At 38.2% G+C, this 72,089-nt stretch overlaps 4 protein-coding genes across 6 annotated transcripts; 2 read left to right on the top strand and 2 right to left on the bottom strand.

The window, feature by feature from the left end:
• Positions 1 to 4,455: 4,455 nt before the first annotated feature.
• Positions 4,456 to 7,207, top strand: LOC115665003 (uncharacterized). 3 transcript variants are annotated; one of them, XM_056310531.1, is made up of 4 exons: positions 4,456 to 4,582; positions 5,124 to 5,617; positions 5,752 to 5,878; positions 6,674 to 7,207. In XM_056310531.1, exons 2-4 carry the CDS (start codon positions 5,262 to 5,264, stop codon positions 6,713 to 6,715), a joined length of 525 nt encoding a protein of 174 aa, XP_056166506.1. In that variant the 5' UTR covers positions 4,456 to 4,582; positions 5,124 to 5,261; the 3' UTR covers positions 6,716 to 7,207. The 3 variants fall into 3 exon arrangements, with proteins under 3 accessions (XP_056166506.1, XP_056166504.1, XP_056166505.1); XM_056310529.1 differs by having other exon boundaries at positions 4,457 to 4,582; positions 6,373 to 7,207; XM_056310530.1 differs by having other exon boundaries at positions 4,460 to 4,568; positions 6,373 to 7,207.
• A 7,796-nt stretch (positions 7,208 to 15,003) lies between these two features.
• Positions 15,004 to 15,318, top strand: LOC115688203 (germin-like protein subfamily 3 member 3). Its single transcript, XM_056310731.1, has one exon. The coding sequence runs from the start codon at positions 15,004 to 15,006 to the stop codon at positions 15,316 to 15,318; it is 315 nt and encodes a 104-aa protein (XP_056166706.1).
• A 2,838-nt stretch (positions 15,319 to 18,156) lies between these two features.
• On the bottom strand, positions 18,157 to 20,229 carry LOC115688204 (uncharacterized). The gene is made up of 2 exons (XM_030613973.1): positions 20,173 to 20,229; positions 18,157 to 18,951 (listed from the first exon to the last, which is right to left on the bottom strand). The coding sequence occupies exons 1-2, from the start codon at positions 20,227 to 20,229 to the stop codon at positions 18,328 to 18,330; spliced, it is 681 nt and encodes a 226-aa protein (XP_030469833.1). The 3' UTR covers positions 18,157 to 18,327.
• Positions 20,230 to 27,888: 7,659 nt separating this feature from the next.
• LOC115688200 (ankyrin repeat-containing protein ITN1-like) lies at positions 27,889 to 34,610 on the bottom strand. The gene is made up of 5 exons (XM_056310460.1): positions 33,923 to 34,610; positions 33,369 to 33,524; positions 33,215 to 33,265; positions 30,945 to 31,390; positions 27,889 to 28,601 (listed from the first exon to the last, which is right to left on the bottom strand). The coding sequence occupies exons 1-5, from the start codon at positions 34,515 to 34,517 to the stop codon at positions 27,993 to 27,995; spliced, it is 1,857 nt and encodes a 618-aa protein (XP_056166435.1). The 5' UTR covers positions 34,518 to 34,610; the 3' UTR covers positions 27,889 to 27,992.
• Positions 34,611 to 72,089: the final 37,479 nt, after the last annotated feature.

The raw sequence follows: 72,089 nt of genomic DNA on the forward strand, positions 1-72,089 counted from the left end.
AGTTATCTTAACTCCGTACAATCTTCCACCTAGTATGTGCATGAAGACACCTTATATGTTTTTGACATTGATCATGACTGGCCCACAAAATCCAAAAAAGTTGATAGATATTTATATGCAACCATTGATTGAAGAGTTACAACGGCTATGGGATGAAGGTGTCCTTACATATGATATTTCTGTTGATCAAACATTTGTAATGAAGGCTGCTCTTCTTTGGACGATAAATGACTTTTCAGCTTATGGAATGTTATATGGATGGAGTATAGCTGGGATCTTAGGATGTCCGATATATTTGGAGAGATCAAAGTCATTTAGATTAAGACATGGTAAGAAGCCCAGCTATTTTGACTGTCACAGACAATTTTTGTCGATAAATCATACATTCAGAAGGAATAAAAAAGAGTTCATCAAGAATAGGATTGAAAGAACACCTCCACCATTGAGGTTGACCGGTGATCAAATTTGGGAGCGAGTGTAGGACTTTCCAACTGTTGTTGAAAACCCTCATGGCATAACTATTGCTTACGGAAGTACACATAAGTAGACTAAATGCGGTATATTTTGGGATCTACCATATTGGAAAGCCCATCTTATTCATCATAATCTTGACGTCATGCACATAGAAAAGAATATTTTCGACAATGTCATAAATACTGTGATGGATGTCACTGGAAAAACAAAAGACAACTTGAATGCAAGAAAAGATATGAGAGATATTTGTGATCAGCCAACACTAGATGTGGATGCAAGCAGCAAGGGACCAAAACCAAAAGCAGTTTATACATTGGACAAGGAGCAAAGACAGGTTATCTATCAATGGTTGAAATATGTGCGGTTTCCTAATGGATATGCTTCGAACCTCGGGAGATGTGTTGATTTGAATGAATGCAAGTTGACAGGTTTGAAGAGTCATGATTGTCATATATTTATGGAAATACTAATTTCAATAGCTTTCAAGGAACTTCTACCAAACTTTGTATGGTGCACCATTACAAAGTTAAGTAATTTCCTTCATGATATTTGCTCAACAGTATTAAAAGCATCACACATGGAAAAACTAGAGAGAGATATTCCAATTATTCTTTGCAACTTAGAAATGATATTTCTTCCATCGTTTTTTAATTCAATGGAACATCTCTTAGTTCACTTGCCTTATGAGGCCAAAGTTGCAGGTCTCGTCCAATTTCAATGGATGTATCCATTTGAGAGGTAAATTTTTTTTTAATAAATTCCAAATTACTTTATTGTATATTATGTTCCGATAAACTTCTTTCTATTGCAACTAGGTTCTTATATCATTTGAAGAAAAAAGTGAAGAATAAGGCATGTGTTGAAGCTTCAATTTGTAATGCATATATTGTGGAAGAAGTGACAACATTTATATCATATTATTTTGAGCCGCACGTGCAGTGCAAGAGGCGAAGAGCAGGAAGAAATGATGAGGACCCCATTGATCCCAATTGCAAATCATTATCTATTTTCAATTATCTTGATCGACCAAGCGGTGCATGTACGTTGCATTACTTAACAGGCGAAGAATTGCAAGCAGCCCATACATATATTTTATTAAACTGTCCAGAAGTGGAGCCATACTTCGAGTAAGTATACATTTGCAAATATATGTATTGTGTGTCAAACATTTGCTAATATATAAATGGTATTTGTTAATAGGATTTTTCAAACCTCAATGTATGAACTACCACCAAATGAGTTTGACTGTATGTACGATAAAGAATTTGCAGCATTATTCAAAACATATGTAAGTTGCCTATGGACCAAAACCAAGTTATTAATATTTTATACATAATTTTTTAAAATATATATTATTGACTTTGCGACTGTGACCTTAGGTTCACAGTAATCATGATCAAGTTGAAGAGCAAGGATTGCTATATCATCTGTCATGGGATCCAAAGTCAAGAGTACAAAGCTGGCCAGCATATTTCATAAACGGGTATAGTTTTCACATTCAAGAATATGGAATAGGAAAAGCCACAATGAATAGTGGTGTGTGTGTTCGGTCATCCAATGGTGGCAGTTCAAAAGATGATTTTTATGGCTTGTTGGATGAAATCATAGAGATAGAGTACCATGGACCATTAATGCGGATTGTGTTATTTAAGTGCATGTGGTTCGACCCCGTGAAAGGAATGAAGGTGCATACGAAGTTTAATTTGGTTGAAATAAATCACAAGAAAAGATATATGAAATATGAACCATTTGTCTTGGCACAATAAGCAATTCAAGTATATTATGCATTATATCTTAGTTTGAAATGTGACAAAGCTGATTGGTGGGCTGTATGTAAAATCAAAGCACGAAGAAAAATCGAGGAACACTGGAAGAATACAGCATATCAACAAGAGGAAGTCTGTAATGCGATTGAAACTGAGGAATATAACATTCCAACTTTATGAGATCCATGTGGAGCAATGGTAGATGTGGATGCAACTGAAATTCGCAAATCAAATCTAGAAGGTGTTGCAGAATCTGATTTTGAAACAGAGGATGAATATGAAGATCAAGACGAAAACGAAGCTGAAGATGAAGATGAAGATGAAGACGAAGATGAAGACGAAGACGAAGACGAAGACGAAGACGAAGATGAAAACGAAGGTGAATATTAAGATTATGATTTTTGAGACTTTATTAATTATGTGTAATTATTATTATTATTGTGACATGTGAGTTATTGTTGTTGTCATAACTATTGTTGTTGTTATTATTATTATTATCATTATTATTGTTATTATTATTATTTATTTGATGAATTGCTAATATGAAAGGCCGTCCCTAATTTCGTTGCTAATTGGCGACAAACATAATTTCGTCGCAAAATTAGCGATGACATTGGCGACAATTTTTATTTGCTTAATTTTTAATATAATAGGTCGTCTCTAATTTCGTCGCTGATTTGCGTCGTCGCTAATTTCGTTGCAAAATTACACTACAAAAAACCAAGGATTTAGCCGTGGAAATAGCGAAGAATGCCAATTCGTCGCTAATATGCGACGGAAATAGCAACGAACGCGACTATTTTTATAGTTCGTTGCTGATTTCGTCGCTAATTTGCTACGGAAATAGCGACGAAAGTAACTTTCGCGGGACGTTTTCGACTATTTTATTTTCGTCGCTAATTCCGTCGATAATTAGCGATGGATTTAGCGACGAAATTAACTTTCGCTACCGTTTTTAAAATCCGTCCCTAAATCCATCTGTAATTAGCGACGAATTTTAATCCGTCCCTAATATGCGACGGATTGAACTTAAAAATACTATTTGTGAAATCCGTCACTAAATCCGTCGCTAATTAGCGACAGATTGAACTTAAAAATAGTGTTAAATATGTCTTGAATTTTATGTACTCGGTCCGGTTCATCACCCAACCTGACATATTTTTTGTGCGACCCAAAAGTGGAGAAAAAAATTGAGATTTAGTTCGTGATGCGGAGGGTTTGGGGAGTCCTATTTATACTGCGGCTAGATTTTTTTTTCATTGATTAAGAGAGATTTTCGCGTTTTTTATCCAACAAATAGTATTTGTAAAATCGGTCCCTAAATCAATTGCTAATTAGCGACGAATTTTAATCCGTCGCTAATTAGCAACGGATTTAGCGATGGATTGAACTTTAAAACAGTATTTGTGAAATCCGTCGCCAAATCCATCGCTAATTAGCGACGGATTGAACTTAAAAATACTATTTGTGAAATTTGTCCCTAAATCAATCGCTAATTAGCGACGAATTTTAATCCATCGCTAATTAGCGATGGATTGAACTTTAAATAGTATTTGTGAAATCCGTCGCTAATTAGCGACGAATTTTATTCCATCGCTAATTAGCGACGGATTTCACTTTCGCGGCAGACGGGTTACTTTTTACAAATCCGTTGCGAAATCCATCGCTAATTAGCGACGGATTTAGCAACGGATTGAACTTAAAATAGTATTTGTGAATTCCATCCCTAAATCCATCGCTAATTAGCGATGACTTTTAATTCGTCACTAATTAGTGACGGATTTAGCGACGGATTTAACTTTCGCAACAGACGAGTTACCTTTTAAAAATCCGTCGCTAAATCCATCGCTAATTAGCGACGAAATTATTACAATCCGTTGCTAATTTTAGCGACGGATTTAGCAACGGAATTAAACTTTTGCGAAAATCCGTCGCTCATTGCCGAAACGGCATCGTCTTGATTTGAGGTACAATTAGGGCTTTCTCTCGCCATTCTCTCTCTGTCGATCAATTCTTGTTCTCTCTCTCTCTTGACGGTTCCTCCGACGATTTGGCGTTCTCTTTCTTCAGATTTGGCGTTCTTCACATTGAATTCTAAGGAGGAGTAAGTTCCTGCTCTTTACCCTTGTTCTTCAAAGTATTTGTTTCTGTTGATATGGGTGGCATCCTCCTACGTGAACTGGTCGATCTTTTGTCATTTCTCAGTTTTTTCCATTTTTTCATGCAGCTAGGTAGATGAAGTCATTCCTGATGCTCCATGGGTGATCACACCAAAGTTCCTGGACAAGCACCAAATCAACTATATTGCACACGACTCTCTTCCATAAGGTTAATCAGCCCGAGTAAATGTTGTTGATTGCTTGAAACTTGTCTAGACAAATCTCGCATCCGTGAAGTGTTCAATCCTTGTTTTTCTTTAGTCGTTCACGTCTTTCCCCATCTAATGGGACTCGCCCATCAATGTAGATGCATGATATCCTTTATTAGTAATGGCTGTGCAGTTCCTTCTAAGATTTTCTGTGCTAAGTTTTCTGTCAAATAATCGAATATGCCATGAACCTAGTTTTCACAGAATTTTTGTACATCCAGTTCTTCTAATGATTAACTTCTAATTCCTTGAAAGCCTGATTATCTTAAACGGTTAGGAATATCAATTGTAACTTCCCTAACAACTATTTGTTTTTTTTCCAAGATGAATAGGCTTTTTCCTACCTTGAATCGGTCAAATGTGATTTCTGAGTTTTGCCATGTGAAGTCATGTACTACTTAATGGATGCCTCAATCTCAGAATCATGCTATAGGATTAGAGGGGTGAAGCAGACAATATGTTCTTTTCACATCCTATAATTTCAAGAATGTGAGATTGTCTTGAAACTTTCGTAGGTTGCATCTGATATCAATCCATGAGACCATAAGAACTCCGCCCGTGAGTTGAAATCAGTGTTGAACTCAAGAAGCGGATTTCCTATCTACAAAGTTTGTTTCGTTTTCTCAAATTTATCTCTTGCTCTCTGAAACAAAATGGTAAGCTTCATGATGTATGTCATTATGTGTTCATGTTTTTTAAGATATTTGTCTAACCTTTCTACTTGTCAGTATAAATGTGGACATCACATGCATGGTTCAGTTTCACAAAGAAGAGCAGTGCCTTCCCCTTCCTCGTCCTCATCCCCGTCCTTTTCCTCTTCCCCTGCCATTTCATGTTTCCCTCAACCACTACATGCTGATGGACAACATGGACACATTGGCCCTTCTTCCGACCCTCAAGAACATATTGGTCCTTCAGTTCCACCTTCTTCTTCAGTGCAACACTCGAATGATGAGGGAAACACAAGTGAAGAAGATAGCCGACTCATGATATGCCCATATGGAGATTCGTAAGTACTTCATTTTTTTTAATTATGTGTTATTTAGAGTTTTAGATTTCAGTCAACTGAATTGTCCATATTGCAAATTATCCGTATGCTTCATTGTTCAATTGTCCATATCGTTCTTTCTAACATGTTTGCAGATTCACGGATGCTACGTATGTTGTGAGGCAACTTAAAAAAATAGTCAATAACTCTTGGAGGGGGCAGTATATTAGTTATAACAGCGCTCCAAAAGAAGTAAAGGGTTTGTGGTGGAATGAGTTCAAGGTAAGTTTTGTTCTTGTAGGTGTTTCTAGTGGCCGTGTTAGGGAAGTCCCACATTAAGTAGTAATGGATATGAACTTCAGAAAATCCATTGCCGAATTGTCTGGTGCATGGTAATAACTTTCAGTTGTTTTTCTATTAATGCAACGGAAGTTCAGGTTGGATGAAATGGAAGAAGATGAAGTTAAAAGAATTTTTAAGAAAAAAGTCGGTGATCACATACGAAATATGATGAACAAAGCAAAGATAAGTCAAGTAAAGCCTGATTTTATTACGGTGACAATTGGACCGAAATTAAGAGAAATTGGGAAACTGAAAAGAATAAGCAAATGAGTGAACAGAATAAGAAGAATCGAGCTTCTAGTTCTAGTGAAGGGTCTGTTACATATGCTGGGGGCTCTATCAACATCGGGGAGCATAAAAAAAGAATGGTAAGTTTGTTGAATATGTTGTAAGTTAATTTAATTCAATTACTCATTTATGTTTATATTTTGTAGGCAAATGAATTGGGGATGGAACCGACATATACAGCTACATTTGAACGCATATTTCAAAAAAAAGATAAGACATGAACTGGCGATCGAGCAAAAGCTAATAAGGTACGTAAGTTTATGGAAACTAGAATGAAAATCATGAATGCTTTTAATATTTATTGTAGTTATATATATGAAGTTGTTTTATTTTTATATATATTGTTAATGCAGGAAAAATATGATGAACTTTTAATGAGTAGTGGTAGTGGTAGTGGTAGTGGTAGTGGTAGTGGTGGTGATGGTGTTGCTGCGTCTGAGCCATCAGTTGACAGTATGGCATTATGGGTGGAGGCATCGGGTGGGATGAAATAAGGAAAAATATTTGGGATGGGATCCTTGTCAAGGGTATACACAACGCAAGCTGCTACAACTTCATCCTCCAATGCGGCTGTTTCGAGGAGGACACGACTTGAGGAGCAAATAACCCAAAAATTGAGCCAACTGAAACATTTACTTGTAGAGAAGGTCGAAGAAATAAGAGTGGTCAAACAACAAATGCAATTGATCTTGCGACACCTCAACCTCGATCACGATGAGGTTCCTCCTGTACCTCCGACTAATCCAATAGGTGATGGGCACAATGATGAGCGATATGATGATGATGACATTGCTGATGGTGATGATGATTTTCTCGGTCCTTAGTCCTTGCTAGTTAAAATTTCCATTTTTAAGCACTAAATTTTGAGCATTGTGTATTTCATCATCATATCATTATGTATTTAAGCACTAAATTTTGATGTTATTAAGTGCTTCATCATTGTCAAATATAAATTCTAGAAATTAATTTTGCTATTAATTATATTTAAATTCTAAATCGTCCCTAAACAACATTCGTCGTTAACTTTTCGCTAAAAGAATTAATAAAAATTCGTCGCTAAATTCGTTCCGGAACGATGTTCGTGGCAAAAGTAAAAAAATTTCGTGGCAAATTAGTGACGAATTTTGCGACGAAAAATTAGCGACAAATTTTGCGACGAATTTCGTGACGGAAAATTAACGACGAATTTTGCGACAAAAAATTAGCGACGAATTTTGTCACGAATAAATTTCGTGGCTAATTAGCAACGAATTTTGTGACGAATAATTAGCGATGAATTTTGCGATGAATATTTTTCGTCGCAATTTAGCGACGGAAATTGAAAAAATTTGTCGCTAAATTTTGCAACGCCGAATTGGCGACGAAATTTTTTTTGTCGCAAATTCGTTTAGCGATGAATTTTTCCATTTTTTTCGTGGCAAAATTTGTCGCTAAAAACTACTTTTTTTGTAGTGTACTTTCTCTTTTCGAATCGTTCACATTTCACGCAAGGAACCAACACTCGTACCATTCTCTTTTCCTGAACGGCAATTTCATTTTATAATTCTATGACATCGACAAATTAATGCAACTTCCTTTTCTTTACAGAACTGCAAATTTGGAAATCTTACGAAAAGAAGATACAAGTGTCGCATAATTAGTTTTTCCTTTTCTTCCACCATCCGCTGCTTTGCAAATAACACAATTCAATGGATCTTTATTCAATGCACTAGTGATGCAGAAATTTCTTTACATGAGCAGGTTATACACCTTTTATTTTTAACATGTAGATATACTCCATAAGTAGATTTTTCTTTCCATTCTAAGACCGCTTGAGTAAAAAGGTATTGTACACTTATAGTGTCCATAATATAAATCCTGTTTCGATGGCCTTTTATTTTGTACAATCACGGTGTAAAGTTTTCTTCAGACATATAGGTTTTGGATAAGAGACAAGACATCGGCACGAAAGAGATAAGAGATAAGAGAGAGAGGGCGGTTCATATTTGAGCTTTTCTGCATGGACTGATAATAGAGTAAAACATCTCGACTCGGTCGTAATGACACCCTGGTAAAATTATGAAAGGGTGGTTTTTTTTTGGTGAAAAAGAGTCGTATTATTTTGTCCACCGAATTCGGACCAGGTTAGTCCTTTTTCTTTTGTGTCTAGTGGGGCTCAGTAGTTGCCTACGGATATGCGGCTCTGCGGGCAAGGTGCGAACTGGCAAACCCCGGCCAGAAAAAAAAAAAAAAAAGGTGTTCTATGGTTAATAGTAACAAGGAAAGGGCGCAAAAGTAGGAAAAATGAATAAATTAACGAAGAAAGAAGAAGACTGATGGAGCTTAGTATAGAACGTAATTTAAATTATCATAGGATGAAAAAGCTTCAATTCGAATTTATAATCAATGGTTGAGATTTTTGTAAAAACATACTTTTGTGGATCTTTGTAAATTGCCATTTTAACCACTGTTTAAAATACATGGTTATCGTTACCTAATTTTCAATTATGGATATTTTTGAAATTTCGGGTCGCAGCCAAGAATGGTATTAGATTTACTTTTATAATGTAGAGATGGTGCACTGTCAAAACAGTGAGGTGTTGATGGTTTCGAACAAAGGGAAAATTTCATTGGACAAGTGAAAGAAGGCCTTGCCCATCTTTGGTAATTATGGTTGAATATCTAAAAAAACAACTTAGATCAACCTGTGCAACCTAAAAATCTAACTTGAATAGTTTTCGTTCCTACATTTGGCAATTTAATTTTTACTGGGAACATGTTTTCCTCCATTGTTGGTCAGAAAAAATTACCTCCAATCAGTTCATGTGGGTTACACTCTTGAATGTTACCAATACATAACCCTAAAATATAACAAAAAAACAAATAAAAGAAACAGAGAAAACCAAAATCAGCCCACCCCCTCTCTTTCTTCCTTTCTTTCTACTTGTTCAACCAGGCTGCTGCACTATCACCACACTCCACCTCGCCGTCTCCGGCGATCTACCTCGCTGCATCCACTAGCATCTCTACTGTGGTCCCGTTCACCATGAGCGAACCGTTGCTGACCGAGCACTGGTGGAAACAGAGGTGGTAGAGAAAGGCGGGCTCGGAAGAACAACTTTAATGAACTGAGGCAATTTCTCTATTTTCAAAAAAAGGAACTATCAATTAACTCATATATATATATATATATATATATCATCATCATCATCATCATCATCATCATTATTTAAATGGAGATATAAGATATTGTAATCGGGTTAATGTGTAAGGACCTCGGCCCCACCACGCTTCCACACTAAGTCCTCACGGCTTTAAAACGCGTTACACAAAGGTTAGGGGCCAAGCCTTATAAGCAATCCCAGGACTCCCCCCCTAAGCGATGTGAGACAGAGACATGCCCCCCTTGCCATCCTAGAAGCACCATTTGTAAGGACCCGGGGTCTACACTGTGTAATATTGTCCGCTTTGGGCCCACTGACCCTCACGGCTTTAAAACGCGTTATACAGGATAGGCCACCCAGGCCTTATAAGCAACCCCAGGACTCCCTCCCTAAGCGATGTGGGACAGAGAGATGCCCCTCCCTTGCCATCCTAGAAGCCTGCCAGGAGCCGCTCCTTGTCCAGGCCCTCTGGCCCCGGCGACCACTCCCCGCCCTCGTCGGACCGGGTTGTTACTTGAAGGAGGGGAGAATGTAACGACCCGGTCCGACGAGGGCGGGGAGTGGTCGCCGGGGCCAGAGGGCCTGGACAAGGAGCGGCTCCTGGCAGGCTTCTAGGATGGCAAGGGGGGCATGTCTCTGTCCCACATCGCTTAGGGGGGAGTCCTGGGATTGCTTATAAGGCTTGGCCCCTAACCTTTGTGTAATGCGTTTTAAAGCCGTGAGGACTTAGTGTCCAAAGCGGACAATATTACACAAGGAGTGGCGCAGTGAAAGCGTGGTGGGGCCGAGGTCCTTACAAATGGTATCAGAGCCGACTCCCGACCGCGTGTGGGGCCACAGCGAGGACGCTGTGCTCGAAGGAGGGGAGAATGTAACGACCCGGTCCGACGAGGGCGGGGAGTGGTCGCCGGGGCCAGAGGGCCTGGATAAGGAGCGGCTCCTGGCAGGCTTCTAGGATGGCAAGGGGGGGCATCTCTCTGTCCCACATCGCTTAGGGGGGAGTCCTGGGGTTGCTTATAAGGCCTGGGTGGCCTATCCTGTGTAACGCGTTTTAAAGCCGTGAGGGTCAGTGGGCCCAAAGCGGACAATATTACACAGTGTAGACCCCGGGTCCTTACATAATGAAACCAAAGGTGCTGAATGTTTACCAATTATCCATCGTATGTAATCATTTTTTGAAACAATTGAGTTCCTATATTATGTACTTTTTTATCCATTAGCTAATGAAAATCAAAGGCTCTGAGTTTTTACCAATCATTTGATGTCGTTCTTAAACTCTTTTTATTGATTCGATTTCTGAATTATATGTTTTTCTTGTTCATGTTAGTCTTATATTAAAAAAATAAGTGAAAATGCCGAAGTGGTAATCGAGTTATTACTATATGTCAAGTTGACACCCTATGTGGCTACTAAAAAGGAAAAATTACCAAAAATATTTTAAACCTATTGCACTTGTACCGATTTTGTCATAAACCTTTTAACAATTTGCCAATATAGTCCATTTGGCCAATTTTGACCGAAAATTGATGATGTGAATGCCGGCTATTTTAAGTGGCACTGCCAATGCTAGTATGGAAATTTTCTTTTCTTTTCTTATTCTATTTGTTTCTTTATAAGTATTCTTGCCACCTCTTAGTCGTTTGATACAGAGACAGTTGTATGATTGTATCCTGCAATTCATGTGTGAGGCCCACCAACACGTGAGAAATGCTAAAAACATACTATAATATATATAGTTAAATTATGCACAAATGATTGTCTCGTATGGCAATCTTTTTCAAAGACGAAGTAGCTCATCTTAGCTAGTTAGGTTGCTCTTCAGCCGACGAAATTCTTTATTGATTGATTTCGTGGGTCTAATAGAATGTGAGTGAAAACCTGAGTGATTGATCCAAATATTAAATTATCTATACTTGCTACTTGCTAGCATGGAGATTCCAACATGCGCCAATCGCACATCATTCTCAACACATGAAAAAACTGATTCATTAGCACTAATTTCTCCATCCTACCCAAGAACCCTCCTACTCTTCATTGAACCCACCGAAGAAATTTCTTGAACATTGACAAGAATTTGCGGGTCAAAGTTCACAACGGTCCTCTACTCCCTATTGCTGACCCAGCCTCAGTGCACCTCCCCATCGCGCCCATCACCCATCTTCAATGCTTGGCTCCTACTGTCATATCTCTGTGTATGTATAACTGACTAAGCCCCCATGGATGAGAGAGAGATGTTGCTACCTTGCCTAAGGTGTTCTCAAGAGGAGCGGGACTAACGATTCTTCGCACGGGAACGGGGGTCCCTCTAATCGAGGTGCTCGCTCTCGTTCGGAGCGAGTTCTCCCAAACCATAACCGATCGCGACGTTTGAAGGATTCAATTGATTAATAATTTTTTTTATCTAATCGGAGTCGCTACTTATCTCTTTGGCACCGGTCAGGAGCCAAGTGAAGTGCGGGAGGACTCTTCACTTCCTACAAACTGAGATTCTAAGGTCGTAGACATGATTACACCAATTGTCTAATTAACACGCTTTCGGTACCGATTCTCGATCTTTCAAAGATGTAGTTCATGCAACCTTCGCTCATGTTATTATCCTACGCCACCAAATGATATCCATGCATAGGTGTGCAATCAATTAATTAAGCAATCACAATGAATGCGATAAAGACAAAGTGTGAAAAGATAAAACTAATACGATGTCAGGCAAAAGATATACATGGCCTCGTCCTGGGGCATAAACCCCAGTGAGCTAAATCCAAAATCTATTCTACGTCTATTTCTAAACTAAATGATTGCTATTATTCTTTTTAGAGAAGTAAGTAATATCCACTAAACACTAAGTGTAATAGAAAAGCATCGTAACATGAATCAGATCTAATCTCTAAAATGCAATTCATGGAAATCAACCGCTACTCAGCTATACAATCATTAACCAGGAAAACAACATGCACGCCCGAATTGACTAGTCAAAGCTCTCACGGGATACTACCTTTGATCACATACTGAACATATAGGACGTATGTGATGTAACTACATTTATCATGAGATGCAATCTATAATAAGACTACAACTGAACATGCTTATACTAATGCAAACAATTTCTATTCATGAAAAGATTATCGACACGCCCCAAATGGCTTAGATGTGTATGAAAACATTTATTCATGAAAATTCCACTCTTTTTTAGATGTAGCAATTATCTTGATGCATACAAAATCAACGGAAAAGTAACACAAGGGATAACTAAAAAGTGAATGAAATGGCCCATCTTGAAAGATGAGGTAGAGACGGAGCAAGTATTTACTTATTTCACAGATAGAACTTCTCTATCTTGTTTTATTTTATTATTTTGTATCCACCACACTCTTAATGTCCATACTAACACCTCAAGAACATAATCCAATCTCTGAACTTGTTTTGTATGATTCAAGGCATTTGTCCCGTGGAAGATGAATGATCTGGAAGTCATTTTCCTAAAAATGATCACTTGTATCGCTTACGAAAATGAATAAACGAAGAATATATTCATTGTCCACAAAAATATTTAGACATAAATTATTGTCGATATTGAAAATATCTTTCATTGACTAATTATTTCATGCAATACAAATTATCATTTTTAGAAAAATATTTTTCAAATCATTCATTTTTTAAAAAACAAATAGAGCCTAAAAGCATTTGAACAATGGTCTCCTCGTACCGAGTTGTTACACCTCTGAATTTTTCAGTCACGAGCATGACACTAAAGGCTCCAATAATGTAGTTAACTTTAGTAATGACAGAAACGCACTAAACTAGAACAGAACAAAATGAAAGAGGAAATCTGGACAGCAAGTACTTGGCATGCACGAACAACACATCAATGACGCAATTACGCAATTACACATACCAGGACATACGAAGAGCAAGCACGGACACAAAAGACATAATCCGTAGCTCAGACACATAGGTACGAATACAACACAGTGAGCACATCAGCAACTCAACGCATTCAATATGGACATACAACCGATGAGCCAACCAGTAACGCAGCGCGCTCAAAATGAATGCGCATATGATGACAAGAGCAGCAACTCAATGCCCATGCATCGTGCACTCGGTATTCAAGATAGCAGCATTCGCTCAATACACTTGCAATTTCAACAGAGAACTACCCAGCAGCATTCTCATAATAAGTTTGCAATTCGGCACGACAAACATAGATCGACATATAGAGAAGCACAAGAAGTAAGCGTGCATGGATCAAATCCATTCTCGTTCAAGAGGCCCTCAGTCAAGTTCCGGAATACTCAGTAAGATTCATCTCATGTACACACTGGATACGCATCCAATCCGAGAATGTCAACAACAAATCCTAAAATGAATAGCTACTAAATTCTGAAATGAAAGGAAACGAAACAAAAGTAAAGAATATGCGACGAAAAGAGTGAATCGATCAAGCAAAGGAAAGCTCTCGGTCAGAATCTGAATCGAGACGCACACTGATCTGGTTCGGGAATTTTATCAAACAGGTGGTCGATATTTCGGCCAAAGGATCTAGATGCTGAAATAAGAGACATGTCACTCTCTGGCTGACGGAATCGAGCACTCGGTCCCGACCTTCAGCAAAAGCAGGGCATGCTAATTTAGCTTGGCTAAGAGTAATAGCTAACCACGATTGGTGATCAAATCAGACGAGTAAAGCTTCAGGAGTTGTAGCACCAAAGACTGGAACCGGCTAACGGAGGGAGAAGGAGAATCCAGCACTTCGATGACATTAGCCAGAAAATAGGGGCAAACAGAGCACTTCTTCCTGTGGCTGCGAAGCTGGTGGTGTTGGGGAAGTGACCTGCGACTGCAATCAGTGACAGAGAGAGAGAGAGAGGGGTAAGGATTCATAGAGGAAATCGAGACAGAATCACAACTAAACGTGAGAATTCCTTCCCTATACTCTCTGCTCTGAGGTTCAAATGCGAAGAGTCTATGGTGGTCGGCGATCGGAGACGAGCGGCGGCTACCGATGGACTGGCGGTGGCCGACTATGAAGAGGGAATCGCGACGTAGAAGCTCCTGGAAATTGATAACACGAGAAAGAATTTGCTGAGCTCCGTGTATGTGTGTTCCCTCGGCTGTATTCTACGCCGCCGAATGCATATATCTTAGAAATACGTATATGCGGACTGTAGCGAGATGGGCCGAAATTTTATTTAATATTTTTTATTATTTTCATATATTTCTTATTTTTACAAAAAAGCATGGCCAATTTGCCGGCGAAAATTCAGGTGTATTAAACGGATGAGAAAGGCTGCTATATGTGTTTTTATCAAATGGATGAAAATTTGTGTAAAATTTATGAGAAAAGCCCACTATTTACATAAGGACAGGAGGAGAGATTCCTTCAATTAGAGCTAGAGATGGATCTAAGTGACAAGTAATGTATCCCATGTACTTATTGGTGATTTAGTAGTCAATTGTAGTTGAGTAAACTTCTAAAATATAACTTATATACATTCTAGTGTAGTTTGAACATTATTTGCCACTTTTAAGATAAGTTACAAATATGCTCGGCAGCTATATACTATATAGTCCCTATCGTATACAAATTGGTTGCTACCATTACTTTCGATATTGCCCCTGGCGAGGTCAATCCCGATGTACGTGCATCCGGGCACCTCGGAGGTCCTCATTGTCCTCCTAGGGTCAATCTGTGCCGGGTTCATCTCGTCGCCGGCGAACTCCGTCTACTTGAAGAACCTCAACAGAGGGGGCTATTGCACACCCAATTGGATGCTGGTAAAGGTCCAGCACTTCCCACAGTCAGCTTCAGCAGTCCGAGCCCTGGGCTTCAAATCTTTGGACTTTGCTCTCTTCGCTAATGATTTGCCCTCTGAGTTGGTGGAGGCCGCCACTTTCCTTGATGATGCTCAGGTTAAGAAGCTTAAGGGTGTTCTTGGTGGCACCGGCTAAGTGGCTTGATTTCATTTTAGTAGAGAACCCATCCATCAACAAACACCACCTTTCCAAGCCTCTTCAAAATGAAAAATGAAAAAAAAGGAAAATAATAGTTCGGATTATATGCTCGCCGCCATTAACGGCTTTCTCTGGATTTTTCATGTAAGGTTGTTTCGGGTTCGCGCGTGTTGAAGTAAGTAGTTCGAGTTCAGATTGATTATTAGTGCTTTCTAACTTGTTATCCTGTTTGGACTTTGGAGCAAATGCTTCCTCAATTTCTTGACAGCTAATGCTCATCCGCGCATTATAGATATGATTTCCAGTTGAACTGGGATCCTTTCTACTAAGGGATAAGCTAACATTCGTTGCTGCATCCATCTAAAGACGGCTTATGTCATGCCGTGTGTTTCCCCAACCAGTGAGCTGGCGAGATGGGCTTATCACATTGAACGGGTGCATCTAAGATTTTTTATTTATTTATTTTTTTTATACAATATTCGATTTGCATTAAGACTGTCGATTTGATTGGTTGTTTGACCAGAAATTCATAAATGTTTCGAATGCAAGTAACTCTTTAATCCATTTTTGGATTCTGGCAACCCTCATGCCATTGGAAAGCTCGACTTATAGTTGTTAGGTACAAGTTTTGTTCAGTTTAGATCATTTGGGTTTTGATTTCACCATGTGTTTTCCTCGAAAAGGTGGTTATGTTTCGTTCAAGACAAACAGGGGTATCGGGCGAACGATGTCTTAGGGCGCGCATGGAATCCATTCTGGAGCAGAAATTCTGCTCCAGAATGCATTCCGGTACAGAAATGCGTTTGTTAAAATAATTTTGGAATGCATTCTGGAGCAATTTTTGCATTCCGGAATAAAAACGCGTTTGGTAAAACTTCATTCTTTTTTTTGCTCTAGAATGAATTTTTGCTTCCAGAATGAGTTTCGGCCCAAAAAAGAGAAGCTACTTTTTGTAGCTTCTCTCTTCTAGAATGCATTCTAGCCCAAATTTCCTTTTTTACAAGAAATAAAAAATTTCAAAAAATGAAAAAATCAAAAATTTCAAAATTTCACAAAATGGCTTAGAATACCTGTGGCCATCCACTTTGAGTGAAATTTAAATTTTTTGAGGTGCCAAAAAAAATCAAAAAATCAAAAATTTCAAAATTTCACAGAATGGCTTAGAATACCTGTGGTCACCCACTTTCAGTGAAATTTAAATTTTTTTAGGTGCCCAAAAAAATAAAAAAAATCAAAAACTTCAAAATTTTACAAAATGGCTTTAAATACCTGTGGCCACTCACTTTGAGTAAAATTTAAATTTTTTGAGGTGCCAAAAAAAATCAAAAAATATAAAATAAAAAATTTTACAGAATGGTTTAGAATACCTGTGGCCACCCACTTTGAGTAAATTTAAATTTTTTTAGGTGCAAAAAAAAATCAAAAAATCAAAAATTTCAAAACTTCACAGAATGGCTTAGAATACTTATGGCCACCCACTTTGAGTGAAATTTAAATTTTTTGAGATGCCCAAAAAAATAAAAAAATTTCGAAACTTCATAGAATGGCTTAGAATACCCGTGGCCACCCACTTTGAGTGAAATTTAAATTTTTTGAGTTGCCCAAAAAAATAAAAAAATAAAAAACTTCAAAACTTCACATAATAGCTTAGAATACCTGTGGCCATCCACTTTGAGTGAAATTTAAATTTTTTGAGGTGCCCAAAAAAAATCAAAAATTTCAAAACTTTACAAAATGACTTAAAATACCTGTGCCCACCTACTTTGAGTGAAATTTAAATTTTTTGAGGTGCCCAAAAAAAATAAAAATAATAAAATAATAAAAATTTTCAAAACTTCACAAAATGGCTTAAAATACCTGTAGCCACCCACTTTGAGTGAAATTTAAATTTTTTGATGTGCCCAAAAAAATAAAAAAATAAAAAACTTCAAAACTTCACAGAATGGCTTAGAATATCTATAGCCACCCACTTTGAGTAAAATTTAAATTTTTTGAGGTGCCCAAAAAAATAAAAAAAATAAAAAAATTCAAAACTTCACAAAATGGCTTAGAATACCTGTGGCCACCCACTTTGAGTGAAATTTAAAATTTTTTAGGTGCCAAAAAAAAATTTAAAAAAATCAAAAATTTCAAAACTTTACAGAATGGCTTATAATACATGTGGCCACCCACTTTGAGTAAAATTTAAATTTTTTTAGGTGCAAAAAAAATCAACAAATCAAAATAGATTTCTGTTCCAGAAATCAATTTCTGGAACAGAATTAGTCATGTTTTACCAAACAGATTTCTCCTCCAGAAATCAATTTCTGGCAAGAATTCCAGAAATCAATTTCTGGCAAGAATTTGATTTCTGGAGCAGAATGGTTACCATTCGCACCCTTATTGGAAAGCTTACAATAAACCTAGGTGCTCACAAAGTTTCATGAAATTGTACTGGCATAGAACTTTCAACATGAAATCACTATATATATATAGAGTGGTTAGAACTCATGCAAGATTGTTGACTCACATGGCGTGCTCATGTGCAAGTTTTATTGAGGGATTTGCTTTTGATAGTTAGTTTAGCAAACCTCTAATGCTAACAGATATCTAATCTTAGCAAATATCTAATTTTGCATCTCTAATTCTTGTGCATATTTTGAAATACCTGGAGGCTAAATATTTAAGTTGATGGAAAAAAATTTCTTGCATCTAAATTGTATAAAAAATTAATAATAATAATTTTAAAAAAAATTATATTCCAATATTAAGCACATTTTGGTACTAAATGTTTAACAATAAGGATTTATGCATATGTACGTTCTATTTTGAAATATCTATAGGCTGAACTTTAAATTGATCAAGTCATTATATAAATAGATCTTTCCGAACGAGGTAAGAAAACATAAGTTTGCCTAGTAACTGTTCATGTACTTCGAGGAAATACATTAAATAACACATTGGCCCAGCTACAACCAACTATAACAAAGACCTATACCTTCAAAGCAAATGCATCAATCACTGATCTTATTCAGTATATATGACTCCATCCCAAATGCCCTCGGGATGAAAGATGCTTGGTCCATAAGTGGATTTAACCATTCGGAATAGCAGGGGAAGCTGTAGTACTACGAATAATGCCACGGGGAGAGAGGCCAGCAAAGTAATGGGAATGAGAAGTGACTCCAATCTCTTATCTAGCACAATTGTGAGAGTCGCAGCAAAAGCCACCAGCATGAAAGCCAAGGAAAGGAAGAGAAAACAAAGGTCCATTATGATCTTCTTAGGCAACAATTCAAGAAAATCTTGCAGCTCGTACCGCGATGTTAAGATGGCTAGGAATAGCAACATGGCCATCACAGAAGAAAACAAACCTAATGCATCCGAAATTGAAAAAACCCGGAAAGAGCCCTCTCTTAACAACAATGGGACTCTAGTAATGCCGCTCATGCCTCTACGCACATTGTATAGAGCGGCAAATAATACTATGGCGATTAGAGTTGAGGCGAGCATACATTTATCTGTTGTGTCCTTCACCCACTTTTGTTCATCCGCAAGCAACGCTTTGTGCTGCTCTACGAATTTATCCCAATTTGTTTTCCCATTATCTTTGGTGATTCTTGTTGGAGGAATAGTCAACTTTTCCACAACCTATGCATAAGAGTTACAATAAGTGGATTAATTATTTAAAAATTTTCAGAAAAAACTTACAAAGGAACATCTCAAGGAAATTAAGACTTATTCAACACTTATCCGAGGGTCACCTTCTTCTAAGCTTCTATGATGATTTCGTGCTTCAATATAGTCAAATAATATACGTATAGAAAACACTATATGTTTCTACTTTCAAAGGAACCAAGTTTCATTCAATTTAGAGTCTTCTAGAGGAATTGATTGAGAAAATATATATTAAGAGCTAGTCAAGAAATCCAAGAATGAGTCTTTTAGTACTTCTATGTGCTTTGTTGAGTCCCATGCATTGTATTTTGTTTCTAGAGTCATTTGAACGAGGGTGGCCAACCATCGTCGGCAATTTTGCGAGGAGTGTTGAATTTGAAGCTACTGCACTTACTCTTGCACACTTGACATTTGACACGATTATGATACGGCAAGATCATCACAGTGAAGACCTTTCGAGAGAATAGAACAATATCAACTAGGAAAGCAGCTCATAGCAAATATTCAGATTCTACATTGTGCTCTCTAATATTTTGGCCTAGAAAGTCTTCTCTTAAATAGGCATCGTCAATCTTCCCGTTGGAGATGTCTTGAAAGATCAACTAGCCGTTACAAATCCGTTGGTGCTGCTGTCCAAAGATAGAGCTGCCCATATAGCCCTTTATCCTAAACATTTGCAAGCTACCCAGAAATATGTCTCGCAGCTACTGTTCTGACGCTGACTACTCTGATATTTCTAACAGACGCCTACTCTTGTTCCCCAATAGACTTCCTCATCTTCCCATTGCACATATCCACCCTTCAACGGCTATAATCCCGAATATCTTCACATGTTTGTTATTCAAACATCACCAATGTCATGATGTCTCAGCATTGATACAAACATCATCAATCAGCTGATCTTTAGGTTCATTGGTGATGTTTATAGAAAAACGTACCAGGACATCTTGTGATCTTCTCCCAATGAATTACACCATGGATATCACGTAATCCTTAAATATTATCATAGTCTTCCACCTTATTTGTATAAGGCAGCTGCTCTCACCCGATATTGATGCTGATCTTTCTGGACCTTCCAAGCATATTGACAATTTTGACTCTACCAAGTTGTTTATCTTCATGGTCCTTCCAAGCTTTACCAAACATTCTCGTTCTAGACTTGTTCACAATCATCAGGTCCATCCAATTGTTCACCCGATCTTTGTACCTCCAAGCCATCACGAACATCTCCATTCTTCTCGGCTTATTCATCCTCGATCAAGGTCCTTCCAAATGTTCACCATATCTGAAGATCCTTCCAGATTATAGATATCTTCAATTACTCAATATCTTGTTCACCTTAAATATCAGCAGAGCATCTTGACACTAGCAGTGCATTCGTCATATCAACATGTTTTAGTGCTGTTTATGGAAGATATCTGCATCTCGGCTTGTGCATAAATCACCTGGTACTGCTCAACCAATACACACATTAGTAGCCTTTGATTGTCTTTGTCATCTTCAAAACAACATAGGGGATTTTCCTAACAATCACCACATTGGTGATTTTCCCAACACATTAAACTCAATTGTGAGGACTGATAATTTTCTCTGATTACTTAGCTGCAAATTTCTGTAAATTCAATTTGTAGCTGAGTGTTCTTCAAAGCAATTTTCTTGTGTCATTGCACCATAAAATAAAAAATAAAGCCAAAAAGTGCAATTTGAAGTTTCTCTCGTGTAATCACGATTCACCAAGCATGCTTGAAGAAACCAATGAAGAAGAGGAGGTAATTTTGCCCATGAAGAGATTGGTCATCAGGTTAGTTAATAACCATAAAGACAATAACATCACAACTTGACGGGGAAATCATCTTTTTTCGCCTTGTTATCTTACACAGTTCGTCCAATTTTCCTTTTTATATCTTGCAAGTTTCATCTAAATGCAGGAAGAGAGAATAATTTCATTCTCTGGGACTTGACGTTTTCCATAAGGATCCTGTTAACAAGTGTCTCCGAAGCACTTGTTAAATATGATATAAGAGTGATAACCAACTTTTCAAATCAATAACTACACATAACACGACGCGGTAAGTACATTGAAAAATCGGAAAGTTTGCTTAATTGGTAGCTTAACGGGTATTCTAGGAATCCTCTCCAACAAAATCCATTCATGGGATTCTTCATGCCTAATTTGCTTTGGACTCCTGATTCCTGCCATGGTGGCTCAAGGGACGTGGACAAGTCTGCAATTCTTGTAGGTGGATGGGCCAGGAAAATGGCCGCTTTTCAGTTGGGTTAGGATCTAGCTCGGGGGTCCGTCTATGTTTCACGGGCCATGTTCTAGCCCATTCAAAGCCCCCTATTTGATCATTTGCTTTTGAACAGGACATTGGGAAACGCAAATGGCACAGCAGATATTAGAGTTGCTCGACTCTTCTTACTCCGGAGAATGCCATTGTAATTACTGAAAAGAAATGGATTTTGTTAAATAAAATCAGGAAACTTATTAAGTAATCGATTGAGAATAGGTTCACCGCATCAGTTTTCTCGGTGTTAGACAAGAATTAGCTGCTGCTCATTGGGTGACGTCCGTGTATTGGTGATTCAATTATGTATTTATCAAGTACACTTCTCAAGTGAGCTAGCCCCACCATCATTTTTCTCTCTTCCTCTTCACATGAAGACCAAAAAGTCTCCCTCTATTTTGGTTTTTTTGGGTCGGGAAAGACTCTCTCTCCCTGTCCCTCTTTCCTTATTGCTTCATCTTCAAATTTTCTTCTTCTTGTTTTGGCTTCTTCTTCTCAAAAGCGGCCATGGCCGAGCTTTGCAGCAGAGCTCGTGTGGATTTGGCCGAGCTCTGCTGCGGAGCTCGCAAGGCCTACCGTGGCCCTTGTGAGCACGAGGCCAATCTTGCACAGCTTGCGGCGGCCTCGAGCTCACATGCCCATGCCACTACAAATGAGCTTGCCACAAATAGGGACAATGACGGCCAGCGACAGCATCAATTAGAAGTGAGCAACAACTAATTTTAGTCCTTCATGAATTCACTAGATTTCGGATCCAAAGTGCAAGTTTGCATGGGGAATGAAACATTTAGATAAAAATAAATGCTTTAAGTAGGAAATGGCAATATCTAAATTCAGCTTAAAGTGTAATAGCTGGCAACATTGGACCTTCGATGAAAGTTATTTTACTTCCTCTTAATTTACTTTTATCTAGAGGAAAATATGTATATGCGTTTCATCTTTGTAAAAAAATCACACGACATCATGTGTGTTTCGTATGCAACTCCTCCAGTCCAGAGAATTTCGCGACGCAAAGCTGAGAGACGAGGTGGCTATTGAGTTGACAAAACTAGTTTGCATAGAAATTTCTTCTGTGATAACAATTGACACCCTCAAATTTTTCGAAGACAACGACATCCTCAAATATGTAAATATACATATCCTTAAATTATTCACAAAAGATTGACTTCGATGATTAAGTAAATAGAAGCAATAATCTTTTTTAATGAAGAAGAAGCTCATTTAACTCGTTAGGTTACTCTTCAACCGATGAAATTCTTATCGATTGATTTCATGGATCGAATAAAATGTGAGTGAAAACCTAAGTGAGTGATCCAAATATTAAATTAACAATACTTGCTAGCATAGAGATTCCAACATGCGCCGATCACACATCATTCTCAACACATAGAAAACTGGTTCATTCGCACCAGTTTATCCCACGCAAGAACCTTCCTCCTCTTTTCATTGAAACAACCGAAGGAGTATTTTGAACATTGAAAAGAATTTACGGGTCAAATTTCACAACGGTCCTCTACTCCTTACTGCTGACTCAATGGTCAAACTTCACCACGGTCCTTTACTCTCTCCCCCGTCCCCCAGGATGAGAGAGAGATGTTGCTACCCTGCATAAGGTGTTCTTGAGAGGAGCGGGACTAAGGATTTGTTGCACGGGAACAGAGGTCCCTCTAATCGAGGTGCTCGCTCTCGTTCAGAGCAGGTCCTCCCAAATCATAACTGATCATAAAGTTTGAGGGATCGAATTAATTTATAAAAAATGTCTATTTAATTAGAGTCGCCATTAACTTATTTGGGATCGGTTAGGAGTCAAGTGAAGTGCGGGAGGACGCTTCACTTCCTACGAATTGAGATTCTGAGATTGCGGACTTGGTTATGTTAACTGTCTAATTAATGTCCTTTCGGTACCAATTCTCAATATTTCAAATATGTTGTTCGTGCAATTTTCGCCCATTTATTATCCTATGCCACTAAACGATCACAATCAATGCGAGAAAAAGAAAGTACAAGAAAGTAAACTCAAAAATAATGAATAGCTACTAAATTCTGAAATGAAAGGAAACAAAAAACAGGTAAAGTCTGCACAACGAAAATAATAAAACGATATAGAAAAGGAAAGCTCTCAGTCAGAATCTGAATCGAAACACACACCGATCTAGTTCAGGAATCTTATCAAACAAGTGGTAGACATTTCGGCCAAAGGATCTAGATACAGAAATAAGAGAGGGGTCACATCCAGACTTATCACAAAAGCTCGTACGCGACCGGATTTCTTGCTGACGGAATCGAGTAGTCGGTCCCGACCTTCAGCAGAAACAGAGCATGCGAATTTACCTTGGCTAAGAGTAATAGCTAACCGCAATTGGTGATCAAATCAGGGGACTGAAGCTTCAGGAGTTGTAGCACCAAAGACTGGAACCGGCAAAAGGAGGGAGGAGGAGAATCCAGCACTTCGATGACGTTAGCAGGAAAATAGGGGCGAACAGAGCACTTCTTCCTGTGGCTGCGAAGCTGGTGGTGTTAGGGAAGTTACCTGCGACGACAATCGGTGACAGAGAGAGAGGTAAGGATTCATAGAGGAAATCGAGAGAGAATCACCACTAAACGCGAGAATTCCTTCCTTATACTCTCTGCTCTGTTCTCTGAGGTTCAAATGCGAAGAGCCTATGGTGGTCGGCGATCGGAGATTGATGATGAAGAGGGAAGCGTGACCCAGAAGCTCTTGGAAATTGATGACGCAAGAGAGAATCTCCTGAGCTCCGTGCACATGCGTTCTCTCTGCTCTATTCTACCCCGCCGAATGCGTATATGTTAAAAATACGTATATGTGGACGCGAGGCTGTAATGAGACGGGCCGAAATTTTATTTAGTCTTTTTTATTTGTTATTTATTTTTTATTGCTTTCTTATATTTTTTTATCTTTACTAGAATGCATATTCAATTTGCCGGCAAAAATTAGGGTGTCTTGCCTTTTTTTTTGTGTTTTTATCAAGTGGATGGAAATTTGGTGTAAAATTTATGAGAAAAACTTTCTATTCACATACTGAATGGAGGAAAGATTCCTTCAATTAGAGGTAGAGAAGCACGTAATCCAAGTTTTAATCGGGAGTGACGAGTAATGTAGCCGGTCTACTTATTGGTTTATTGGTGATGTAGCGCTCAATTGCAGTTAAGTAAACTTCCAAAATAAAACTTATGAACATTCTAGTGTAGATTGAACATTCTTTGCCACTTTTAAGATAAGTTGTGAATATGCCCAATAGTTATATTGTCCCCATTATGTACAGATTGGTTGCAACCATTAATTTCAATATGGCCGGCGGAGGGGTCATCCTGATGCACGCGCACCCACATGGCTCAGAGGTCCTCATCGTCCTCCGAGGGGGTCGATCTGTGCCGGGTTCATCCCCTCAACAGAGGGGATAGCATGATTTTCGCTCGGGGGCTATTGCACTTCCAATTGGATGCCGGTAAAAGTCCGAGCCCTGGGCTTCAAATCTTGTACTTTCCTCTGTTCGCTAATAATTTGCCTTCTGAGTTGATGGAGGCCACCACTTTCCTTGATGATGCTCAGGTTAAGAAGCTTAAGGGTGTTCTGTTCTTGGTGGCACCGGCGAAGTGGCTCAATTTCATTTTAGTAGAGAACCCATACATTAACCATCAACACCTCTTAAGGCCTCTTCAAAAAAATGAAAGGAAAATGTGAATTCGGCTTATATGCTCGTTGTCAATGGCTTTCCATGGATTTTTCTTGTAATGTAAGGTTGTATTTGATTTGCTTGTGTGTTGAAGTGCGTCGTTGGAGTGGAGATTGAATTTGTTAGCTATATTATATTAGAGATTCTTAAGCTTTTATATAGGATATTTTCCTATATTAGGGGCAATTATGATATTATTGTTGATCATATATATCTCTCAAGATTGCACGTATATAACTCTTAACTGTGCATATCTTGATTGATATATTTTGTCATAGATAGTAGTTTCATAAAATCAATAAATAGGCAAATATAATCTCTGTTATTATATATCGAAATACATTGAAAATTCTCCATTTTCTCTCTTGCGCACCGTTTCATTTAATTGGATTGTTAGTGCTTTCTAACTTGTTTTGTTTGGACTATGGAGCAAAAATCCCCCCTCTCTTCATCAAATTTTGACTAGATGAATAAAAGTATGCTGCTTCGTCAATTCCTTGAGAGCTATTCTTCATCTGGGAATAAGTAGAATTTGGATGTGATTACAGTAGAATTTGGATTACGGTAGAATTTGGATACTATCTACAGTGGGATAAACTAACATTCGATGTTACATCCATATAATGACGGCTCGTCTCGTGCCGTGTGTTTGATCTAGTCAAATCATTAACTAGTCGTGGCACATCATGTCAACACATTCAATATGTTCGTTTAGTATTGTATGAAGCCAAATGGATCAATTCATTGACATGAACTTATCTATGGATAACTTAATTAAGGAGGAGTGTGGTGTGAGCTACGCACAAATCCTAATTTAAAGCTTGGCTTTAAAGTAGTTCCTTCTTTTTTTTTTCTTTTTTCTTTTTTGAATATACTAGAATCTTCTCGGCAATCACATCTCCAATGAGCAAGTATTGGATGCACTTGGATGATGTGAATCTAGCTCACATCCACAATTAGATCAGGTGGGTCCCACATAGGGCCCACTTCATCCAACGGTACATGTGAATTGCGCTCACGTGAACCTGGTGCATCTAACTTTTTTTTTCCTTCTACGACTCTCGATTGCATTAAAAGTGTTGAGGTGTTGCTTTTGATTGGTTGTTTGACCAGAAAGTTCATAAAATTTCGAATTCAAGTACCTTTTAAATCCATTTTTGGATTCTTGTAACTGTCATGCGATCGGAAAGCTCCGGACTAATAGTTGTTAGGTGTAAGTATTGTTCAGATTAGATCCTTGGGTTTTTATTTTATCATGTGTTTTCCTTGAAAAAAATTTCGACACAAACACCGTATTAGACGAATGATGAATTATTAGAAAGCTTATTGTAAATCTAGGTGCTCACGAAGTTTCAAGGTGAGATGAACTAATTCAAAGAAATCATACTATCAAATACATGCCAAAATGGGTGAAACTGGCCTGATGTTGACTCACGCGTCACGATCTTGTGTAAACTTTTATGCTATGATTTGCTTTTGATGTCAATTTTAGCAAACCTTCAATGCTAGCTAGCAGATGTCTAATTTTAGCAAATATCTAATTCTGCTTATCAAATTCTTATGGATATCTTGATAATAAATTTCTATTAATTGACAAGAAATAAATGTTTAAAGAAATTATTTGTGTATGCATAAATTCTACTTAATTGTTTGTGTATGTGTGGACTCTATTTCGAATTATCTATATATTTAATTAGATGAATGAACAAAGATATGACAGGTATAATTCCATGTGCTTCACAATTTATGTGGACAAAATCCTATAGCTGATGTAATTCCAATTCTATAGTTCTTAAGAATAGAGTTATACAACTGGTATCGTGTCGATCATCGATATTCTTTACACATAGATTATTTGATTATCAAACCATTCATCTCAAGAGCACCTATAAAGAAAAATTAAATGTTTAAAAGGTTATATCCCATGATTGCCCATATTTTGGTAATAAATGTTTTAAATAATTGTGTATGTATACATGGAATCTATTTTGAGTTATCAATATTAAAATAAAGTTGTATCTTTAAGTTGGTGGAACAAATTCCTACATCTAGGTTATAAAAAGAAAAATTAAATGCGCATATTTCGGCAATATATGTTTAGAAGTTATTGTCATGTATATATAGATTCTTTTATGAAAGATCTATATAGAACTAATGATCAAAGATTCATAGTTGGTAGAATTCCATCTATTTCATAGTTAATGGGAACAAAGTCTTTTATATGGTATAATTCCAATTGCTTTATCGTTCATAAGAATAAAGGCCAACATTTGGTATAATTCTTATCAGTGGTATTCTTTGTATATAGATCACTTCGTATATCAAATTGTTCATCTCGAGAGCATCTATTGGAAAAATTAAATGTTTAAAAAATTATTGCACGAGCAAAGCTGTAATCCATGATTGCGCGCATTACAGTAATAAATTGTTCAAAATAATTGTTTATGTATATATAGGTTTGTGAAATATCTATAAAAGAATAAGGGTGATTTAAAAAAAAATTAAGGTTGAACTTTTAAGTTGATGGAACAAATTCATGCCTTTAAGGTATAAAAGGAAATATAAATGTTTGAAAAGTCATATTCCATGATTGTGCATATTTTGGTAATAAATGTTGAAAATGATTGCTTTTACACCATAGAGATTGTATTTTGAAATACCTCTAGGCTGAATATTTAAGTTGACGGAGAAAATTCCTGCATCTAAATTACAATAAGAAAAACTAAATTTTTTTTCAAAGTCATAACTATGATTAACCATCTTTTGGTAGTAAATGTTTAAGAAATAAATTTTCATGTACTTATAGATTTTACTTTGAAATATCTATAGGTTGACACTTTAAATTGATCAAATTATTCTATAAGTAGATCTCTGGTAACAAGGCAGGGAAACATAATTTTACATAGTAATTGTTCAAATGCTTTGAGCAAATACATTAAATCGGATTGGCCCCACTGCAACCAACTATAACGAAGACCTGTACCCTCGAATCAAATTCGTCAATCAAGTGATCTCATCCAATAGTTGTGCCTCACTCCCAAATCTCCTCGGCCCGAAAGATGCTCGGCCCATAAGTAGATCGAATCATTTGGTATAGCAGGGGAAGCTGTAGTACTAGGAATAAAACCACGGGGATACAGGTCAGCAAAGTAATGGGAATGCGAACCCACTCTAGTCTCTTATCCAGCACAATTGTGAGAGTTGCAGCAAAGGCCACCAGCATGAAAGCCAAGGAAAGAAAGAGAGAAGAAAGCCCCATTATGATCTTATTAGGCAACGAGAAGAGAAAATCTTTTGGCTCATACCGTGAAGTTAAGATGGCTAGGAATAGCAAGATGGCCGTCACGGATGAGAATAAACCTAACGTATCTGAAATTGCGAAAACCAGGAGAGAGTCCTGTCCTAACAACAAGGGGACTCCAGTTTTGTCGTCATTGCCTCCAGGCATAGTGAAAGCAGCAGCGAACAATACTGTGGCAATTAAAGTTGAGACAAGCATACATGAATTTGCTGTGTGCTTCACCCACTTCTCTCCCTCCTTAAGCAATTTGTTGTGATTCTCCACGAATTTATCCCAATATGTTGGGCCATTTCTAAATTGGTAGCTTCTTATAGAAGGGATAACCCACATTTCCACGGCCTATGCATAAGAGTCACAAACATAAGCTACTATAAGTGGACTAATTATTGAAAAATTTTAGAAAAAAACTTACAAAGGAACATCTCAAGAAAATCAAGACTTATTCAACACTTAAATGGGAAATTGCTTGCAGGTTAAGTCCATCTTTACTGGAAAAATTCCAAGGTGTCACCTTTTTCTAAGCTTCGATGATGATTTCATGCTTCAACAAAGTCATATAATATGTGTATGGAAAGCACTATGTTTCTACTTTCAAAGGAATCCAGTTTCATCCAATTTGGCGTCTTCTAGAGGAATTTATGGAAAAAATATTAAGAGCAAGTCAAGAAATCCGAGACTGAGTCTTTTAGTACTTCTATGTGTTTGTTGAGTCCTTTGTGTTGTATTTTGTTTCTAGAGTCATTTGAGCGATGGTAGCTGACCCTCGTTGGCGGCCAAGCAAGTGTCGTTGCACTCATAGTCTTCCCCGGATTCTTCTTATCACAAAGTTTTCCCCGAAAGAAACACACCATTTTATTTATAAATGGTCTCCTTCCACCTTTCGGTTTACATCTTTTAGTTTGACTTTTCTAACGTGGTATCAGAGTCAGGTTCCGTTCCATTTTATCCGTTAAGTTTTTTGGGTCGGACTTTCGAACACTCGTCTCTCTAATCACAGGGATTTAAGTATTTTTTTTTAAAAATTTTCCACCCGAATTTTCCTCATCTCCATTTTCTCCCGTTTCTCAAACATGGCATTGGGTTTTTTGATAGCTTGAGAGTTGACTTTAGCTTCTTGAGCGCTTAATCTAAGGCATTAGCAGTTGTAGGCTCAGTGCCGAATCGAGAGGGAGCGCGCGATCCGTGTGGCTCCGGGAGATTAGGAAGGAGGAGGAGGGCGGCTCGCTTCGCGGAGGGGAGGATTGCACCGGCTTCGAATCAACGGTATCGTCTCACGCACGCAGCGAAGATGGACGCAGGCAGCATCGTCGAAGAAGCTCTCAGAGGCTCGGATGAAGACGCAAACTCCCCTTCCCCTTCCCCTTCTTCTTCTTCTTCTTCTTCTTCTTCTTCTTCTTCTTCTTCTTCACCACTTTTACCAGAGAATCGAGAGAGATGGAAAAGGAAGAACAGATTTTCGATTCTTGTTCGCGTTTATTTGTGGGTAAGGACAAAGGGGGTGGCCTCTTCTTGTTCCTCTTCAACGATATTTTTCTTTCTATTCTTTGATCCTTTTTTTTTTAACTCATAGTCTTTTTATTTTTAGTTTTTGAGATTTGGCGCCTATTTTGCGCCATATCGGTGCCACTAGTGCAAAATTTAAAAGAAAATTAATAAAAAAATGCCACATAGATGTTCTGTCCATAAAAACTTGACGGAGCTAATGAAAGGACTAATGTGAAGGATAGTGTCAAGCTTTAGGACTTATTAAGCATGAATTCAAAGCTTTAGGACATTACGTAATTGTCCAAAGCTCTTTTTTTAATGACAAAGAGGAATAGAGAGTTAAAATGAAATATAGGTAAATATATAGTAAATGCTAATGATCTCATTTTTTTTTTGTAGACAATGGTTTGCATGAGTAAATTTTAGTTGATAGCTAAATTGAATAATGAGAAGTGCTTGAATTAATAGCTATTCAGAGGAAAATAGTGGTCATAAATGAACTTAGCTAACCTTTTAATTGAAAAAGAGTAGATTCAATTCATATTACTTTAATTAAATCATTATCCATCTACGTACATTTAATTATATCTGAACTACACTATAATTGGGTTATGCATGAAATGATTTGCATAATAATTTCCTAATTGCATGGTGGCAGACACCTATACAAATAGTCGGTCGAATTTAAGAAAGAGTCACTTGAATTAGATAAAGTGGTGGATGATAATTATATTAGTAAAATTTGAAATACAATTTAATTATAATTAGTCTCAATCAATTATCAATGCCCCAATTTCTCTAATTAGGCTCCCTTATTTTCCGTAAATTGTTTTAAGGATGCAGTGTTGTTTCTCAAGTTACCTGTGTGGAATTTAAAAGTTCTATGATGGCAAAAGAGTTTCTTCTGATCGTTGTGGTCATGGATTCAAGTCAAATCGGAAGCATTTCAGGAGTAAAGTCCTGAATACACTAAGCTGTTGTGTGGCAGTTCGCCCTTAAAATCACGCAAGAAGGTAGACCTCGTGGTGCGCAAAAGCTTGGCCAAACATCGCCCAACCGCTATAAAAAAATGTACTATTTATATTCTCAAGACTATCTAAATAAATTCTGTCCATCATATTTTAAGAAACTTGTCAAGAAGATGTAATATTTATCATTAAGCGTGGTCATTAAACATATGAAAAGAAAGATGCTTACCTTATACCATTGGAGTTCCCTTTGCATTTGAAAAGCTGCTCCGGAGACATTAGTTGCATCATGGAACTTAGGATTGTACTGTGCTACTTCGTCCATGATCCCCATCGATTCTCCCAGGGCAGGCGCTAAAATAAATGACGACTTATTGATTGAGCTTACCTTCAGAAAGAGTCTAAGAGTCCTTTCTTGGCGAAACTCCACCGCATGTGTCGTCAACCTCTTCTTTAAAGGCGAAATACGAATAAGCTCCGGGAAAAAGATAATACAGAGCTTCACGAGTTCACTGATTCCCTTGATTGTAGCTTGATACAGCGGCTCCCTCTTTTGGAAAAAATCAGTGATCTCGGTAGTGCTCATAGAAGAGACTGCACTGCAAACTTGTTTTGCCAACTCAATTGCCGCCATGTGTCTCAACTTCACCTCGTGAACTCTCTTGATTATAGGAACTACAAAATGTCAAAACAAAAAAATGAAATGAAAAACGAAGGGGCGGCAATTGGATTAAGAAAAAGATTCTCCAGATCTGGGTTCCATTATATTTTTTAGACACCAAATTGCATCTAACAACAGTTTGCTAATTGTCATAATTTCCCACATTTAGAGCTTAGGTTGGCGAGTGATTGGGAAAACGAACTCATTTTAATTTTTTTTTAATCTGTTAGGAAATATATTTTATTCTTTTTTCTCCTTTGGGATTCAGTCCTCAATTGCAAAGTGAGAGTTTTAGTAATTGCTGATACAAAGTATAAAAAAAGGTAGAAAATCATTTTTGTCATTTTCCAAGAAAAGGTTTATATCAAGTCTGAATGAAAAAAAATAATTGGATGTGAAGAAAGTAGAAGTGATTAGAGGGTAACTGAAGAAAGTGAGCGTCCTTGAAGTTCAAACGAGGCTTTATAATGTTAATCATAATTAAGAGAACATAATTATAAGATTTAACCTGATAGAACAGCTTTGATAATAACCACGCTAATGAAATCTGTCCAGCTAGAGTAAATCACAGTAGTTTTTTCATAGATAAGATTACTTTAGACAATATTATTCAAATATGCACAGCAGATAAACCCATGCCTTCATCTTTTGCAACCTTATTTCATAGTCAACGACGTGAAGGGTTTGCCACGGTCCCAGGCCCAATTCCTGCACCCTCTCGACGTATTTTTTCGTATTGTATTGAGATGAAATAGCAGTCAAAGAAAATAATACGTAATAGAGGAAACAAATACACATGGGTTTATTGTTCTTATTTTCCAGAAAGATTTACATGCTTTATAGAGATGATGAAGCGAACATAATTCTCACCAATCAAGATTGAATGAGAAGTCCTAGGTTTACGTAACTCTTATTCCATATTTTCTGCTTAGATCATTTAGCCACAAGCAAGAAATTACTAGGATAACATCAAATCTCCTCTCAATTTGCAGTTTCAAGTATTCATTTTTCTTACTTTTTCTTTACAATTACACGACTCTTGCGATTAGAATTTGGTGAATATCTAAAATCTTTCAAAATATAAAAATGCCAACCAAAAAAATAATATATAACTTTGTCGAGTTTGAATAATTTTTTGAAAGATTTTTATTAGGTCAATTGACGGTGTAAATAATAAGTTACATATTCATTCTTAGATGGTTGATACATGAAAAATTTTAATTACAAAACTAACTTCAAACACACATGTCACTCATCCAATAATATATGTGTAATTTTTTTTTCAAATAGGCAGTGGGCCTAACACAAATTCTTTTCCAAATTATGGCAAAGAATTAAGTAAGAGGTTTTTTCTACTTATAAAAGAAGTCAAAAACAAACAAGCCATAGACATTTAGTTGGAAAGGGAGGGACAGAGATAAAGACGGCGTCTTGATAAAATGGAAGCGTACCTACAATTTTGGCGGCATTCCAAAGTAACCTTGTAAGACATTGAAGCGTTACAATCAAGTTGCAAAGAAAACCCAGTCATTGGATATGAAATCATTGTAAGACCTCATAATTCGTTCGTTTCATTGTCCAATCAATCAAGTTATACGATAGTTATGCACTTGATTTCATATGTGGTTCTCAAGGGATAGCTAATCCATAAGATAGTTCGATTTCAGGCCATTATTCAATTAAAACTAGGTCAAGGAACCAGGATATATTCTACAATAGAAATGATCATTTCAGGTTTCTTTTGCTAGTACGGACGGAATCAATCTAAAAAGTTGACTTAAAGTTCAAAATCATGAAAGGTCCTAAGATAATGCCCAACAGCAAAAATGCATACCCACCCGGATTTGAATATTCATCTGTTGTTTTGAAGTTCAAGTCCTCCGGAATACCTTCAAATCAAGGAAAAAAAAAAAAAAGAGCTGGTGATGAGCCAGGTATGATCTTCTTGAAGGGAATCAGTAATGAAGGGATGCGAGTACAGAAACTACGGACATTTGTATATCCATTCTTCCAAAACATTGAGCCTGGTTCCGCTGCGAAAGTTAGACTGCATCCTCGCCAACACGTCCAATATAGATCGGTTGTCGTACTTTTTGCTTCTCTTGGTAAGTAAGTGAGGGTATTGCCGAACTAGATAAAGGGTGATATCTATCCGAATTCACCAGCAATGTTGATCAGGAAAATAAGCTAAGTCTAGAATGAAGGAAAAAATATATGGAATTGAGATTGAAAGATTTCGGTAAGATCACTGTTAACTGTTCTAAAAACTTAAACTGTTAGATGAAAGCGTGATTTATTATTTTAAATATTCCAACACTCCTCCTCATGCTTAGTCTAGTCTTTTTGCTAGTACTAAGTCTGGAAATATTTAATTGAAGAGGCAAATAAGGGCCTGAAAGATTCGAACTCAGGACTTCCTGTTCTGATACCATGAAAGATTTTGGTGAGACCACTATCAACTGTTCTAAAAGCATAAGCTGTTAGATGACAACGTGATTTATTATTTTAAATATTCCAACAGAGATAAGGAGTGATGGTGACCTTACCAAGATGACCAGCGTAAGTGAGATTCAAAATGAAATCAATCGCAGAGGGACTGCTGAAGGGATGACTTGGCCCATCGTCCGTTGTATTTTTCGCCAGGAACCAGGCAATCTCCTTATGCTTAGAAGATTCCAGAGCAGACATTGCCAAAGGAACACGCCCTTTATTATCTGCAAGCTGCGTCAACTTGGGATTACATCTGACTATTGCCTCGATCATCTTTATCCTTCCACAAAGGACAGCATTGTGGAGGGCCGTGCGGCCATCACAATCAACCATTTCAAGCACTTCCGAATGTGGAGGCAAGAGCTTAACCAGGTTCTTGACAAATTGGACTCGTGCACTCAAGGCGGCTATGTGAAGCGCTGTTTCTGATCTGCTTGTTATTTTGGCCGTCTTTAAAGCAGAATCTCGTTCGAAAAATGTTTTAGCAGATTCCCAATCACCCTTGAATGCAGCTCGCAACAATGGTCGGTAACACTGTCCATCCACTTCCTCTTTCGATATTTCTGCAATGCATGCGAACTTTTCAGGCCATTTTGTTAATACGTTTTTCTTGCAGACATTGAGAAGTGTCCCAGAAAAGAACGATTTCATGAAGATCCGCCCCAAATACTAATTTCTCGGGAAAAGTGTCAGAAAAGTCCTAAACCTTTTATATTAATGCCAATTTAGTCCTAAATATTTTGTCTTTGTATCAATTCAGTCCTTCCGGCTAATTTTAGCCGGATATTGTTGACATTGATGCCAGCCGACTGGCTGCCGACGTTGACGTGGACAACTTTTAATAATATTTTAATTTTTTTTGAATTTTCATTATTTTTCCTTTTTTTTCTTTCTTTTTCTTTTTTTTCCTCCCCTCCCTCCTTCCTTCAGCCGAACCGACGACCGGCCAGAGGCTGACGAGGTCATTGGCCTCTAGTGAGCCACACTGGCCACTGGCGAGGCTCGCCCTTGCCAAATGGCCGAGAGAGCAGCCTTGCTCATGGCCGGCGAGGCTCGACCTTGCCAGTGGCTGGTGTGGCTCACCGGAGGCAAGCAAGGTCGACCTTGTTGGCCTCTAGCCTCTAACCAATCGCCGGACTTGGAGGAAGGAGGGAGGAGAGGAAAAAAAATGAAAAAGAAAATAAAAAAAGATAAGATAAGTAAAAATTCAAAAAATATTAAAATATTATTAAAAATTATCCATATCAGCGCCGACCATGCCACATAGGTCATTTAACGTCCACGTCAGTAAAATCCGGTCAAAATTAGCCGGAAAGACTGAATTGGCACTATATCAAAAGGTTTAGAACTAAATTGACACCAAAAAAAGCTTAAAACTAAATTGGCACAAATATAAAATTTTTAGAATTTTTCTAACACTTTTCCCTAATTTCTCAATGAAAAAACTCTTTCGAGGGTTAACGCACCTGGAGCACCTCTGGATTGAGAAGGAGCTGATTCAAAGCTTACACAAACATCTTCAACATACGTAGGAGAAAGAGTTAGCACAAAATCCTTACCATTTTTTTTCTTCTCTTTTTCCTAGCCAAGGTCAGGGTTATGTTTGTTCGACGACAAAGCAAAGAAAAAGAACCGTGAGAATACAAGTTCCAACATATTTTAAGACCACATGGCTTCTAACATATCTTTTCTTGGTTGGAACTTGAACATGTACCTGCTGGAACTGCATGTTTCAAGATCCCATGTTCTTCGCTTGGTTGCGACGCCATTGGGTTGCGCTCCTGGTTATAGTCTTTCAACAACAAAGTAAACGGAGAGTGGAAAGGAGACTTTCAACTTTCCTAGAAAGTCAATGTCAATCGGCTTAAGTGTCAGGGCCTCTTATAAATAAGCTCCGGGGTTGACCATTTCCAGAATAATATCTTGAACCTTGGTTGTTTTTATATTGATTAATTTACTAATATAAAGAAATAATGTGGCATTCTGTTGTTGGTTCCTTCGTAAAGTCTTTTTCTCATGCCTCATGTCGTGTGATTAAATCATGATTTAATAAGGTCACATCATTGAGTGGCCTATTAGTATCGAAATATCCCAAAACTATGGAAATAACAGATATATTAATGCGAATATTAACGGATAAACAGTCTCGAGAGCCAATCTTAATATTCTAGTTACTTCATGGACGTACCCAAAAACATCTATAACTTTTATGAGATTATTTGTACAAAAAAAACTTTTATAATGAAGATGTATGAAATATACATATATATCCGTAATATTTTTATTCACTACCGTTAGATCCATACTTTCTTCGCAACATGGGAAAATCTTTCTCTTTACCGCTTTTTTCTTCACTTCTCATCACCAATTCAAAACATCTTCCTAACATAATTTGAAACGTGTCATTCTCGTAAAAAGGAAACATTGATATCTTTAACTTTACCTCATAAAATGAGGACATCATTGTATACATTTGGCTTAAAATGGGTATTCGAAAAAGTTTAATATCACAATTTTTTCTAAGAAAAAATAATTAACTGAATATGGAATTTATGTTATCTTTGAAAAAGTAAGGAAAATGGGGAGGATACAAATTTAGATGGAAAGTTAATTAATGAAATTAGCTCATATTAAAAAATAAATAAAGGTCTTTACCAAAATAAATAAATAAATAAATAAAGGTGGAACGTTTTTAACGTGAATCAAGGGACAGGGACATGTTTGAAAATGTGCAATTATGTATGAAATTATTGAGGACCTTTATCTCCTCTAATTGGACACGTGTCAAACAAGGGTTTTGTACATCTTTTTGGCTCAACATTGGGCGACTTAAAGATGTCATTGGATTCAAGGATGCTGCCAAAGTTCCTCACCTCAAAGATGTGACTTATGTGGCATTGGTATCATCTCAAGAAGATTTTTGGCTTATCAACTCAAGGATGTGACTTATGTGGCATTGGTATCATCTCAAGAAGATTTTTCGTTTTGTCAAGGGTGCTGTCAAAGTTCCTCACCCCAAGGATGTGACTTATGTGGCATTGGTATAATCTCAAGAAGATTTTTTGTTTTGTCAAATCTCAAACAGGATATGCATTGAAAATTTAATTTATACCTTAAATTAAGACAACCACACCCTTCAATGAAATAAGGTCCCAGCAGGTGTGTGGACCTCGTATTATGGCAGCATTCCGGAGTGTTATCTTGAACCACTGACATGCCGCAACCACGAAGGAGGAGAAAAGAATAATATCGATAGATTTGAAATATCAAACACGCATGATGAAACTCGATTTTGATGGTTAAAATTAGAGATAAGTGCACTAGAAGTCCTAAAACTTGCAAAAAGAGTAATGAAGTCCTAAAACTGATCAAATTAGTGCAATCGAATCCCTCCCCTAACTCCATCCAACTTAGGTAACGAAAAATGCTAACGTGGCTTTTTTTAATATTCTCTCTCCTACGTGGTGATGACATGGCTAAACATGTAATATAAGCCTAAAACGACGCCGTTTTGATTCAAATATGATTTTTAATACAAATTTTATTTAAATTAAATTTAAAAGAAGGGGGAAGGAGGGGTAAGGCCACCCTACCATAGCCCAGAAGGGCTGGTGAGGGTGGGGGATGGCTGGCAGGGGTCACCGGGCCCTAGCTAGTGATCGGTGACCCTCACCCAGATTAGGGCGAGGGCTTGTAGGCTGTTGCCTGCAGTCGTTGCTTACATCCTCTAGATGAAAGTTGTTGGGTCGAGTCCTGACATGGATTTTGACTGAATATGATTTCATCCAAAAAAAAAAAGGCAAGCCAGCTTTAACTTTTGATCGTAATGATGTGAAGGTAACAATTTAAAGAAGCCGATAAATTATTAAAATGATATATTTATTAGGGTTAATACCATAAAATATCTCAAACTGATACATCTAGGACAAATTTATCCTGAACTAATTTTTTGGCTATCAAAAACCCTAAACTGGTACACTTGTGACAAATTTACCCTTCGTTAAATTGAATTAATACCACGAAAAATCACAAATTGATAAATCTGTGACAAACGGAGGGGTAAAACCCCAAACTGGTACACCTGTCAATTGTCACGTGTCATCAAATTCAGTAATTTGATAATAAAATTTAACGGAAACTAACGGAAGGTAAATTTGTCACAAGTGTACCAATTTAGAATTTTCGGTGGTCAAAAAATTAGTTTGCGATAAACTTATCACAGATATACCAATTTGAAATTTTTCATAGTATTAACCCTATTTATTATAGTGATGGTAATTTTCTTATGATGGTTGTAATCTTTTAAAAAAGTTGATAATATACTGATTTATTTGGAAATTACTCCTGGCCAACAGGTGACTTCGACCATTTCAACGCCCATGTCAATGCCTTAACTAAGCGACGGGGAAGACAGCTACCAAAGTAGTTGGGATGTATTTCCATTTCTACCTTAGGACGATGAAGACTTTTGCTCAACAAATTAGTTGGGATGTAAATGTATTTGGGTTATATCATTGTCTTGTCCTTCTCTTCTTCTATTTTTTGAGTCCGACTTGTCCTTTTCATAGATAAATGCTATGTGACTTTTGCTTAGCTATTTGTTGCTTAATTTTCACTTCTCTTATCTCAATAATTTCTTCTTTTTTTCATTTTGAAAAAAGCCACAAAAAGTTTTAAACTACAACTACTATGATGTATTTATTCTAAATGTTTTTTTTTTGTATCACCAAAAATTCCGAACTTATTCTCGTGCGGCACATCTATCGTCCGTCATGATTCTGTCAGATACGGCCATTAAAAATCCTACAAGGCTACTTGATGGACAAGGGAAGGCAAACAAAGTTGACATTGCGTCCACATGGCTTAAGTGATAAAAGAAGACGTTGTTTGGATGGCTTATGTGGACCACAATGGTGCCAATTTGCACTGTCTCTCGGTTGCTGAACTACATTTTAAATAAAGTGCCTCACAAGAAGACAGGTAAAACTCCATATAAAATATGGAATGGAAGGTTGCCATCCTACAATTTTTTGAAAGTGTGGGGGTGCCTAGCCAAGGTGGCAATTCCTCCTCCTAAACAAACTCGGTTGGGACCTAAAACGGTGGATTGCATATTCATTGGTTATGTTCAAAATAGCAGTGCATACAGATTTTTGGTTCATAAATTTGAAAATGTGGAAATCCATGCCAATACTATCCTAGAATCAAGAGATGCTGAATTCTTTGAGGATATATATCCTGCAAAAAGAAATAAGGGTGAACCTTCTTGGAAGAGAATTAAAAATCCAGAATCTAATAATGAGAAAGTTGAGGCCGAAGAAGCCAAACTTCGAAGGAGTAAGAGGTCGTAGATTGAAAAAATTTTCGGACCTGATTTTCTAATATACATGTTAGAAGGTGAGCCTCAAACGTTTCAAGAGGCAATGTCAACTCTAGATGTGGAAAGAAGCTGTTGACTATGAAATTGATTCTATCATAAGTAATCACACTTGGGAATTGGTTGATCTTCTATCAAGAAATAAACCAATTTGATGTAAATGGATCTTCAAAAAGAAGCATCAAGCTGATGGTTCCATAGATAAGTATAAAGCAAGGCTTGTTGCCAAAGGGTTTAAACAAAGAGAGCGTCTAGACTACTTTGATACTTATTCACCTATAACGAGAATAATATCTATTAGGATGTTGATTGCTATAGCTTCGCTATACAATTTGCAGGTACATCAAATGGATGTCAAAACTTCATTCTTGAACGGTGATCTCAACGAAGAGATTTATATGGAACAACCCGAAGGATTCAAGGTCAAAGGACAAAAACACAAAGTGTGTAAACTTGTCAAATCATTGTATGGACTTAAATAAGCTCCTAAACAATGGCATGAGAAGTTTGACCATGTGATAATCCAAAATGGATATAGAATCAATGAGTGTGACAAATGTGTATACACTAAATCCACAATCGTTAGATGTGTACTTATTTGTCTATATGTCGATGAATTGTTGATTTTTGGAGATAACGCTAAGATTATTAAAATCACTAAGAATGTTCTGAAGAAGAACTTTGAGATGAAAGACTTAGGTGTTACGGATGTTATACTCAGCATCAAAATTCTAAGGAATTCTGATGGTCTAGGTTTAACATAATCTCATTACATTGAAAAGGTAATTGAGAGGATTAAAGGGTTCGGTATTAAAGATGCAAATAATCCTTTTCTTCCACACCTAACATTAAGAAAGAATACTGGAAATGGTATCAGGCAGCTGGAGTACTCTCAAGTGATCGGTAGTATCATGCACATCATGAACTGCATTAGATCGGATATTGCGCACTCAGTAGGAAAACTGAGCCGATATACAAGTAATCCTGGTCATGAGTATTGGAATGCTCTTTTGAGAGTGTTGGGTTACTTGCAAAGAACTAAAGACTATGTTATGAAATATTGCAAATATTCAGCTATTTTGGAAGGCTATTGTGATGCCAACTGGATTTCGGATTCCGATGAATCGAAATCGACTAGCGGATATGTGTTCACACTAAGAGGTGCCGCGGTATTGAAGAAATCCTCAAAGCAAACTCTAATAGCGCGCTCCACGATGGAATCAGAGTCGGTTGCTCTAGATAAAGCTGTTGAAGAAGCAAAGTGGCTTCAACAATTTCTAGAGGATGTTTCGTTGTGGCCAAAACCTGTGCCTCCGATATGCATTCACTGTGACAATCAAGCAACGATTGCAAGGGTACAAAATGTGATATATAACGGAAAGTCTAGACACATTCGTTGTAGACATAATACCATAAGGTAGTTGCTCTCGAATGGAACAATTTCTTTGGACTTTGTGAAGTCAAAGGAAAATATTGCAGATCCGCTGACAAAAGGTTTGTCGAAAGAGTAGGTAAATTGCGCATCGAGGGGAATGTCGTTAAAAGCCTTAACTCAATAAAGAGGTTCCAGGGTGGAAACCTAACCTAGCGATTGGAGATCCCATAGACTAGGTTCAATAGGACAATGCAAATTTTGGAAACTCTAGTGTGCGTACTGTCTCCCACTCTTGTGATGCAACAGTTCTTCCTACAACGGTTGAAGGGTATGATATGTGTTTAATGATTCCTATAGCTAGGAATTCAACATCCTATTGAAGGTATGCACCTATGAAATTATTTGAATAGGAAAACACCTATATGCGGGGAGCTGGCCGACTCTATGAAAATCTTTAAAGGTTAGATTTTCTAAAGCACGTATGAATCCTGAGAGGTTCAAGGCCGAAAGAATGAACGTAACCGAGAACCAATCTTGATTCGGAGATACTTTGTGTGAGGTCTATTATTTGGGCTTACAACAACAACTGGCAGTTCAAGACTTAGTCCACCGACTAGTTAAGTATGTCCGATAGGCTTTTAGTAAAGAAGGTTCAAAGCGAAAGCTACCTATCTTGATGCAGTGTATTTCCACAGGCACACTTAGAATTCCTTGAGTCAAAATGTTTTGTTGATCCATTAATGTGGGGGATTGTTGTATTTATGGTGGGTTAAAGGATCAACGAATGTGAGCAAAAATGAGATACGTCTCTTCAGTTCATGTATCTCTCGTATTTGTGTATCTGCTGAATCTATGTATCTCTTGGATTCATGTATTTACGATTCACGTATTTCTTAAGTTCATGTATCTCTTGGATTCTTGTATCTATTTAATTTTTAGTTCATGTATCGTTTTTGTACATGAATTCTAAAACTCTACAAATAGAATTGAAATTCTTCATTCTAAGCATCATCGAAAACACCTACATCTCCTCTCTTCAATTTTCTCTAAGTGTGCTAGTTTCAAGAAGTGTTTGACAGAGTTCTGTTTGCATAGTGCTAATTCAAACGGGTTCGAGGTGCTGTATCTTGAGAGGCATAGTTTGTGAAGCTGTTTAGCACCGTTGGTAGGAACTAATCACCTTTTATTTTGTTGTCGCTTTCTTAGATTTATTATTTTTTTTATTACAACAAACAGTGTTACGTATCTTCTTCCCCCTATATGTAAATTCTTCTTCTTCTTCTTCTATCTTTCCAACAAAAAGACCAAACGCAGTGGCTCGTGTGAATGTGTGCGAGGTCGACCGAGAGGAGTACAAAGGAAGTGTCCTCCGAAGAATACTGCAAGCGTCATTGGAAGTTTGCATAGATAAAAGGCATATTGATTGTCAGAATACAGATATTAATTCGAGTGCGTGATTTACACGTCTAACTAGCACGAATAACACAAGCATTACATGAGCAATTGTTGTTGGACAAACACTTAACGACCAGGCACCTACTGTCGGAGAAAGATCTGATGATGATCTGCAATCGTTGTTGGACAAACATAAGTGGTCGGGTAGCCCAATTGAACTTGATAAACAACGACAAACTCCTAAGAAGTTCACTCGATCCTCGTATTCAACATACGCAAAGTCGATTTCCTTATCTTTACATGATTTTTTTCCTCCGCTCCATTCTAAGGAAGGATAACAGAGAGCCTCGGATGATTCATGCTCTCTTCCTGTTTCTTTCATGGTTCACCAAATAGATGCCAGCCGCCTCAAGAAAGACTCCGCAATGAAGACCAAGCTTGATTCAATTTCTTGGGCCCATGGGCAAGACTAGTCCATTCAAGTAAACAGTAAACACGTAAAATGTTTTACTCAAAAGTCAAATCTCCTAATTTGATATGACTCGGCTCCACAAGTTCCCTTAAAGTTGTTGATGATGACACGACTGCTTTTTCCCAATCCTAGTTTCATTACTCACAAGCAATCAATGACTAGCTCATTGAAATTATTTACTAGAAAATTTCCTCTTATTAGAGAGTTATGTTTAAACAATTATCTCGTGAGGGCTAATCATTTTCTATGTTCACTTAATATGCAAATTGAATTTGCAGCTGATTGTCCTGCAAAGCAATTTCATCAAGAGCAAAGGGAAAAACAAATCGGTTGAACAAGAAAAGCATATAATTTAAAAATCCATTAGATAAAAAGAGTTCAAGGACGATATCAAGTGATTGGTAAAAAAATCCAGGGGCCGTGGTCGGCCACGATTTGCTCGCGGACGCACAGTAGAGAGATCAAGGAAGAAAGAGAGAAGGCCTGGGCTGATTTCAATTCTCTTCTTTTTCTTTTCTTTATTTTTTGTTATATTCCGATTAGGAAGGAAAGCATCTGCCTACTTAGAATCAATTTGCCAAATATGTTGTAAATTAAGTTGGATCGCAATTGATCGTAGCGGAATTATAATTGTCAGAATCGCGCAAGATGTCGCCGTATATTCTCTTTGCAGAAAAACATAAATAGCACAGTAAAAGAAGAACGATACACTAGAAGTTTTTACGTGAAAAACCGAATATGGAAAAAACCACAGGACGCTGATCCAGGAACTGCTCTACTATAATCAAAGGATTACAATTAACATTCTAGCGGTGTTTCTCTTACAATAAATCCTCACAATTGTCACAAAACACATCCTCACTTGATGAACTCTCAAGATCTCTTGTGTTTATACACATTGTTGAAGACTCTTGTGATTTCTCTGGAGTATTTTCCGGTGCACACAGAAACCTCCACCTAAGCCCTTCTGTTTATAGCGGTAGATCTCCACCCAAGTTAAGAATCCTCCCTGATTGATTGAAAATCACCTTCTAATTAGAAATCTCCCCAATTGATTGGAATTCTTCTAATTAGGCAATTACTAGAATTGATTCCATCCTGGTATTCTTTCTAAATAAGATTTCTTATTTAGATTTCTTCCTTGTCAGCGTCCTACCATAATAAGACTCGTTCCTATTAAGTATTCTTGATGAGCAATCTTCGGGATATTTCAAATCGATTTCCGAACATGTTGGGCTGCTCCCAACAAAATATGGGTAATAAATTTAGTTAAGTTGGATTTCTAGATGGTAGAGGTTGATCCAAGCGTAATTAGCAAAGACGGGCAAGGCAGTCTCTCACTTTCTCATAAGAATTTCTCCTTGTTTGGGACCATCGATATCTCACTGTTTTGGTAGTGCACCATCTCCACAGTGGATTCAATACCATTCTTAACTTTGGCCCGAAATTTCCAAAAATAACCACAATTGAAAATTAATGAACAATAACCATGTATTTTTCTATCTTTTATGGTTAGTTAATGAAAGCCATTAAAAATTATCTATGGTGGCTTACGTCAATGACCGAAGGCAAACGGTTGTTTTATGGTTAGTTAATGAAAGCCATTAAAAATTATCTATGGTGGCTTACGTCAATGACCGAAGGCAAACGGTTGTGATGTAGAGTAGCGGCTCAAGTGAAAGCAAAATGACGCCGTTTTATGGTCGTCAAATTATCTGTCGCAACTGAAGTTACAAGAACGGCGCCGCTTGCCTGTCTCTCTCTCGGTTCCTGCACAGGAACCGATTTGGGGCTTTAGGGTTTTTGCTGATCAAAACTCTCTCTCAAGGGAGCTTGATGCATTGCCGAAGCTCGATTTGTTTGGAGCTCGTTTGCTGGATGAAGGCGATTAGGGGCTTTAGGGTTTTGTATGTTGCTCGATTCGGCCGAAGCTCGACGCTTGCTGAGGGCGATTTGGGGCATTAGGGTTTAGTATGTTGCTCGATTCTCTCTCTCTGTCAAAGGAAGCTCGATTCGGCTGAAGCTTGTTTGCCCACTGAAGGAGATTTGGGGATATTTCTGGGGTTTTCCTGCTGGATTCGGTCTCCAAAAAGGAGCTCGACTCTAATTCAGTAATTCTCTGAATCTGCAACGTAACATCTTTTTTTAGAACATAACATGTTGAACCAAATGAACAAGGATTTGTTCTATGCAAAGATGTAACAGGATAAAAGGCATGAGTGGAATTTCTTCGAGAATAGTGTTGTTGGGGAATCAGAGATGAGAGATGAATCGGTTGCTGAAGCTCGACTTATTCAAAGTCATCACAATACAGTTCGTCTTGGCGCTCTCGCATTTCCTTTGGTAGGCTTCTCGACGAATCAACTACCATTTTCATGTCCATTAACATGCGTATGTTTTTCTCTTACCTTTGAACAGGAGCCCTCGTTAGTTGAAGTAGATCAATTCCAGCAAGCTACCTACGCTATGATCGTAACAATGCTACTCATTCTCTCTTCCCAAAACATTTAGAATAGCTTAAGTTGTGCTCAGAACATGTACAATTTGTATGAGTATCAAGTTCAGTCGTTCCAGAAAGCAGGATACTCACACCCTGCTCTTCAACTTCATCGTATTGATAGAGTTCCTTGTGCTTCCTAGTGCCTGAGCTTGTGTCTATTATCTTGCAACAGGATTACTCCCCTGCTTATGTGTTTTTCACGGAATAAAATCTTACTTATTGGAAAAGAAAGATGACGTCTGATTACGAGTTGCAATGATGAGGGACTCACTTATCTGAATACGCTGTTGTCCAGCCATATTCTTTCTTTGATTATGTCTTTCTTCATCTTCTGATCTCTGGGTGTCTATGCGCACCGTAGTTCCTTTGGACGATAACATTGTATTATCAAATCTCTTTTTCTTTGTGGTGATCTTTCAAAATCGCTTGCCGATAATACCAGGGCATCCCTGAGGCTGGTACAGACTGAGAGCAAAGAGGCGGATGTGCATGTTGATCCAAATTGATTTAACAAGAATAATATGAACTCTCTGTGGTTGCAGAATTCCTTCAATTTCTGGGAATACGATTCTCAGTCGCCATATCTTTTGATTCCAAAATGGTAGAATCTCGGCTCTTGTTCTTTTTGGTTGCAACCCAAAAAAGAGTGTTTTCTACTTGGTGCACAGGTTCAACCCTTTTTGGCAATCAAGATGCCTTTTGATTTGGCAAAAGAACACTACAAGTGCCATAACTTGTGTACGGCGCTTACTTTGGTGCCATAAGTTTTTTTTGGATCACTTTAGTGCTAAAATTTTTGAAAAACGATCACTTAAGTGCCAACTCCGGTGCCGTACACAATTTTTCGCCGGAAATCCGACGTGGCATTTTTTTTATTAATTTCTGAAGCTGACGTGGCTCGCCGGAAGCTCGCCGGAGATTGGCACTTAAGTGATCGTTTTTCAAAAATTTTAGCACTTAAATGATCGTTTTTAAAAAATCTTAGCACTTAAGTGATCGTTTTTCAAAAATTTTAGCACTGAAGTGATCCAAAAAAAACTTATGACACTTACGTGATCGTTTTTCCTCCGACTTGGCACCAAAGTGATCCGAAAAAAAGTTATAGCACCAAAGTGATCTCCGTACACAAGTTATGGCACTTATAGTGTCCTTTTGCCCTTTTGATTTTATGATGAATTATTATTCAATTGTGGCTATAATAATTGGTCATGCGCACTCGTTATATCAATGAATTGTTTGATGATAGCTGCAGATATGGCAAATTGGGAAAAAAAACTAGTTCAATTTAATTTCTTGTTTCGACAAAAAAAATTTTAATTTCTTGTCGCACATCTTGTGAAACTTACCATTTTACTATTACTTGATGTGAAATCGTTATAGATATTGACAAGCAACACGGTATGAATTTAAGATACATTTGTCATTTTCAAAATTTCGGACAAGGATCTCCACCAGTTTTTCGCATTTTCGATAATCACTGGAACAAGTGAACGTTTGCTGCCGAGCTGGAAAGAAATCCGCTGCATTTAGACAGATATAGACACGCTTTTCCTTCATTGAGATTCATATTAGTACAGGACAAAAACTACAAAAGTCCAGTCACAGGAAAAAGATCTCCTTGAAATTCTTTTACTTAGCCAATCCTAATACCCATCCCGGCAAAGCTTGTCAGCATGCTTTGCCTGTCTAAACACATCTAGCACGCTATCGAAAACTACAGAACTTGATTTTTGAAGAAATTTTTCCTGTACCAACAGGATTCAGCCAGACCACCCGCTTCCACTACATCTCTGGATTCTAGTATCTCGTCAAGCTCGATTTTCCATTCTATCGTCAACATTAAAAGTGCATTACTTGAACCATCAATTTTGTCGAAGAAGTGAACAAATCGAAAGATCATATCAGACCAGCAACAAAAGTCAACATCAACACAAAAGAAGATTCTAATTTCTCTTATTTTGACCGTAGTTACAGACGAGAAAATAACTACAGATTTACTAGAAGATGGTGTAAGAATTTCCTAATGTGGACTTCATTAATTGAGATTAACTGTATTAGTTTGGTCTAATAAAGGTAAGATATATGGATTCTTAATAAGTCTAATATGGGCTGACTAGTGTGGGCCGAGTACGGCCCGGCCAATAATGAGAGGACCCGTGGCTGAAAACTCTATAAATAGCGCTTAAGTCCCTTCCCTAACCTGATGATGTTCAATTTGACTCACATATGGATCTAGAGAGGAATTTCTTCTCATGAGTGGCAATCTCATTAGGCCAGTGTTCCGGCAAATGGTATAGGGGAGAAACACTTGAGTTCGTGTTTGGAAACCTTCACCAATTCCACGTCAAGTTCGATGGATTTCAAACCAGGTGCGCGAATTAATAACTTTTCCATTTACGTGTTTCGGTTTCTGTTCATGGTGTTCCTGGGTGTGCCATTTTTGTGGCCGACATGTAGTATCGAGCCTGCCATATATTAGAACTGAAACATGCAAATTAGGATCGTTTTCATCTTGATCGAGAGGTTTTTGCCACTTTTCAGAATTTTTGGTAGGATAAAAGTTGAAAATTTTATTGCATATTTCGAATCCACTCGTTGAGACGAGACGATTGACGGGTGGCACGTCGCCAGAGGAGGCCACACGCGCCCTCACGCGCCGTGGGCGTGGCAGTATGTGAAGGCCACCTATGGCTGTGACGAACCGGCGCGCGTCCCGTCAGCGGTAACCGCCGACATGACGTCATGTTGACGTCAGCGGCGCGGATTCGGTTTGGCCCGGATCCTGACCTAACCCGAACCGTTGACCGGTTGAGCCGACCCGATTGACCCGACTGGTCAACCGGTTGGACCGATCCGTTGACCGTTGATCAGTTGGATCGGTTAACCAGTCGGACCGGTGGTTCAGACCCGTTTGATCGGTTGAACACGCGTGCACGTGCCGCGCCTTCCGGTGACGCGTGAGGGTGCGTCCAACGTTCGTTTGGGACATTCTTGGTACCGCTGCGCTTGTATTGAAATTCTCTACACTGTGGTATATTTATTTTACATGTTTGAGGTTTTTAAGGATGTGAAAATATGTATATAACCATATATACGTGTATTTTTAGGGTATTTTTGCGTATTTTCTTGTATTTCTCTATGGTTTCAGAAATGCATATGGAAGCTCACATGTATATCACCACATAAGGAATGTGTAGAGTGTAATTCATTGTCTATCAATAAATAGAACAATATAATTAGCATGACATGTAATTTTAAAGACAAATGCCCTTGTCTTCAAGTCTAGAATTACATGTATATGTGTTTACACCAAAAAGTGAAAAAAAATCATGGAAATAGGCATCGGGAGCTTTGGCGTCGGTAACTTACCGATAGTTCGCAACTTACCGATAGTGGGTGAGCAGAGGATCGGCATCAGCAACTTACCGATAGTTAGATGTCAATAACAAAACTGCTTATGGATAAGGGTGGTTATTTGAACGTGGAGAGTGCCTAGAAAATAGGAAGATAATAACCACCGTTAGGAAGTTACTTTTTATTTAAAATTTAAAAGTTGTAAACGCTTGTGCGGGATTATAAATATCGCAAGTTTGTATTTGAAAGGCCCCCCCGAAAAATCAACAACAGAACTCACGTTCTTTATCAGTTTATCTTTCTTTTATCTTTACATTTCCTGCACTCGTATCTTTACATTTGGCCAAGGCCATTATTTTCCTGCAATTTACAAGCTTTAATTCTTTAGGAGTAGTTCTAATGCTCAGATTCACGTCGCCGAGTCATCCTCCGATATGAATCTTCATCCTTGGTGCTTCGTCGTCGAGTCAAATCCCGGCGTAGTACCGCCGCTCTTTCAAGCTTCGTCCTCGAGTCAAATTCCGTCGAAGTTTGTTTCAATAGTACTTCCTAAACTTTTCCGTCGAGTCAAACTCCGGTTTGGTTTAGGTTTGTACAATTCCACGTTGATTTTTATGATCGCTTGGATATTTCCTGTCAAATCACCACAGAACCCGTCCTTCAATTAAAAGCCGAAGATCCATTTTCGGTGTTTGTTTCCTTACGGATCAAATTACGGAGAAACAATATGGTAAATGTGAGACATAAAGTTCACATCCTTGGTGTGAGAGATTTTCAAGGGTTCATTTGAGTAGTAACCGCCAAAGTGACACACTTGATTGGATTTGAGAAATATCGATCTCATATTGTGGTGGGATGTCTCATGTTCTAATACGTGGTCATACTCCCAAAGGAGGTGATTTTGTATTGGTTCATGGAGGGATACATGTACAGCATGTGCTTGAGGAATGGTTGATTTTAGTGGTTCATACACCCAAAGGTGGTGATTTCACGAAAGATTGGAATATGTTCTCATGGCCGCTGTCATGTGAAGAGTGTACAACTGTATGTCATATTTTCCGCCCAAAGGTGATTATGTGATGATGTATGTAATTCATTGGATAAGTACTCACATGATGCTGATTGTATTGTTTATTTATTTTCTAGTCACCTTTTCTGTAAACGGCAATTCTATTTCCATTGAAGTCCTTACTGGGTTTAATTTTGAGAAATAGAAAGAGGATTTTCTATTTGGAATGGAGTTGGCGGATGTTCACATTACTCTTAGTAAGGATAAGCCGATAGAAATCACCGCCATCAGTACTGAAGCTGAGAAAGCGCACTATGCTGCCTGGGAAAGAGCAATCGAATTTGCTTATTGACAATGAAGCGATCCATTCAAGAACACTTCAAAAATGATTTGCCAACTGACTGTACTGCTAAGAAAATGATGGCAGCCTTAGAGGCCAGAAACCGTATCTCATCTAATGCTGAGGTTGATACACTTCTTTAAAAGCTCTTCAATATGAAGTATGATGGTTCTACTAGGGTTAGAGATTATGTCCTTAGGATGGTAGACCTAAAGACAAAACTTCAAGCTCTTGATGTTTTTATTCCTAATGCTTGTATTGTGCATCAATCCCTGAATACCCTTTTACCTGATTTTGGGATTATAAAGACAAACTACAATTCCCAAGATGAGATGTGATCGATTAACGACCTAATAGTTAGGGTGATGACAGAGGAAGAGAATCTTAAGAAGGAAAGCGGGCATCTTGCCTTGTATGTTTTTGGTTCCCACAAAAGGAAGGATAAGAAGTTCAGAAATCATACTCATAAAGGTACTCATGAAACTACCGGTCAATCTGACGATATAGGTCCAAAGAAAACATCCTTCAAGAAGGATTGTGACCGCTACTTCTTTTGTAAGAAAAAATGTCACATAAAGAAGGACTGTGGAAAGTTCAAGGCTTGATTCTCTAAGCGTAAGCCTGTAGGTAATGATTCTTTGGCACTTATTTGTGAATCCAACCTATCAGAAGCACCATCCAGTTCTTGGTGGCTCGATAGCGGTGCAACTAATCATGCTGCGTTTACCATACAAGGATTCATGAACCGGAAGAAGCCAAATCAGGATGAATCAAGACTCACTGCGCGAAACAACAAGAAAGCCGATGTCGTGTTTGTGGCAGATGTTATCTTAATTCTAGACTCTGATTTTAGATTAATGTTAAAAGACACTTTTTATGTACCTTCTTTTAGACGGAAATTAGTTTCCGTATCGTGTTTGGACATGTATAGCTACTCTTTTGAAATTAAGAACAATGTTGTTTCTTTGTTTCTTGATTCAAATAAGGTTGGGTACTGTAATATGTCCAATGGATTGTACAGATTGTGTTTGTCTCCCAATGACATATGCGTCGCTTGTACGGCTGAAAAGGTTGTTTCAAAGAAACATCTAGCTAAGGAACACTCTTATGTATTGTGGCATAAATGGCTTGGCCACATCTCTAAGGAAAGAGTAGAAATGTTGATAAAGACTAACATTCTGCCTACTCTTAAAAATGACCTAGAGACATGCGTAGACTATTGTAGGGGTGAAATGATCAATATAAGGAAGAAAACTGCAGTCCGAAGTTCTAACTTATTGGAGGTCATTCACACCGACATTAGTGGACCCTATACTGCAACCTTGTGCAGAAATTTTTTTTCATCACATTTATTGATGACTATTTTCGATATGGCTATCTGTACTTGATTAGGGAAAAGTCTGAATCTCTTGACAAGTTCAAGGATTTTTGGACCGAAGTCGAGAAATAGTTGGGAAAGGTCATAAAGGATATTAGGTTTGATAGAGGTGGAGAGTATTATGGCAAGCATGGCGATGTTGGACAGCTTAAAGGGCCATTTGCCAAATACTCGGAAGATTATGAGATAGTGGCTTAGTTTACTATGCTTGGAAGTCCTAAGTAGAATGGTGTGGCCGAAAGGCGCAATTGCACCTTTATGGAATTGGTGAGGAGTATGATTAGTAGGACAAAGTTACCTGATTTTCTGTGGAGTAAAGCTTTCAAATCAGCTTTGTACACTCTGAATCGTGTACCTACTAAAGCTGTTCCATTAACTCATTTTGAGTTATGGACTAGACATAAGCCTAGCTTAAACCATCTTAGGGTTTGAGAATGTCCTGCAGAAGTGAAGTTGTATAATCCAACATTAAGTAAGTTGGACTCTAGAACCACTCAATGTTACTTTGTATTTTACCCGGATCATTCGAAGGGATATCGGTTCTATAATCCCAATGGAGGCATAAGAATTGTGGAATCATAAATAGCGAAGTTTCTGGAGTTTGATGTGGCCGAAGAAAGTAGCTGCTCACAAACTATTGAGGATAATAGTATGGTGGGTAATATTGTATCTTTTTCTCCTCCCATACAGGTAATTATGGAGTCTCCCATACCATAGACTGAACCTGTTGAGACTCAGGATCCTATTATCGAGACAACTCTTGATGAAGTTCCTCAAGCCTCTTAGTTGCAGGATGAGATTGTTGTTGCTCCAGTTATGAGATCCATTAGGGAGAGACGATCGGCTGCACCACCAGACTATTTAATCTATATAGGAAAGCAAGACTACGATATCGATTTTGTGGCTGATCCAGTAACTTATGCAGAAGCTGTTTCTTGTTCTCAGTTGGAACTGTGGTTAGATGCAATGAGAGATGAAATGCAGTCTATGAAGCATAATGGTGTTTGGGAACTTGCTGAATTACCTAAAGGTCATAGACCCATTGACTGCAAATGGGTGTATTAAACTAAAAGGGACTCCAAAAGAAAGATTGAGAAGTTTAAAGCCAGACTGGTAGCCAAGGGTTTCACTTAGAGAGAAGGAGTAGACTATGAAGACACTTTTTCTCCAGTCTCTTCTAAAGATTCTTTCAGAGTGATCATGACATTGGTAGCTCATTTCGATATGGAGTTACACCAAATGAATGTCAAAATTGCCTTTCTCGATGGAGACCTTAATGAAGAAGTCTACATGGTGCAACCCGAAGGCTTTGTTGCAGATGATTCAGGTACGCTTGTATGTAGACTGAAAAAATCTATTTATGATTCAGGTACTCTTCGTCTCCAAAAGTGATCATAATGCCAGTCAAGATGGTGGCCCGTAGAAGATCTTCCCGTATTCTCAATCAAGACTTAAAGTCTACCGCATCGGCGGAATATTTGGAAGTTTCAGACTCAGAATCCGACCATCATGAAGACCGTTCTGAAGCAACACCTCCTCAGCGATCGTCGCCACCAAAATCATCCGGTAAAACAAATTTTCGTTTTCGAAGTATCAAGCTTGTATGGAATGCTTATCAGCGGTTAAAGAGAAGCAATGCCTCTGAATCGGTTCTGCGTGACTGTCTTAAAGACAATAATTTACTCTCTGAAGAACATCTCGCTCAAACCTACTCTGAGTTTTGTTGTAAAACTGACAAAGTTCCAGCCAGCTCTATCCCAACAGAACCGTCTTCCAAAAAGGGCAAAGAAAAGGTTGGAGAAACTTCCACTCCTTCTGAAAAGAAATCTGTTCATATATGCCCTAAGTCCACAAGTGCCTCGAAATTTATTGTTCCTGATGATGATGCACGATTTTTTGAGACTTTTGAGATAAAGGTGGGAATAGCATCTGGTTTGCCTGGAACAGGAGGTTTGTTCAGAAGCACTGCGCATCACATGTGCTACAAGTTGTTACTTGCTAGAGGGGTAATGAACAATAGGACTGTGGATTTCGAATACCTGGAGAAGGCTGGCATTTCTGTACAGCATCTGTTTGAGAAATTAGGAATTTATGAATTTTGCCTTCAATCTGCCAATACTTATGTTGAATTAACTGCCTACTTCTATTCCAATCTTTCAATTTTGTCACCAAATTGGATTCAGTTTACTGTTGGTGACAAGAAGGTTGACTTAAAGGCGCATGAGTTGGCAAGGATAATTGGAGCCACACACTCCACTTTTACTCCGTTGGCAGTGAATCTTGAAGAAGCTTCACATGTGGCTTTTGAAAATCCAAACTTTGCTCAAGGATCCAAGCGCCATCTCTCCTATTCTGACTTATCCAGACGATCTGTGATCTTGCATAAGATCATAATAAACTGTTTAAAGCCAAAAGATGCCTCAAAAATTGACCTATCAAAATCAGAGATAAAGCTCATTTGGGCTATCTTGAAAGGTCAATCTTTCTCTCTCCCTCACCTCATCATATTCCATATGTACAGAGCATTACAGAAGGATAAGGGTCATCTGCCATATGGAGCTTTAATCACTCGTATCTTCATGTTTATCAATATATCTATTCCTGGCGAGTTGCGTGAAACCATGCTACCTCTTATGTTTGTTGGAGAAAGAATGCTCTCCAAAATGAAGAAATTTGAAGATGTAAAGGACAGAGTAAAAGGAAAAGAGGCTCAAAAGTCAGAGGCAAAATCTGTTGGCAAGAAAGTTGAGAAAGAAAAGGAGCAAAGGAAAAGAACCAGTTCAGCCAGCAAGCAAACTGATTCTCCTACCTCAATCAAAGTGTACAGAAAGAAAAGAAAAACTCTTCTGCATGATGAAAATGATGAAGCAGAAGCAGAACAATTTGAATCAGGTCACACTATAGAACCAGAACATGTTCCTGAACCAGTTCCCAAAGTTTCAGAACAAATTCATGAAGAACATATCTCTGAAGATCACGCACCTGTTCAGGGGGAGATTCCACCAGAATCAGCCACAGGGTACAATCAGTCTGCGGAAGCTAATGTCCAAGGTCAGCCATCCGAAAATCAGAACATCCTTTCTATTCTGCTTGAGATTAAAGACAAGCAAGCTGCTCTAGAACAACATATGCAGAATCTATAGAGAATTGTTGAGGAAAACAACAAGGCTCAACAACTTCAGGCAGCAGCAGATAAAGCAGCATTAGAGGAAGCCATTACTATGTGCTCATCCAACATGGATAAGGCCATAGGTCAATGCAGTTCGAAGATTGAGGAGGCTGTCTCAATATTGGAAAATTTTCAACTGATTCGTACTCCTAAAAAATAGCCTGTTTTTCAACATTTCTCTCCACATTTTTTTCAATTGGTCTGTAATATATCTCATACTTATTGTTAGACTGGTTGATTAGTTAATCTCAGTGTCTTATTCTCTCTATTATTATCTTTTTGCTGATGACAAAAAGGGGGAGAAATTATGTGCAGATTTGCAGGTTATATTCAAAGGAAGAAAGACACAGATATCAACAGAGTTTGCTCTTTCAATCTCGTGTTTCATGAGCTTAATATGTTTATTTATTTTCAAAATAATTCAATCTGCAAGAAAGTTTTGTCACCATAAAAAAGGGGGAGATTGTTGAGGAAAACTCCTATTGATTTTGAAGTTGACAAAACCTTCTATGTTATTGTAAATCTGATACTTATTCTGAACAAATTTATTCCAGGTCTGTATATTCTGGAAGCTTAGAAGAAAGTTATTCAGACTTTACAAACTGTCAAGTATGTTTTTGAAGACCCACATAATCTAGGTTCTGAGATTCAGACATAGAAGTTATTCAGATGCAGATGCAGAAGCAGAAGTTATTCAGATGCAGATGCAGACGAAAAAATTATTCAGACGCAGAAATTCTTCAGACGCAGACGCAGAAGTTCTTCGATGCGCACGTTGCAGAATTTCTTCCGACGTTGAATTCGAACGTAACACAACAAGCTAGTGATCTAGCATGGATTTCACTGAAGGAATGTTCTGATTGTCTCAATCTAAATCAAATTGATTGACAATCAAACATCACGACAAGAATGCATTACAACGGACAAAGCTCTACTTATGGAAATCAAGATTCTGATTGTATGGGCGACCAGAATCAGCGGGATTCAGAATCTGTCATCCAACGGCTACTCAATCCTTATTATACAAATCTGTCCAAGGTGAAGATTGGAAGATGATCCTCTGAAAGCTGTCCAACGGCTAGTAGAGGAGTATTTAAGAGGATCAACGAGCAGCAGAAGGTAGAATAAAATCAAGAATCAACAAGTCCAAAGTCTGAGCATACTCCAATCATTTCTCTTGTCGTTCGGAGCCAAACATTAAGATTTTGAGGGACACTTTGTAAGAGTGACTGTGTGAGATAGAGAGTCCTATCATACACAAGAGTGTTAACACTCAGAAGTTATAATTCTTCTTGATTACATAGTGAAATCCAACCGGTAGGCTGTAAGCGTGGGAGAGTGGACGTAGGCTTGCTATAAGCCGAACCACTATAAACTTGTGTGCAGATTCTCTATCCCTTATCTCTTACTTTACATCCTGCACATCAAGAGCACCGTCTATATAATCTGTCTTGAATCTGAATCTTATTCAGACTCTTCTGTGATTTATTTTGTTTCCGCATAAATTATCAAAAATTGTTTTAGATTACCTATTCACCCCCCTCTAGGTGATCCTTGCTAGCTACATCAGAACAAGTACCTGTTGCTGGTTCTGCATGATTCGATTTTCCTTGTTCTTCACTTCGTTGCGTCGCCATTGGGTTGCCCTCCTGGTTGCAGTCTTTCAACAACAAAGTAAATGGACAATGCAAAAGAGACTCTCGACTTTCCTAGAAAGTTGAAGCAATGATGTCAATCGGCTTAAGTTGTAGCGCCTGTTATATCAAGCGGTTCCCGTTGACGAAAAGTCGTCAGCGATTAGAAAAATATAATTCTTGTTATACGAAAATTAGTTTGAGTTAAATATTGCTCAGATTTATTAGTTTTAAATTTTTTTAGTATTAAAACTTAAGAAACAGAGAAATTGTCTGAGTTCTTTCGAGCCCACCTCGGTCTCCTCTGTTTCCACCGCCAACTGAAGTCGACTGTGGTTGGCAATGATTCTCTCACGGTGGATGGGACCCACATAAAAATTAGTAACCATGTATTTTAAACAATGGTTCAAATGGTAATTCAAAAGATCCACATAAAAATTATGTTTTTACAAAAATCTCTACCATCGATTATAAATTTAAATTGAATCTTTTCCATCCTTCGACAATTTAAATTAATTTCTATACTCAGTTCTGTTAGAATAATTAAATATTAAATCATGTATTCATATAAAAGTTTAAATTTTTAAAACAGTTAGCATTAGTTCCACCAAATCTTACATGGTATCAGAGTAGGAGGTCCTGAGTTCAAATTTTTTAGACCTCATTTATCTTCCCAATTAAATATGTTCATGCTTTGTATTAGGTAAAAAGACCAAACTAAACGTGAGGAGGAGTATTAGAGTAATTAAATATTAAATAATACATTTATCTAACAGCTTAAGTTTTAAGAACAATTGATAGTTGTCCCATCAAATCTCACAAGTTCTATCACTCTTCTTCCTTCGTTAACTTTTTCCTTCTCCTATTTTTGTGCGCAGACATGTGCGTTTGACTTTTTATGGCCAGTGGTCTCACAATGCATGTATCACTCGTACTTAGTTTGCATGTAATTCTTGTTGATGTGTAAGTGTTCGTATGTGTAAAATAAAGTTGTTTGACAAACCTGAAATGAGTAATCATAATTTGACGAATAATCCGAGCCCAACGAATTCACGTTGTGTCCTTAAGACAATTTGTCCCCTCTACCGGTACCCAAGGTCGTTGAACAATTGTCTCCCAGGATAGAACGAATCGCATTTCCAATGAAGCGGTACTTCTTCAAAGGAAACCTTCGAACGCAACTTCGCAGAATAATCGCACGAATGACAATGATGATGAATGATAATTATGCGAAAATGGCTCGCGGGACCAGAGAATGCCGAGAATGCGAAATGTGAAAATATATGTTTGAAATGAATAGTCACGAAGAGCTCGTTCAGTTATAGATGGGATTGAACAGTCACCAAAAACCGAACAAATTCGTTCGGTTGACAGACGATTATCGGTCACGAATTGACATGTCTGTTCCGAAGAGAAAATTAACTTCCAAGAACCGAACCGTGTCTAATCGTCCAAAAACAAAACATACATTAAACATATTTGTTCGAAAAAAATAAAATAAAAATTCGAAAACAAACATGTATGTTCGGTCGGGAAAACAAAACCGATGGGCAGACCCCGTCCCGATCCGAGCTGGCTAGACGGCGGCGCGTGCGGGGGGATCATCGACCTAGCGTGGCGTAGGTCCTCTCCCTTCCACAAAAGTGGGGTACCCCTTGGGGCCCAAACCCATTTGAGAGGCTTATCTAAATAAACACTCTCTCATCACCTCTTCTATTCAATGTGGGACTACTTCCATCCACATTTCTCATTCACATTTTATGGATTTTTTATACTAAAATCCCAACAATTCTAACCAACAATATTGAGTTGCATTGTGCAGTTTTGATATTTCAAATTTACCGACACAATTCTTCTCTCCTCCTTCGTGACCGTAGGCTCGCAGCACGTCAGTGGTTCAAGATAACGCTTTGGAATGCGTCGCCATGGGGTTGCTCTCCTGGTTACAATCTTTCAACAACAAAGTAAAACGGAGAGTGCAAAGGAGATTTTAGTTAATGTCAATCGGCTAGAGTTTCAGGGCCTCTTATAACTAAAAGTTCAGGGGCTGACCATTTCCAGAATAATGACTTGAACCTTGGTTGTTTTTATATGGATTAATTTAATAATATGGAGAAATAATGTGGTGTTCTGCTGTTGGTTCGTTCGTACGGTCTTTCTCTCATACCTCATGTCATGTGGTTAAATTATGGATTTTGTTTTTGGTAGTAGGTTAAAGGGTTAACACCGCGAAAAATCCTAAATTGTTATATTTATGACAAATTTACCCCAAATTACTTTTTTTTACCACAAAAAACTCCAAACTGGTACACCTGCGATAATTTTACCCCGAACTATTTTTTTTATCACCAAAAACCCCATATTGGTATGCCTGTAATAATTTTACCCCGAACTAATTTTTTGACTACAAAAAACCCCAAACTGGTACACCTGTGACAAATTTACCCTCCGTTAGTTTCCGTTAAATTTTACTGTCAAATTGCTAAGTTTGATGACATATGGTAGTTGACGGGTGTACCAATTTGGGGTTTTACCCCTTTGTTTATCACAAGTTTACCAATTTATGATTTTTCGTGATATTAATCCAACTTAACGGACACTAATGGAGGGTAAATTTGTCACAAATGTACCCGTTTGGGATTTTTAGTGGTCAAAAAATTAGTTTGGGATCAAATTGTAACAAGTGTACTAGTTTTGGGTTTTTTATGGTCAAAAAATTAGTTCGGGGTAAAATTGTCACAAATATACCAGTGTAGGGTTTTTGGTGGTCAAAAAAATAGTTCGGAGGAAATTTGTCACAAGTGTACCAGTTTGAGGTTTTTAATGGTCTAAAAATTAGTTCGGGATAAAATTGTCACAGGTGTACCAGTTTGGAGTTTTTCATGGTATTAACCCTAGGTTAAATTATGAATTGATAAGTGGCGGATTATTATGGAAATATCCGAAAACTATGGTAATAACAGATACATTAATGCCAACATTAACAGATAGACGATCTCGAGGGTCTATCTTAGTATTCTGATTATTTGATGGACGTACCAAAAAATATGAAACCGGTCATTTCTCTTTCTAAGTACGAAAGTTCCATCTAAGTCGTGAGATAAAACAAAAAAACAAAAGGATTAGAGAGAGAAATCGGTTTTCTTCGCGATTCAACAGTTGTACCATCTTCTACGCGTTCGGGTACCTTCTTTTTATTTTCTATTATGCTTTCACGAAAATATTCAGTTTTCAAAGTCCGAAATTTTATGTTCGATGATGATTAGTTTACGACATAATTCTGCAATCCCGGGCTTTTGTGCATGACAACTTTGTCATGTTTCTCCTCAGCCATTTGATTAGAGTGGTTTCATATCAGCCGTTCGATTAATGCGTGCTGTCAGAGTTTCTGGATCACTCCTGATGGTGGAAAACTCATGGCATTTGCCACTCAAAAGTGCCAAAATCACAGCTTGCCCTTCCTTTGTTTATACCCTGCTTCAATTTTTCACTGGTATCAAAGGAGGGCTCACATGCCTCGTGATCATGGTGATGATGAACCCGTTGGTCCGTTCAATGTAAGAACGCTACTATCACGGAATATTTTAAAACTCGCAGTGATGTGAAGGTAGCAATTTGAAAATTTTGATAAATTATTAAACTATTAAAATGTTCGAATATTTATTATGGTGCTAATAATTTACTTACCATGCTTGTAAAACTTCATAGGAGTTCGATACACTAATTTATTTGGAAGTTAGTAAATTCTTAACAGTACTTTTTTTAAAGTTATTCGCAGCTTACTTGATAATTAAGTTACTGATTATACTGTTTTCACCAACAATACTTGAAATTTGCCAACAGTTATAGAAATCCACTAAATATGAAAATTTTTCAAATTTTACCTCCATTAGACCATGAACTCGTCCTTGCTAACAAGAAACATGAGAAGGCTGACCAGTTGGTGGGATGTCAGATAACACATTGACACGTGTCAAAGAACAAACGAGAGATATCCAGAGATTTTGATAGCTCTCTCTTTTCATTGTAATTTGAGACGTAAATCTTTGCTCCTTGTCTTTCACCCATGGACGTAGGCCTTCAGCTGAATTATATAAATTTCTTGTTTTGTCTCTTGGCTTCTGCTTTCCAGGCTTCTTAACAGCACAAGGTTATATTTCAGAGACCGAGTTTGGTGGTGGTTGTACGTTGGGGAGGTTCGAATTGCCATTTGTCCTGAGTTGACATTCTTTTATTGAAGAAAAATTATTTAATGGAATATGACGTAGCGCGTGGTTTTTTTTTTTTTTTGGTCAGCACGTAGCGCGTGGTTCAAACGGTCATTTCTGATGCCTCATGTCACGTGGTTGTTATGAGCCAGTGATAAATAATAACACAAGTTTTTAAAGTCTGTATTGACTCTGTCTGTACTAGAGACTCCACTTGTTATGATTTTAAATAGTCATATTTTTGTTAAGAAAGGAATCGGGGAGCATGTGCATGTTAACATTGTTTTGTCAAGATGTGAATTATTTTTGTTTTCCTTAGGGCTCTAACTTCGGCTGCATCGATGCCATTGATCACGTGCATTCTCCGCCAAATCTAATTTTAGTATTATTTTTCTTAGAAGAAAGGAAATATATAGAGCGGCTAATCATGTGCACTTAGCCTCGTTACTTACCCACATAGATATATATCTGGAAGATTCCTGCCAATGAGCTTAGTAATTACAAGTAGTGTTGTTCGACATCTACGCTTTAGCTTTTCCGGAGAAGTAGATAACCCTATGTTAGAGTGAGTAGATATGTTTTTGGCCCCCTAAATTGAACGACCATATAAGTTTGAGAAAGGCTGTGTGGGCCAACTCTGGTTTACTACTCTTACTATAATAGAGATCACAAGTTAAAATATACTTTAATGTAACTATCATAACATTTATTGAAACAAGAAAAAAGTTCAAAGGAAATGAAAAAGATAGCTTTTTTTATTTAGGAAATATGTTGAAATGAAAATATAACTTAAAATCAGGGCAATAAAGTAATAATTTCAACTTGTGAATAGTACCGAAGGATTGATTTGATTTTATTATGAAAGTCTAAGACTAGATTGAACAAATTTAAAAGTTCAAAAACTAGAATAAATATATAATAATGGATCACATTGAACGAATTAAAAGTTCAATTATGACATTACACATTAAGCTAAAGTTTCGAAATTATTAGAGTGTCATTATCCCAAAATAAGAGAAAAGAATTCCATATTAGGAAACTTTTGACGCATTAATGCTCCATCAGCGAGTTTCGTCGTCGGAATGATGCAAGGACCACTTGTGGCACTTTTTTATGAGCGGAGGGACGCTTTTGACTTAAAAGAAAATGATGATTTTGAGTTTCGACAAAAATTAAGGACCCATCGACGACATTACATCAATAATTAATCATGCAAATCTGAGAAAATCACAGATACTTTATCTTAGGCTTCTAGGTTTTCTTCCATATCGGTATTACACTACAAAAAAAACATGATTTTTGCAACGAATTTTGCGACGAAAAATTTGGAAAAATCCGTCGCTAATAGGTTGTCGCAAAATTTTGCGATGGAAAATTTAAATTTTGTGACGGAAAAAAATTCGTTGCAAATTAGCCACGAACACTATCCGTCGCAAAATTCGTCGCAAATATTTCGTCGCAAAATTCGTCGCAAATAATTCATTGCAAAATTCGTCGCAAATTAGCCACGAACACTATCCATCGCAAAATTCGTCCCAAATAATTCGTCGCAAAATTCGTCGCAAATTAGCCACGAACTTTATTCGTCACAAATTAGCCACGAACTTTATTCGTCGCAAAATTAGCCACGAACTTTATTCATCGCAAAATTTATCACAAAATTCATCGCAAAATTCGTTGCAAAATTCGTCGCAAAATGTATTTGTCGCAAATTAGACACGAACTTGATTCGTCGCTACTTATTCGTCGCAAATTAGCCACGAACTGTAATGGTCGCAAAATTCGTCTCTAAATATTCGTCGCAAATTTTACACCATTTCGGCCATCAAAACTTGTCCATATCTATAGCTACGCATTAATGAACATCATGTAATACATTCAAAACAATCAAAGGACACGAGAAAACCATAGATTTCGCTTCAGAAATAGAAAACAAACAAACCAGACACAATGCCATATAATTGAAAAATGTAACTGAAGGAAAGATGCTAGTCCGCAAAAAATAATGATATATGCAAAGTTGCAAAGTCTGACATGATGATATTTGATATCCAATCTTATAATACATTCAAAAAATTCATAGGAGGCGGGACAACTATAGATTATGCTTAAAAAACGAAAAATCGACAAATCAGACACAAGATTGGGCAGCTGTGGTACGCGGCAGGACACCAAAAGCAGTCACTTTTGTCAACACCTGATGAAATGTGGATACATAAATAAAGATACTCAATCAGTCCAGAATATAAAAGAAGTGTTTATGCATGAATGTGGAACTAGGTATAAAAAAACAAGTAAGAGGGTTAACAAAAAAAACGTTTCAGGACGAACATCAATGTTCTTACATATGAATATGAGTCAACTTTGACATCCGCTGTACTTTTTTCACCCTTGTAAACCGTATTCCTATCACCTAGGAAAAATTAGATCCTTGTCCAAACAACATTGCAACAGTTTAATGACTTAGAGAGGTGAATTACCAACACCAATTCCCAGAAAGAGAGGACTCAAAGTCAATTAAGGCATGTATTTCTACAATGTTCAAATATCATGATTTTTTTTAACAAGCATGCCATCCTGGGATCTCTAAATTTTTAGTTTTTTGCAAGCAAAGAACCTTGTTGTAAGAAAGTTGTGCACAAAAAGTAATTGTAGGGCAGGAACATATTGGGTGAAACTGCACTTATGTCATAAAAGATTGTGAAGCAAGTTTACCCCCAATTTTGGCAATTTTAACTAGAAAGGACCGAGAAAATCGTCATCATCATCATCAATCTCAGCATCATTATGTTGCTCATCATTGTGCCCATCACCTATTGGATTGGCTGGAGGTACAGGAGGAACCTCACCGCGATTGATGTTGAGGTGTCGCATAACGATTTGCATTTGTTGTTTCAAGTCATTTATTTCTTCGTCCCTCTCTACAATTATATTTTTCAGTTGATTCACTTCTTGGGTCAATTGCTCGTCATGTCGTGTCCTCCTTCGACCAGTCGCATTGGATGATGAAGTTCCAGCATAATTCAGCATGTACATCCTTGACAAGGATCCCATCACAAATATTTTTTCTTTTTTCATTCCACCCGTTGCCTCCATCCATAATGCCATACTGTCAACTGATGGCTCAGACGCAGCACAACCATCACTACCACTAGCATTGCCTATTAAAAGTTTATCATATTTTTCCTACATTAACAATTTAGATGAAAATAAAATAACTTCATATATATATCTACCATAAACATTAAAAGCATTCACGATTTTCATTCTAGTTTCCATAAAGTCCAAAGTATAACCTTACATACCTTGACAGATTTTGCTTGATCTCCAATCCATGTCTTATCTTTCTTTTGAAATGTGCGTTCAAATGTAGCTGCAAATGTCGGTTCCGTCCCCAATTCTTGTGCCTACAAAATGTAAACATGAGTAATTGAATTAAATTAACTTATAACTTATTTAACAAACTTACCAGTCATTTGCGATGCTCCTCAATGTTGATACAGCCCCCAGCATATGTGGCAGACCCTTCACTAGAACTAGAAGATCGATTCTTTTTATTCTGCTCACTGATTTGCTGACTCTTTTCAGTTTCCCAAATTCTGTTAATTTTCGTCCAATTGTCAGCTGTAATGAAAGCCGGCTTCACTTTCTTGATCTTCGCTCTATTCATCACATTTCGTATGTAATCACTGACTTTCTTCTGAAAAATTCTTCTCACTTCATTCTCTTCCTGGTCATCCCACCTAAACTTCCGCTGCAATCAATACAAGAAAAACTGAAAGTTATTATGATGGTCACATATCCATTACCATGCACCAGACAATTCGGCGATAGACTTTGTTAAGTTCATCTCGGGGAAAATATCTGGTCCCTTTAGTACCGAAAACTAAAGAATTGTTTTGGTCCCTTTATATCATTCTTGACCATCAATATACTACACCGAACTTAGTTGGTGAGAAAATAGAATATCTAAAACTTACCTTGAACTCATTCCATCACAAATCTTTAACTTCTTGTGGAACACTTCTGTAATTAATATACTGCCCCATCCAATAGTTTTTGACTATTTTATTCAGTTCCCTCACAATAAACGAAGCATCCGTGAATCTGCAAACTTACGAATATTGTGCAACATCGACAATTCAGTTGACATCCATATCTAAAGCCATAAATATTACATATACTAAAAAAAATGAAGTACTTACGAATCTCCAAATGGGCATATCATGAATCGGTGATCTTCTTCACCTGTGTTTCCGTCATTATGCGAATGTTGCACTGAATAATAAGGAGGAACGGAAGGAGAGGGAGCCAAAGGAGATAGAACTGGAGATAGAACTGGAGGAGATTCAGTTGACATGTGGCCAAGTCCCATAACATGTTCTTGAGCGTTGGAGGAAGGACCAACGTGTCCATATTGTCCATCAGCATATTGTGGTTGAGGGTTAGATGAAAGGACAGGAGATGAGGAAAGGGATGGGGACGAAGATGCTGAAGAGGCTGGTCTTCTATGCATGTGACCTCCACGTTTATACTGACAAGTAGGAAGGTTGAACAAATATGTAAAAAAATATGAACACGTATTACGGACACATAATGACGTGCATGACGAAGCTTACCATTTTGATTCAAAAGCAAAAAATGTTCCCTCTTAATTAGCCAATGCCGAGTGTTTATGATGGACAATTTCCTACGAACAAATATACTATGAATCGCACTCATTTTGATATCAAATATCAATATATGAGCACGATATGCCATACTAAGCCGACATTAACCATAATTAACCACACGATCCACTTTCAAACCTCACGATAATTCATCAAGTACAAGAACAACCATGAAACATCAATTTCAGCCACATGATCTTCGTTCTCGGCCACACAATCATCAATCAAAGTGATTGGCCACAGGCATTATAAGCCATTAATTTTTGTGGGCATCTAAAAAAATTTAAATTTCACTCAAAGTTGGTGGCCACAGGTATTCTAAGCCATAATGTAAAGTTTTGAAATTTTATTATTTCGTTATTTTTTAATTTTTTGGGGCACCTAAAAAAAGGTAAATTTCACTAAAAGTGGGTGGCCACGGGTATTATAAGTCATTCTGTGAATTTTTCAAATTTTTGATTTTTTTAATTTTATTTTGGGCACCTACAAAAATTTAAATTTCACTCAAAGTGGGTGGTCAAAAGTATTCTAAGCCATTCTATGAAGTTTTGTAATAAAATTAATTTTATTACTTTTTAAATATTTTGGGCACCTAAAAAAATTTAAATTTCACTAAAAGTGGGTGGCCACATGTATTCTAAGCCATTCTGTAAAGTTTTTAAAATTTTTTATTTTTTTGGCCACGTAAAAAAATTAAAATTTCACTAAAAGTGGATGGCCATAGGTATTATAAGCCATTCTGTGAAGTTTTGAAAATTTTAAAATATTTAATTATTTTTTTGGCCACCTAAAAAAATTTATTTTTCACTCAAAGTGGATGGCCACATGTATTCTAAGCCATTCTATGAAGTTTTGAAATTTTTTATTTTATTATTATTTTTACATTTTTTGTGCACCTAAAAAGATTACAATTTCTCTCAAAATGGGCGGCCACAGGTATTTTAAGTCATTTTATAAAATTTTGAAAATTTTGAATTTTTTATTATAATTCTTTTTTTGGGCACCTAAAAAAATTTAAATTTCACTCAAAGTGGATGGCCACAGTTATTTTTTGCCATTTTGTGATATTTTGAAATTTGGGTTTTTTTTAATTTTTAAAAAAACATTCAACAAATTTAATATTTTCCCAAAATATGACTTTTTTTAATTTTCACGAAATTTTTCTGAATTGTTCTAGACTTGTTCAATTTTAATGTATTTTTTTAATAAACGCTTAATCAACCACCCGATCATCATTGAACGCTTAATCGGCGATATAATGGACAAATTAACAAGTTGAACATTGTTGACACCTATTTTTAATTTGCCCAAAATTAATTACACAAAATTTAGGAGTTAATTTTGTTTAATTCCTAAAACAAAAATATTTCAATTTAAATATATTGCATATAGAAATTAGGCACATTTTCCATTAATAGGATCTATTAGAGAAGATTAATTAAAAAAAAAAAATTTCGAGTCGGGCCGGGTCGGAGCTGGGCCGACCAGGCCCATTTCTTTTTTCCTTTTTCCCCCGGGCCCGGCCCCTTTTTCTTTTCTTTTTTCCCTTCGCGCGGGCCCGACCCGCTTTCCTTTTCTTTTCTTCTTTCCCCCGCGCCTGGGCCTGGCCCGCCCCCTTCTTCTTCCTTCCTTCCTTCCCCTCGCGCGGTTGCTCTCTCCTCCCCCGTTCTCCCCCCGTGCGCGACCGAAGCGTGACGCACAGCGGCGCCGTTCCTCATCGTCGTCATCCGGTCAGAGGAGGCCCAGGCGAGCACGCCACGAATGGACCGGCCATTAAGTGCGCTCCCGTCTTCCCCATTTCCCTGTGCTCTCTCTCCCTCTTCGCCCGTCCTTCGCACCCTCTCTCGCACCGCCCTTTGCTCTCCGCTCAGCACGGCTCGCTGCTATGGCCGCGAAAGTCGCGGGGCAGGTAGGCCGGTGCAGGCCGTCGTCATTGCAGACGTAACGAAGCCAGGGGACGCCGTCGTTCGCCTATACAAACGAGAGAGAGAGAGAGCCACGGTCGGCCATTTTTGGAGAAAAATACAGAGAGAGCGTGAGAGCGTGAGCCGGGAGAGACAAGGAGCCTCCGGCAGCCACCGCGCCTCATCCACCCATCGCCGCCGCCGAGACGACGGCGGCGACACAGAGAGAGAGAGTGGGTCGGCCATTTTTGGAGAGAAACGGAGAGAGAGTCCGAGAGAGGCCGGAGAGAATCAGAGAGAAACCGAGAAGAGAGAGGAGCCTCGAAGGGTCTTGCAGGTCCCAGCCGGCCTCGTCGTCACCAGCAAGCCGACCGGCAGCCCCCGGAAGCAGCCCCGGTCGGCCATTTGAGAGAAAACAGAGCAGGGAGAGACACAGAGAGAAAAGAGAGAGAGAGAGAGCGCAAACAGAGGTCACGCCGGAGCCAAAAGAGAACCAGCAGTGGTCGTCGACGTCCCCAGACCAGCCGTAAGCCCCTCAGAAGCGTCGCCAACCGGTGAGCCCCCGGCCGAGAACCGCCTCTGTTTTCCCCTGTTTTTCGGCGTGGATGGGCCGGGACTCGCGCCGGCCGTTTCGCGCGAATCCCGGCCCATACCGACGTCGGTCCCGGTCCCTGCTCACCGTCTGAAGCGAACCCAAGCCGCTGGAGTCGACCGGATCGCCGGAGGAGGTCGGAATCCCCCGTTTTTCCACGTGCCCGCCAGGCGTTCGACGAAATGCCTCAACCAGGTTGGTTTTTGTTCCATCGCCGGCGAACGGTGGTCCGACGGCGGTTCAGGTGAGTGGCACGGCCCAGAGGCAGTCCTAATCGGACGATTTGGGGGCGGCGCTGGCCCCTCTCCCCGCGGGTCTGTGAGTTCGGGTCGGATTCGACCCGAATCAGTTTATCCGACCCGGGTCAACGCCCGGGTCGGATCCGTTGACTCGGGTCGGTACCGACCGACCAACCCGGATCAGTAGATCCAACCCGGGTCAACGCCCGGGTCGGATCCGTTGACCCGGGTCGGATCCGACCCGACCCGGTTAATAAATATTATTATTTTATTTTATTTAAAAAAAATTTAAAAAAAAAGAAATTTTTAATTTTTTTTTTCTTCTTCTGTATTATTATTATTTTTTTCTTTTTATATTTTTTTTTCGAAAAAAAAAATTTTTAAAAAAATTTTAAAATTTTTTTTTTTTAAATCATGTTATATCTAAGTGTTTAATTTATTGTAGTATTATTATGCATTTTTTTTCCATGTTTAAATTAGACAAACCTGAAGTTGCGCGGTAATACTTTGCATGTTATTTTTATTACCGTTGTATTATTATGCATGTTTTTAGTACAATCGCATGAGTTGTGTTTTGAATGTCATCTGACTTAGTTAAGGTTAGAACCTTAGGCTGCATGAATTGTTGTGTTCTTGACTGCTGATCGTTTCTGATTATGCACTCGCTTGATCACCTCACATGTTAGGAGAAAGGTCTTAAAATCAATTTAAATTGCCTAACAAATGTTTTCAAAAAATTAACAGGGTAAAAGGGTACCGAAAGGACATTAGTTATCCAACTAGTGTAATCAAGTCCCCGAATTCAGTTAATCTCTGGTTCACAGGAATAGAGTGATTCTCCTGTCACCTTATTTGGGTTTCTAATCGACCTACCCCAAATCGATTAGTGGCGACTCCTCGGTATAAACCATCTGCATGTTAAATACTTAAACCCTAAGTCGCGATATGGTATGGGCTTGGGAGAGCCCGAGTTAAGTCCCGAACCTAGACTTAGCACGTACCAAGCGAGCCCCCCTTCTTTTTGCATGTTCGATAAAAAAAAGGGCTCGGGAGTTCGGTCGCGACAGACTGGCGACTCCGCTGGGGATTTGCATTTTTTCAAAGTGGACTTAAGCCAAAAATTTATCCTGTTCAAAATGATTTTTGTTTGGCAGCAAGGACTCCAGGTATGATCCTGACATTAAGGTGTTATCTGTGTTTGCAGGTTCAAATTGATTGTTTGTAAATTGTTGTGCATGCCTTAATGATTTAGCACTACACATTGCACACACAACCACGCTGCCGGACCTGGGCCGCGATAGGGCATTTTAGGATGGTGTTAAGAAAGATACGACCTCGAACGCGAGCCCGCGATGTAGAGGTTGCCTTTCTTTTCCCCGAAATTTATTTCTAAAAAATCGTAAAGAAATATCTTTAGCCGCTATTCGCGTGACTATAAGATATTCCTTTCGATTTGGCCGAGGTTAAAAGGACTTGACACCAACGCGAGATTGCGACGGTCAGGCACCCTTTTAATTTCATTTTGCTGAGCCAGTCTAGATAGAAATCGAGCCTCACTCCTCATGTGCATGTTGTTGTGATTGCCATGGTTCAAGGAAAGGTATATATTCTATCCCTTCTCATTTTTTTTATACGGCCTACTTATTCAATTGAGGCCACCCGTTGATTGCATTCTATATACGATGGAAAGAGCTGATCCAATTCGTCCCCGTTCCTAAAGAATTTCTGGCATGATAGTACCAACGAGACGAGGGATACGCTTATTGCGGAGCTTATCCGTGAAAATAAGCGACTCCGAGAGACTGGAGCTTCCCCATCGTTTATAGAATAAGCATCCGGGAATGGCGCCATTTTTGTTAAAATCCCCGTCTTTTATATTTCCCTGTATTTATGTTTAGGGGTTTTGGTTATCTCCTGTAAAAATGTTTATGGGTTGTACAAATGTTAATTTAACTCGGGCTGTTTTTTTATGCTTTAAATGAAATTTTTTGCCCCTTAATGACACCACCGCGGCCTTTGGCCCAGTGGTATCTGGGGATGAGCAGTAACGGTCCGAGGCGACCGGGGTTCAAACCCTGGGGACGCCGCCTGTAATGTTAATATTAATAAAAACCCTTTTTGCTTATTTTTTCTTTGCAAATAAAGAAAATATGCAATAATAATATGACTAAGTCATAGAATGATTCTTTATTGGGCATTATACTCATTCATATCAGCGTTTTCTCAGGTAGCTACAAAAAATGGCCGAAGAAAACGTCCGTCTCAATAACATGGAGGACGAAATGAAGATGGTCCTCAATGCGATCCAAAATCTCACAAAGCAGGTGGAATCCATTCAGGGCAAGCTCACACCCACGCTTGCAGCAATTGAAGTGGTGTCACCACCACCGTCTACTGGAAAAGACAAAGCCTCCGCCAATGACAGTAAAATGCCCCTGCTGGAGGACGATCTGCTTCCCCTTGCTGTCAGGAAGCCTGAACTTGAAGCTGTACCGATGACAGAACATGACAAACGCCTTGCAAAGGTCGAGGAGATACTGAAACAGCTACAAGGCCCACAGCATGCTGTCCCACTTGACCTGTCTATATACAAACGGCTCAAAGTACCAGAAAAATTCAAGATGCCGGAATTCGAGAAGTATGACGGTACCTCATGCCCCAGACATCATTTGCACATGTATCATGTGCGGATGACCCAGTACGTTGACAACGAACCCCTCATGATTCAGACCTTTCAAGCGAGTTTGACGGGGCCAGCCCTGACATGGTATATGTCGAAGGATGTGGATACTTTTAAGTCTTGGGATGATGCCGTTGATGCATTCCTCAAGCATTATCAATTCAACCTCGACGTCACCTTTACTCGTGACGATCTGGAACGCGCTGAGAAGAAGAAGAGTGAGTCCTTCAAAAAGTATGCCACCAGATGGAGAAACTTGGCCGCCCAGGTTACCCCACAACTCACTGATCATGAACAAGTGAAATTGTTCATAAAGTCTCTTCCATATGAATACAGACATCGCCTGGTTGGTGCCACTGCTGAATCCCTTAATCGTCTTGTTCCTGTGGGTGAACGAATCGAAATGGGATTGCGTGAGGGGTGGTTTACAGACCCCACTTCCACAAGCAAGAAACTCGGCATGAAGAAGGAGAAAGAACCCCTGACAGATGCGGATGTTGCATACACCCAAACCGTTCGTCCTTCCCCAATGATTCGGATGAGCAAAGGATGGGAAGAACCGGCCTCGGGCCGCAAGCCGCCCCAAAGGCGAAATAACAAAAGCGATTCACGCCACTCCCTTTGCCTATGTCTCAGCCTATTCTCCTGGAAAAGAGGTTGCTTGCTAAAGAGCCAAAGCGTGAAAATCCTGAGCGTTTCCCCAACTACGATCCCTCCAAAGCATGTGACTATCATTTGGGTGAAATGGGACATTCCGTCAATAACTGTGCTGTCTTGAAAAATAAGGTCCAGAAATTGCTGGATGCAAAGATGTTTTCATTCCGCAACGCACCACCCAATCAAGCAGGAGGCACAGATGTCGTCATTGAGTAAACTGTAGACTCAATTTTCCTCCTTTAGAATAGAGGCATATTTAATAGTTTGAATACTCCTATGTAGGAGCTTTTCTTGCTTTCTAAAGTCCCAGTTGTTTTCTAAGATTCCCAGTTTTCTGAATTTGTAATTATGCTTGGATTTTAGTATTGCAATTTTCATTCCAACAAATGTTATTCGCCTGAACTATTCAAAAGAATTACAAATGTTTTGTTTTGAGGGACTGAGGAAGTATTCCAAACCGGCCCGTTGATGATATCTAGCCATGAAAAGAAAAGTGTTCTGAGGCCCGGGCTTCCTCATGCTTCCTTGTCTCTAAGCTTTTGAAAATAAAACAAACGTTTTATCATTTTTCAAAAGGACCGAAAAAGAACGGTGGTGAAAAAGCATGCATGCTCATAGCCCTGTTTGTCTTTCTAACTCGCTCACTTCGTGTCTCAGAGCATACTCCCTTTTGATTTATTATTACGAAAGGAACATTTGGAAATGACACAAACTGAAGAGCACATCAGACCCTGGTGATGATAGCGGACCAACTCATCTGATAGGGGCAGTCCGAGCGAAGATCATCCAATCTTCAAATGAAACATGGGGCAAATCTCACTACTACCAGTGGGTGATATCAACCCCAGAAAGTCAAAGAGAATGCTGACCATTCCTTGACCCCATGATGAGCGAAACATCATTTTGTACAAAAGTCGGGGGCAGATCAAGAAAAGATTACCCCTTTTGAAAGAAAAAGGTATGTCTTATTCCTTAACAAATTTTGGAAATGACATTCATCCCTTTTCTTTTGCAGATAATGAACTGGAGAACATGCTAGACTCTGACGTGCTAGCGAGCCGGATAGAGCATTAATGTTGGGACCTCTCGAATGAAACATGACGAAGAAGTGCTTAATTGGAAGAGTAGACTAGAGGGCATGCGATCTCCCAGTTCATCAAAAAGGGTGTATTTCGTTCCTAAAGTTCATCCACTTTAGCATAGAAATGACATATCTTTTCCTTTTACATAGGACAAAATTGAGTAAAGAACACTCATGGTACAAGCAGCT

The sequence above is a fragment of the Syzygium oleosum genome, unplaced genomic scaffold (genome assembly GCF_021117445.2).
Source record: "Syzygium oleosum isolate NSW1041296 unplaced genomic scaffold, Sole_v2.1 Sole_v2.04, whole genome shotgun sequence".
In the NCBI taxonomy this organism is placed as follows: Eukaryota; Viridiplantae; Streptophyta; class Magnoliopsida; order Myrtales; family Myrtaceae; genus Syzygium; species Syzygium oleosum.

What these genes read in the sequence shown, in the direction of transcription:
- LOC115688200 (XM_056310460.1), bottom strand. Translation starts at nt 34,517, where the DNA reads ATGAAATCGTTCTTTTCTGGGACACTTCTCAATGTCTGCAAGAAAAAC. An exon ending in CACTTACGCTGGTCATCTTG is followed by an intron (nt 33,525 to 33,922) that starts GTAAGGTCACCA and finishes GAATTCGGATAG; the next exon opens with ATATCACCCTTTATCTAGTT. An exon ending in GGGAACTCCAATGGTATAAG is followed by an intron (nt 28,602 to 30,944) that starts GTAAGCATCTTT and finishes TCTTATGCATAG; the next exon opens with GCCGTGGAAATGTGGGTTAT.
- LOC115665003 (XM_056310529.1), top strand. Translation starts at nt 5,262, where the DNA reads ATGGTAAGCTTCATGATGTATGTCATTATGTGTTCATGTTTTTTAAGA. An exon ending in ATATGCCCATATGGAGATTC is followed by an intron (nt 5,618 to 5,751) that starts GTAAGTACTTCA and finishes ACATGTTTGCAG; the next exon opens with ATTCACGGATGCTACGTATG. An exon ending in TGTGGTGGAATGAGTTCAAG is followed by an intron (nt 5,879 to 6,372) that starts GTAAGTTTTGTT and finishes TATATTTTGTAG; the next exon opens with GCAAATGAATTGGGGATGGA.
- LOC115688203 (XM_056310731.1), top strand. Translation starts at nt 15,004, where the DNA reads ATGTACGTGCATCCGGGCACCTCGGAGGTCCTCATTGTCCTCCTAGGG.
- LOC115688204 (XM_030613973.1), bottom strand. Translation starts at nt 20,229, where the DNA reads ATGAATAAGCCGAGAAGAATGGAGATGTTCGTGATGGCTTGGAGGTAC. An exon ending in CTTGGAGGTACAAAGATCGG is followed by an intron (nt 18,952 to 20,172) that starts GTGAACAATTGG and finishes TCTTATGCATAG; the next exon opens with GTTGTGGAAAAGTTGACTAT.